Raw genomic sequence first — 70422 nt, 5'->3', positions numbered from 1 at the left:
CATTATGAAAAATATCTAGATATGGGATTTTTGAAATTACTATTTAATGACCTTTTTTATCCTATTATAGGAGTCCCTCCAATGGAATCATCAATCCCTGTAATAGGATTCATTAGACAGTGCAACACACCTGAAGAGCCGAGTTAGTTGGAAATAATTTATTTCACAAAACCTTCAATTTCACCTTGAGTACTACTCGAAAGTCTCCATTATACGGTTTGGAAGTGTTGTTTAAGTGTGGCAACATTATATTTTTCGCTATTTAATTTTTTTTTTTAAAAAGAAAAAACACGCTTTGAATAGAAATTTTTCTTTTGAGAGTCGTCTGAACCCATAAATTTCTCTTGATACTGGATAGTGAACATTTTAAAATCAAAAGTTTAAAATATTCGATCATTTGTTACTTCCCGTGGTAACTTGGCAAATTGGAATATTTATTTTACAAGACATCTTATTGGCGGAGTTAGAAAACTTATTTTAGGGGAGATAAAAATAATCTGGCTAAATTGGGCCTATACCATTTAATTGGGGCCTATCAAATTTTCCTTTCCACACCACCAAATTACTATAATAGACACCCAAAGTTCTAAAAAATACTAATTTATCCCCATATTAATTACTAAAACTCTCTCATATAAATTCTAATCTTTCTATTTTCAGTAAATCCAAAAAAAAAAAAAAACCTAAACCTAAAAAAAAAAATCTATTTCCATCATAATCTTTCCAAATTCTCAAAACCCTAATTTTCATCTTCTTCTCCAACGAATCTATGATCCACACAAGAAAAAGGTAAATCTACATCAACCCAATCTATGATTCTTTATATCTTGTTGATTTACATGTTTAAATCTTCGTTTTTGAAAAATCAAAATTCTGATTGCACCCAGAATCGGTTTTTATGAACTATCGAATAAACCGATTCTGGATTTTGTTTTCGTCCATGAAGAGCATGCACAGTAATCGGTTTACATGATGATTAACATAGCCCGATTCTGTGGTAGAAATGAAATATTTAAAATACATCACCAGAATCGGCTGATATATGTAATATGTATAATCCGATTATTGTAGTCTCTTCATCTTCCTTTCCAAATCGGGTTTTATACATATACCACATAACTCGATTCTTTGAGTGTTTTCAGAATCGGATTACTTATGTTTATATATATATACCGATTTCTTACTTGTTTTTTGATTTTTTTTGTGTAGAATGGACTTCATACACCTAGCATTTTACAATCGAGAGGTAACCTTGGAGGATGTTCTAAGGAAACCACAAAGAGTGCCAGAGAAAAGCCTATATAAGTTTGCTTTCGGAGATGAGACCCGTCTTGAACAAGCCCTCACATTGATTGATATGCTTGCACTGGAAGAGCTTGTTGAGGTCATTGGGTTCGCTAGGATGAGGAGAAACATTATATCAGCTGAAAGGAATCGCCACCAAGAATTGGAAGGTTAGTTTGAAGAAATGGCTGAACATATAGCCATGGATGATGCAGAAGCTGCTGCTCTTGATGATGCTGGTGCTGGTGGTGTTGTTGCTGCTCCTGATGCTGGTACAAATGCTCCTGGTGCTCCTTAAGTTTTTAAGTTTAACTTTTAAATACTAAAACTTTAAGTTTACAATACTTTTTGTTTTAAGTCTTTTGGGATGGTTGATGTTTGTATTTTGCATGATATTTGTGTGGTTGATGTTTTTATTTTGGATGATCTTGTGTTGAACTTAATGCACTTAATGTTTAAATTGATTCTACCCTGACATGCCAACAATCGGTTTACTCGATATGTCAACATAAACCGATTGTGCAAGCCATTCTTCTTGGATGTTTTTAGGCCAAGCTAGAATCGGTTTATATATGAATATATATAAAACGATTCCTTATGTTTTTTAAATCGGTTTACGTTGTTCGCAAGAAAGTCTGATTTCTTGTGCATACAAACACAATCGGGGTTTAAAGTCCTTCTAAAAGACCGATTAATTCAAATCATTTCACGTTCTTCAAAAAAATAGCCGTTTGGGACTTTCTCTATAGACCTCACCCTTGGACCTCATTTTCCCCAAAATTGATCATTTTATTCCCTCTCACTCCATATACTCCACAACTACTCATTTCATACATCCACATACAAGAAATGGCTTCATTTGATTCTAATGAAGATTTGGCAATCACCAAAGCATGGTATGCGGAAAATCGACTTAGACGTCAATCCTCCGAAAGGGTGGATTTCACAACCTTTTGGGCTAGAGTACACAACAAATTTAGCCAAGAGTTTGGGAATCCTAACGGAAGAAGTGTTCAACAAGTGAACGCTAGGCACCAGGTCATCGAAAATGTGATACTTGCTTTTTTAGATCTCCAACCTCAAATTCTTAAGACTCGCCCCTTCACCTTGTCCTTTGCACAATTTGTGAGTATTTTTGTGGTTTGTTTTACGTAACCCATGTTGTTTTATCTTCCAATGAAACACCACTAACAAATGTAAGTTTGTTTTTGTGTTTTTGTAGCACGAAGTCGTGAAAGCGCGCTACTTGGAGGAAAAGAGGGAAGCATTCGCTTTCGATACAAATATCACTTCTTGGCAGAAAGAATCCCGGAGGATAACCCGGACTACTTGGATGATGTATCGTCTTCTTCGGAGGAGGAAAATTGATGGCTTTAGAAGTTTTTGTATAGGTTTTGTGGGTAGACCTCTATGTAAACCCTCACGAGACTATAGCTCGTCCACTAGGGTCGCCTAGGGGTTTAAAGGCTTGATGCATGTTCTAAATGCATCCTACAATAATAATGCAATGAATGAAAATTGGTAATGAAAGGAAACAATCGGTTTATATGTGTCATAAGTAAAAGCCGATTTCCAAAATCGGTTTATAAACATGTCAAAGTTAACCGATTATGGATGTCCTTTGTTAATTCGTAAACATCAATCCAGAATCGTTTTACAATTGAATGAACGTAAACCGATTCTGGGTACTGTTTATGAAAAAAAATTAAAATATTTAATATTTTGATGAACTCTATAACATTAGTTAATTTCACATCCGAAACAAAATTAACCCCTAATACGATTAATTAGTGCTAATTAATCAGGGGTAAAATAGATAGTTAAGTAATTATTTTGATAAGGGGTGGTGTGTAGGTGATTTCTAATGACCTTTTTTGTCATCTAGCTATAGGCCCCAATTAAGTGGTATAGGCCCCAATTTAGCCAGGAAAAATAATTCCTTAGAAATACGGGGACTAAAGTAAGCTAATGAACAGATAAGTGGTGGAATAAATAACAAATACAAGGTAAAAGGAAGGGTGGATTTATGGTTTATGCAGATTTTGGGGGGCCATAGCCAGGGAATTAGCCAACCCCTGGCTCCACCGCTGCCCTGATCTTACAGACTCTGAGGTAGAACAATTGGTATCATTGTTAGATATTATTGGTACTAAACCACCATAACCGTGTAGCTTAAAAGACAAAATAAAATGGCATTTATCGTGCAATGGCACTTTTTCGGCAAGTTTTTTATGCTCAGCATTACATCAAGGTGATATTTATCCACAATTTCCTTATAAAGCAATATGGAACAACAAAGTACTCAATAACGTCAATTTTTTTTTATGGTTAGCTGCTCACAATAGATTTGATACATTTGTAGAGTGAAACAACATTAAGGTCATGAAACCAAAGATGGAGAGAGAAGTAGCGCAAAATGCGCTGCATCTGGAAAGAAAGATTTTTTTTGTTTCCATGGAAACTTTAGGAAATACTAGTGGAATTAAACTGGAGGAGAGGAAGAGAAGAGGTTTTTGTTCATGGATTCACTTTTTGATGGAATCAACATTCTGGTTGGTAGATTGTATTAAGGAGGCGATGGAATTACGAGGAGAAAAGAGAAGATGGCCCAGAAGGGAAGGAGAAACTGCTTATCTTTGTGAGGTTAAAGAGAATGATGCTGGGAGATATCTAAGAATATCAAGAGTATGAAGGGGAGATGCAGATAGATCTTATGCTATTTGTGTGCCTTGTGGATAAGGAAGTTATTGTTGATCAGTTCTTTGGAAAGAGATACACAGGGTTCTATAGATTAACAATGTGGTTATAAGGATGCCTCAATCACCACTTGCACCTGCTGATTTTCAACATGCTCTACCAAATAAAACAGTCCCAAGCACTAGATGTAGAGGGGTGATCAGAGTTCATGGAGTGGTCAGATGGCAAAGAGTTGTAAGAGAGGTTCTCAAACAGATGGAGTGGGATTCCTTTTTAGACATGAAAATTATTGATGAGCATTCTTCTTATATTGATATTTTCAGGGATTACTGGTTAGATCTTTGGAGACCAAAAAAGTTAATGGTTGATGATTCAGTGATTACACTGTCTCAACACCAGGCAATTAGGAAAGAGTCACAGACAAAGAATGTTAAGGTGCAGTCGGAGCAGCATATAATTCCAATCATTTCGATGAATTGTTATCAGAAATGGTTAAAAATTAGAGGTATTCCTCATCGTTTTTGGAGTTACAAGCTTTTCAGATCCATAGGAGAATCTTTGGGAGGATTAATGGAGATAGCAGACAGCTCGCTGAAAAAGGAAAGTTTAATTTTTTTCAGAATTTCGGTCAGAGGAGACTTTTCTATAATCCTGCGATTCTGGTGGTGGAAGATGGAGACCAAAAGTGGGATGTTTCCACTGAATGGGATTATAAATTTGATCCTAAAAAAAAGGCGTCGATGTAGGAGTTTAACAGGCTGATTAATGAGTTTGAGATTACGCAAAATATCTTAAATACGAATTTAACGGCTCCTACAATTTCTGAAGCTAAATCAGTCCGTGTTGAGAATTCGGTGGCTACTGAGTTGAGTAGTAAAACGTGTGTGGATGAGTCGAGACATGTTCTTCAATATAAGACAATTCTGGTGGAACCAACAGTGTTAGGACAGAACTCAAGCTCGGCAAAAGGTGATCATGAGGATGGTCATTATTCTTCTCTAGGGTTGAATACTCAGAAGGAGGGGATTTTGTACAACCTTTGGAGATTGATATCTCTAATGCGATGAGTACTGGAGGAGTTGGAGATCCAGTTTTGCAGGTTAGATGCATCCAACACTCTGTCAACAAATTTCACAGTCTTGAGGATGGTGGAAGTGATGATGTTGTGCCTACATCTTCAAGATTGGAAGTTATAGATAGTGTGATGGTTGCTGAGGCAAATGGTTCACAAATTATGCTTGGAGGGGATGAGGTAGTGCCCAAGCATTCTGTTACTAATTTGAACTTGGATTTTTTTGATGGTGATTTGCCTGATAATAGTAGAGGTGTAGTAGAAGTTCCTCCTATTGGGGCAGATTGCTCTTTTGGCTTGAATGCAAACAGAAGGTTTAGTTCCTCAGGGTGCCCTGACGACCTTCAAATTGTTTTGCACGATATCCCGGTAAATTTGGATGTTGTTCATAGTCTACAAAGCAATGCGACTCATAATTTATTCAATGTAATTGAGGACAAGATTTTCATCAATCTGGATGAGTTACAGAGTGCTAATATATATTCGAATGAAGTTATTTTTTCGACTTCTAAGATGGTAGTGGAGCTGTGTTGTAGACTTGGTGGTATTCTGGAGAAAGATGAACAACATGCCAAAGAAGTTATTGATGAAATTTTGTTCAAATATAGGGACAGGTACAAAGAAATTGCTGATGGCAGGAAAATACAAGATAGTTGTGACTCGCGGGGATCTGGTAGCTCATTGGAGGCTGAGAATGAACAGGAGGAAGTCAGTTCAAGGGAATTGTTGATTTTTAATGGGGTCTAAATTCATAGATTGGAACATAAGGGGACTTAATGCCTATGATAAGCAAATAGCGGTGAGGGATATGATTGCGACGCATAAATGTTTGGCTTTTACTCTTCAGGAAACTAAAATACCTAGTTTTTCAAGTTATTTTATAAGGCAGTTGTGGTTTGATTCGGAGTTTGGTTGGGAGTATTTACCGTCACAAGGAGTTGCTGGCAACAGTGGAGGGCTATTAACGATATGGGATGCTTCTATACTGGAAATTCTATATAAAAGAATGGGTTTCAACTCAATTTCTTGTCTATTTCAGTTTATGAGCAATGATTTTAAATTCGTTCTCACCAATGCGTATTGTCCATGTAATTATAATTTGAGGGAAGAATTCTGGCGTGATGTTGCTGAGATTAGAGATTGTTCTGCAGAGGAGTGGTGTTTTGTGGGAGATTCAAATGCAGTCAGAAGTGATAATGAGAGAAATAAAATTGGTGGGGATGCAAGAATTATGGAGTTCCTTAATAGTTTTATTCTGGAGAAGGAGTTAGTTGATTTACCCCTAAATGGAGGTGTGTATACTTGGAGTAATAAACATTCTGATCCATTGCTTTGTAGACTAGACATATTTCTAGTGTGCACTGCATTCGATGCTAAATTTTCCCAGGCTACACAGACGGCTCTTGTAAGAACTATTTCAGATCACAATGCATTAATGCTTGAGTTGAATTATAGTATTAGAGTTAACTCTTCTGTTAAGATTGAAAACCATTGGCTTCAGCATCCGGATTTCGTTAAGTTGGTAGAACAGTGGTGGCAGGCAATGCAAATTGGTGGAGTTGACATCTTTAATCAAGAGGTTATCAAGGGTGAGATTCAACAGTATTATACCTGATGAGTGCCAAATATTGTATATATTTATCCCTTTTTGTTGGCATTTAACTCATCTTTTGCGCAGTAATTCTACATTTTATCCCATATTCTGTATTTTCATTGTTTTCAAGAATAAATATTTTTCTTACTTAATTTTGCATTTTTAGGTAATAAATAAAGTTTGGATGAATTGCGGAGCGAAAAGAGAAGAAAAGTAGTGAAAAGACGGGAGGAATTACACAAGGAAGCCGCGAAGAATGTCGTGCACAAGACCAAAAGGCTAGAAGTGGGCTTGAAGAGGAAGAATTGTTCTTAAAGAAGACATGGGCCTGGCATACCCAAGGCCCAAAACCCTCACCCAAACCCATTTTCTATATCCAAGCCCGTCTCGGATTTCAGCCGTCAGATCGAAGCATTTCAGCATCCTACGGTCGCTCCTATTCCTGTGCATCAAATCCCGATGATTCCGCTAAACACTACAACACCTAACCTAATCTCGCACCGTAGACTTCGTTGTATTTTACATCCTACGGTCGCTACAAGCTGCTTCTTTCTTAGCCGTCCGATCCACCTACCATCTCCATATCCAGCGGCTTCAGCTCGTGGTACACACATCTTGATACACCCGCCTAACATACTAATACTCGAACCCTATGACCTAGCCAAACAGCTCCCTACCCTAACCCATATCGACCTCCACCTTCTTCTTCCTCTCCCCCTCTCTGCAACAGAACCACCATACCCTGCCGTACCACCACCTATTCCACTTCCACAACCACCACTACCTACACCAACTACCACCAACTCCACCATCTCCATCATTACCCGACACGACCCATCCCCCTAATTCGAAGCGCTTTAACCTCTCTCACCAACTGACCTAGGTGAGGTTTGATAAAACACCTCAAATTAGGGAGCAATTGTAGCGATTGGGAGCAGGAGAAGAACCGAGAGAGGCAGAGAATACATGGGGCGACATCAATTCAAAGTTTTGGTGAGTAAATTTCGGAGATTGAAAACCCTAATTTCAATTCTAGGGTTTCGGAAAAATTGGGTATTTGGTGATATAAATAGGGGGTGATGTAGAGGGGTAGAGGGATGATGATCTCTGGACTAGCCAGAAAAACATTTTGTTCTGTTTGTTTGCAATTTCAATTTCAGTTATTGCATGACAGTTGATAGTGAATGTTATATGATGTTTTGATTTTTATCTTCAATGTTGAGAATGTTGTTTCAATTAGCATATGTGATGAATGTTGATGTTGTTAACATGTTTTTCATGAACTAAGTTACTGCAGCTAAGGCTCAGATGAAGCCTTAGTGCATTGTTGGATGATGAATTGCTAGGTTAGAGCCTTAATGCTTGTTTTTCTTGAGCAATGGGAGAGATTAGTGCTCATCTGTGTGCTTGTGATTGATTGTACTGTCAAAAGACAGTCAATGCTAGGAGCACATTAGTTGAGCAAGCTAATTTTCTTTCCATTCCATTTGTATGCTTAGGGTCTTAATTTCAACCTAGAACTACATTGTTTGGCTAGGATACCAATGTGGATTCTAAGCCATTAGCTTAGCCACAATTCCTTTCTTCAGTCACTTACAATTCCAGCTCTGCTTTTATTCACTGCTTAGTTACTTTCCTTTACTGTTTTGCTTAGTTCTTACAATTTGTAGTTGTTGTGCACTGAAATCAGTGCACAATCTCACCCCTGCCCTTGGCTTACAGCCTTGGTTCCTTGCTGTTGTTATTTTATATCATCTGCCATCTAATCCTTGTTGTTTTGCCATCTTGTGTTAACTGCTTTGTTGTGTTAACTGTTTTAGTTCTTTGCATCTGCCACATTACCTTGCTTTGCTCACTGCCATAGTGCTTTGCACCCATTGATAGCTTAGGAAAATTTCTTTTAAGCACTCCTACTCCCTGTGGACTGATCCCTTTCTTATCCCTATATTATAAAGCTTGACCTTGTATACTTGCAAGTTTTTTGTGTGTTTTCCATTCCACACCAAGTTTTTGGCGCCGCTGCCGGGGAGTGGTGCTGTGTGTTGAATTTATTCTCCTTGCTATCCTTCATCTACCATTGCATCTCTGTCAAGATCATTGCAGAGTTACCTGAGCTGCTGCTGCTGCTGTTGCTGCTGCTGCTGTTGCTGCTGCCAAGCCAAAGCCTGCTGGGCTGCTGCATCTCAACAAGTTGCTGGGCTCATCCAACTGAGGTGGGCTTGTGCCACCATTACTGCTGGGCTTCACCACTGCAACTGAGCTGGGCTCTGTTGTTGCCGGGCTTGTGCACCTTCTGCTGCTGGGCTCTGTTCCACCTGTTGCTGCTGGGCTTGAACGTGAGCTGCTTAGGACGATCCTAAAGCCCAACTGGGCTGTGCAACTAAAAGGGGACTAAAAGCCTATTTTTGGGCTTCCCTCCAAAAACCAAGTAAGCTTAACCCATGAGTTAACCCACTTGGGCCTCATTTAAATTCAAATTCGGGCTTGTAATAATTAATTTAATTATTTCTTTGGGATTGTAATAATTTTTATTTATTTTCTTTTTCTTTTTTTATATTTGGGACTGTAATTATTTTTTTTTATTTTTTTTTTTTTTTTTTTTTCTTTTATTTTTCTTTTCTTTTATGGGCTTGTCTTAATTATTATTATTGTTTTTATTTTCTTTTATGGTTGTGCTAATTTATGCTAGGTTTAGTTCAAAAATTTTCCAAAGCCCAATTTTAAACCAAAAACAAAATCCCTTGTTAGTCCAAACCCATTCAAAACCAAATCTTCATAACCCTTGTGGGCCAAATTGTTTCCGATTGCTCTGTCTGACCAACATGTTAGTTAAGGTACCTACTAGGACATGATTGTGACCTACAGAGACCAAACAAACAGACTTGTTAGAATTAACCCAGACGAACCTATCGAAATTCTAAGTTCTGAGGGAGACAGTCCAGATCAACCAGAAACAATGGGAGAACCCCGTACCCTCAAGGATTATATGTACCCAACTAGAGCCAGTCAACCTTCTTGTATTGTGCTACCCGAGGCTAATGGCCATTATGAGCTGAAATCAAGCACAATACAGATGCTTCCTATTTTTAGAGGTGTTGAGAATGAAAACCCGTACCACCACGTGAGAGAATTCGAGGAAATTTGTGGAACTCTGCGTTTCACTCAAATGTCCGACGAAACCCTAAGTTAAGGCTTTTTCCTTTCTCCCTGAAAGATAAAAAGGCCTGGCTCTATGCTTTACAGCCTCAATCCATCATGACATGGGATGACCTCATAAAGGAGTTTTTCAAAAAGTTTTTCCCGAACCACAAGACTGCGACAATTCGTCAAAGTCTGAATAGCTTTGTGCAATTAGAAGGTGAGACCTTAGCTAGATACTGGAGAGATTCAATGAATTATTGCTCCAATGTCCCCATCATGGTTTTGAAAAATGGAGACTTGTGCAAATTTTGTATGAAGGTCTAGATGTGTCCACCCGAACAACGGTTGAGTCGATGTGTAATGGTCTATTCGTAGACAAAACTGCTGATGCGTCTTGGGACTTCTTGATTGAAGTAGCTGAAAAGACGCAACAGTGGGAATCCATCCGTGAACCAGAAAGACTACATCCGAAGCAAGGCTTTTAGGATTGAAGCGGATTTCGAGGGAAGAGCAAACATGGCATCAATAGTTAGGAGATTAGAAGAGTTAGAACTACATAAAAATTCAAAACCTTCCACCACTACTCTCCGAGAACATGTCGCTTCGTCTGTTTGTGCCGCTTGTAACGATCCCAACCATCAATTCCAAAATTGTCCCGATTTGCTTGCAGTCCAGGAATCTAGGCTTGAACAGGCACATGCCATGTTTCAAAAACCAGAGCATAACCCTATTCACAGACCTACAATCCAGGATGGAGAAACCACCCTAACTTTTCATGGTCAAAAGGACCCACTCAGGGAGGACCATCTCAACCCAATCAGAGCTATCAAAACAATCAGGGATATCAGAACAATCAAGGTTATCAACACCCGAGAAACCCTCAACAACAATCAAACTCTCAACAACAATCATATCCTCAACACAATACCGACAAGAGATTATCCACCCTAGAGGAAATGTTCCAGAGTTTGATGCAAAGTCAGAAAAATCTAGATCAAAAGATGGATCAAATGTGTGAGAGAGAAAAGGGTAAACTTCCGAGCCAACCCCAACAAAATCCAAAGAGGATATTTCAAACAGGCACAACATCCTGCACTGAAACCTCACGATCAAGTCCATGCCATTACCACCCTCCGAAGTGGTAAAGTCATCGAGAACAACGTGGGCGAACCTAATGAATCTGATACAAATTCCACGCTGTCTCCACAACCCCAGAAAACCAAAGAATCTGAGCAAGTTGGAAAGCTGACAATTCTACTGCTGTGAATGTCCCTTTGCCAACTCATTCTCCTGTTGCCCCATTTCCTCAAAGATTGATCTATCAACAGAAAAGTACCCATTACAATGAGATGTTAGATCTGTTCAAGAGAGTCAACATCAACATTCCTTTTCTTGAAGCAATCAAGCAAATCCCTGCTTATGCCAAATTCCTCAAAGACTTGTGTACTCAAAAGCGCAAGCTCAATGTGCAAAACGTGCTTTCTTAGCTGAGCAGGTGAGTTCCATCATTCTGAACAAAACTCCACCCAAGTTTAGGGATCCAGGATGTCCAACAATTTCTTGCACTATAGGAGAACACACGGTCAATAAAGCGTTATTAGACCTAGGTGCAAGTGTTAACCTACTGCCATATTCTGTTTATGAGCAGTTAGGTCTTGGGGAGTTGAAACCAACATCTATCACTCTACAACTGGCAGACCGATCTGTCAAGATTCCTCGTGGAGTGGTCGAAGACGTTTTGATCAAGGTTGACAAATTCTATTTTCCCGTAGACTTCATTGTCTTAGACACTCAACCTGTACAAAACCCAGACTGTCACATTCCTGTCATCTTAGGACGTCCTTTCTTGGCTACGTCCAACGCGATCATTAATTGTCGTAATGGAGTGTTGAAACTGTCTTTTGGTAACATGACGGTAGAATTGAATGTGTTCGATATTAGTCAACAACCTGTGAATCTTGATGATGATGATGTGCATGAAGTTAATATGATTGAAGGATTAATGCAAGATTCGTTGACTAACATTCTATCCGTCGACCCCTTTCAAGCATGTATGGAGAACTTTAACCAGATTCCTATGATGATGCATACTGTAGTGACGTCCTATCTCTGCTCGAATCTGTACCTCAAATGGACATCACTGAAAGGAAATATGAAGTGGAACCACCCTTACTCTCTGATTCCAAGCTTATTCCATCCATTGTTGAGCCACCCAAGCTTGAATTGAAAACATTGCCTAGTACGTTGAAGTACGCATTCCTAGGTTCTTCTGATACTTTACCCGTCATTATTTCATCATGTTTAGACACGGAACAGGAAAGTAAGCTTTTAGAAGTACTTAAGGAACACAAAGAGGCCTTAGGATGGACCATCTCAGATCTCAAAGGAATTAGTCCCACCATTTGCATGCACCACATTAACCTTGAAGAGAATGCCAAACCATCGAGGGAAATGCAAAGGAGACTTAATCCTAACATGAGAGATGTAGTCAAAGGAGAGATCCTGAAACTACTTGATGCGGGTATCATATACCCAATACCTAGCAAATGGGTTAGTCCCATTCAAGTTGTGCCTAAGAAGTCAGGCATTACTGTAGTTCAGAACGACAAGAATGAATTAGTCCCTACTCGTACAACCACAGGATGGCGAGTATGCATCGACTACAGGAAGTTGAACACAGTAACAAGGAAGGATCACTTCCCGCTCCCTTTCATTGACCAAATGCTAGAACGTGTGTCTGGACACAGTCACTACTGTTTTCTAGATGGCTTTTCCGGTTATAACCAAATTCACATTGCTCCAGAAGATCAGGAAAAAACTACATTCACGTGTCCATTTGGGACGTTTGCTTATAGACGTATGCCCTTCGGGTTGTGTAATGCACCTGCTACTTTTCAGCGTTGCATGATGAGCATTTTTTCTGACATGATAGATAGTTTTCTCGAGATCTTTATGGATGATTTCTCTGTTTTTGGTTCCTCGTTTGACGAATGTTTGAAGCATCTTGCCCTCGTGATCCAGATGTAAAGAAAAGAACCTTGTTCTAAATTGGGAAAAATGCCATTTTATGGTGAATTCAGGAATAGTTCTAGGACACATCATCTCAGAAAAAGGAATTGAAGTGGATAAAGCTAAAGTTGACCTCATTCAACATCTACCACAACCTCGCTCTGTGAAGGAGATCAGATCATTTCTAGGTCATGCTGGTTTTTACCGGCGATTCATCAAAGATTTCAGCAAAATCTCCAGACCTCTGTGCAGTCTTCTCTCCAAAGATGTTGCCTTCAATTTCGATGCTGCTTGTGTGAAGGCATGGGAGGAATTAAAAACCCTTCTCACCACCGCTCCTATAGTCCGACCACCCGATTGGAAGCTTCCGTTCGAACTTATGTGTGATGCCTCTGATTATGCTGTTGGTGCTGTTTTAGGACAGCGAGTTGATAGACTACCATATGTGATATACTATGCTAGCAAAACCCTTAATGATGCCCAACTCAATTATTCAACTACCGAGAAGGAATTGCTTGCCGTCGTTTTCGCATTAGACAAGTTTAGATCTTATCTGATAGGGTCTAAGATCATCATATACACAGACCATGCGGCTTTGAAGTATCTTCTTTCCAAGAAGGATGCTAAAGCTCGCCTTATTCGATGGATACTATTTACAGGAATTCGATCTCGAAATCCGTGATAAGAAAGGTTGTGAGAATGTGGTTGCTGATCATTTGTCTAGATTAACTTTAGAGTCTATTGATGAATTTGAGCTGATTAGAGAATCATTCCCAGATGAACAGCTGATGTCTATCTCAGACCTTCCTTGGTTTGCTGATATTGTTAACTACCTCGCTACAGGTAGGATGCCCTCACGTTGGTCGAGACAAGACCGCTCTAATTCTGGCTGAAGTTAAACATTTCCTTTGGGATGACCCATATTTGTTTAAGTACTGCCCGACCAAATCATTAGGAGATGTGTCCCCAACACTGAACAGAAAGATGTGATATCTTTCTGTCATGACCAAGCATGTGGAGGCCATTTCAGTGCCAAGAAAACCGCTGCAAAGATCTTGCAGTGTGGATTCTATTGGCCATCATTGTTCAAGGATTGCCATGATTATTGTGTTGCTTGTGAACGCTGTCAAAAGCTAGGAAGCATTTCGAGGAGAAACATGATGCCATTGAACCCCATTTTGATTGTGGAGATTTTTGATGTTTGGGGGATAGACTTCATGGGTCCATTTCCCATGTCTGACAGCAAGTTGTACATCCTAGTCGCAGTTGATTACGTTTCTAAGTGGGTAGAAGCCATAGCAACCAGAACAAATGACCACAAGGTGGTACTTTCATTTCTAAAGGAAAACATATTTGCACGTTTTGGTACCCCTAGAGCTATCATCAGTGACGGCGGTTCACATTTTCGTAACAAGTACTTTGAGTCTTTAGTACGCAAGTATGGATAACTCACAAGGTTGCTACTCCGTACCACCCTCAGACGAGTGGACAAGTGAAGTTTCTAATAGGGAAATTAAGCACATTCTGAGAAGACGTTAACCCGTCTAGGAAAGATTGGTCATTAAGATTGAATGATGCTTTGTGGGCCTATAGAACAGCTTATAAGACACCAATTGGCATGTCCCCCTATCGTCTAGTGTATGGAAAGCCGTGCCATCTACCTGTGGAATTAGAACATCGTGCTACTGGGCAATCAAGAGCTGAACTTTCTCTGGACGAAGCTGGAATTCAAAGGAAACTTCAACTCAACGAGTTGGAAGAATTGAGAAATGAGGCTTATGACAGTGCCAGGTTATATAAGCAGAAGATGAAGATATTTCATGACAAGCGTATTCTACGCAAATCCTTCACTCCTGGTCAGAAAGTCTTGCTGTATGACTCCCGATTACATCTTTTTCCAGGAAAACTGCGTTCCAGATGGAAGGGTCCGTACCTAGTACGCACAGTTTTTCCTCATGGAGCTGTAGAGCTGGAGGATGTTTCCAACAAGAACGTTTTCAAAGTCAACAGGCAGAGATTAAAGCCATTCCTTGAGCCATTTCCACCCGACTTTGAAACAACCAACCTGGAGGACCCAGTCTATGTGGACTAAACTGGTCCACTCTTTCCCTAAATAACCAAAAAGTTTTCCAAATCTTTCCCTAAATAACCAAAAAGTTTTCCAAATCTTTCCCTAAAAACCAAAATTTTTCTTTTTTTCCCATCAAAACCAAATGTCTCCCGACAAAACCAAATTTTTCCCAAAAAGTCCAATCCCATTAAACACCAAATTTTCTTGTAGATAATATGTTAGTCGAATATTTTATTTCCTTGTGTATATATTTTGTGCTCATCCATTGTGACTCCTAATTGATGGATTTTTGCCTTGAATAACGGAGTTTTTTAATCGAGCTTCTGTCGTCGTACAATCGGGTATTCTCTCTCCTTTACTCTACTCAGCATGTTCCTCTTCATATTTGTTTTTATAATCTCTTCATATTTTGAAACATTGAGGACAATGGTTAGTTTAGGTTTGGGGGTATAGCGAGCTACCCACGATAATATGCTATAATTGAAAACAAAACTCCATCTTTTTGAAAAAAATTAAAAATTCCAAAAAAAAAAAAAAAAAACTTGAAAAATCAAAATAAAAATTAAAAAATTAAAAATCATAAAAATGGAGCTCATTTACCTTGAAATGTTGACTCTTGTGCAAATATGTAATTATTAGGAGTCTTAGTCTAGATTTTAGGCACCCTGATTCTAGCACATTCACATAGTGATAAGAAATTTGCACGCGCCACCCGATCTACCAATACATGTATGGCCTCGATCTTCAAAGTGTTGATAGGAAGTTACGATTGCCAATCACTTTAGAATACTGAACGAAACTGACTAGCTTGTTCTTTGGTTGGTTGGGATAGAAGGTGGAGGTTACATTAAGAAAGACAACCATCGAATTTAACTGGGTGCATCAAAAAGGGCTACCTCTTGCAAAGTGTCAGTAATCTTTTGTTTCTTTTGTATATGTATCAAAAGTGTTTCCTTCTCAAAAAAAAAAAAAAAAAAAAAAAAACGATGTATATTCAAAAAAAAAAAAAATATCAGAAAAATACAAAAAATCAAGTGTTTATCAATTCCATCATCTCTTGTTCCAAAAAAAAGAGAGTAGTCAATGTAAATAAGAGTCATGTAAATATCATTTTGTTGTTTCATTGTAATAAGCAAGGAGGGTGTATGCCATTGATGTACAACGCGAGTAATGTGAAATACCTCCACTCATTCACAATTCTCGTAAAGTCCGGACAGCTAGCTAGATTTCGACCTTGGTTCTTAGCCTGAGAAACTATCTCTTGGTGATTAGTAGTCATAACCTTCAGATCTTTCTTTACACATGTGTAGATACACTTTACACTCTTATCACATGTCTTTATTTGTTATCAGTGCTAGGATTGTGCCTTCGATAGCTAGATTGACATCTCCATTTTGCTGTGAGCTTAACTGACTTGCACATGTCACATTTGATGGAATCTGAGCTTATATTTTGACCTAGAACTTTGTAGGTACGTTCTAAGCAAACCTTCACGAGACTTAACTCGTCCACTAGGGACACTTAGTGGTTTAAAAGGCTTAGTGCATATGCTAAATGCATTCGAGAGACCAGCGACAGTGGTATAGGTAGGATTTCCTTAATTTTGTTTTACTTGAGGACAAGTAAAATTCAGGTTTGGGGGTATTTGATGAGTGCCAAATATTGTATATATTTATCCCTTTTTGTTGGCATTTAACTCATCTTTTGCGCAGTAATTCTACATTTTATCCCATATTCTGTATTTTCATTGTTTTCAAGAATAAATATTTTTCTTACTTAATTTTGCATTTTTAGGTAATAAATAAAGTTTGGATGAATTGCGGAGCGAAAAGAGAAGAAAAGTAGTGAAAAGACGGGAGGAATTACACAAGGAAGCCGCGAAGAATGTCGTGCACAAGACCAAAAGGCTAGAAGTGGGCTTGAAGAGGAAGAATTGTTCTTAAAGAAGACATGGTCCTGGCATACCCAAGGCCCAAAACCCTCACCCAAACCCATTTTCTATATCCAAGCCCGTCTCGGATTTCAGCCGTCAGATCGAAGCATTTCAGCATCCTACGGTCGCTCCTATTCCTGTGCATCAAATCCCGATGATTCCGCTAAACACTACAACACCTAACCTAATCTCGCACCGTAGACTTCGTTGTATTTTACATCCTACGGTCGCTACAAGCTGCTTCTTTCTTAGCCGTCCGATCCACCTACCATCTCCATATCCAGTGGCTTCAGCTCGTGGTACACACATCTTGATACACCCGCCTAACATACTAATACTCGAACCCTATGACCTAGCCAAACAGCTCCCTACCCTAACCCATATCGACCTCCACCTTCTTCTTCCTCTCCCCCTCTCTGCAACAGAACCACCATACCCTGCCGTACCACCACCTATTCCACTTCCACAACCACCACTACCTACACCAACTACCACCAACTCCACCATCTCCATCATTACCCGACACGACCCATCCCCCTAATTCGAAGCGCTTTAACCTCTCTCACCAACTGACCTAGGTGAGGGTTGATAAAACACCTCAAATTATGGAGCAATTGTAGCGATTGGGAGCAGGAGAAGAACCGAGAGAGGCAGAGAAGACATGGGGCGACGTCAATTCAAAGTTTTGGTGAGTAAATTTCGGAGATTGAAAACCCTAATTTCAATTCTAGGGTTTCGGAAAAATTGGGTATTTGGTGATATAAATAGGGGGTGATGTAGAGGGGTAGAGGGATGATGATCTCTGGACTAGCCAGAAAAACATTTTGTTCTGTTTGTTTGCAATTTCAATTTCAGTTATTGCATGACAGTTGATAGTGAATGTTATATGATGTTTTGATTTTTATCTTCAATGTTGAGAATGTTGTTTCAATTAGCATATGTGATGAATGTTGATGTTGTTAACATGTTTTTCATGAACTAAGTTACTGCAGCTAAGGCTCAGATGAAGCCTTAGTGCATTGTTGGATGATGAATTGCTAGGTTAGAGCCTTAATGCTTGTTTTTCTTGAGCAATGGGAGAGATTAGTGCTCATCTGTGTGCTTGTGATTGATTGTACTGTCAAAAGACAGTCAATGCTAGGAGCACATTAGTTGAGCAAGCTAATTTTCTTTCCATTCCATTTGTATGCTTAGGGTCTTAATTTCAACCTAGAACTACATTGTTTGGCTAGGAAACCAAGGTGGATTCTAAGCCATTAGCTTAGCCACAATTCCTTTCTTCAGTCACTTACAATTCCAGCTCTGCTTTTATTCACTGCTTAGTTACTTTCCTTTACTGTTTTGCTTAGTTCTTACAATTTGTAGCTGTTGTGCACTGAAATCAGTGCACAATCTCACCCCTGCCCTTGGCTTACAGCCTTGGTTCCTTGCTGTTGTTATTTTATATCATCTGCCATCTAATCCTTGCTGTTTTGCCATCTTGTGTTAACTGCTTTGTTGTGTTAACTGTTTTAGTTCTTTGCATCTGCCACATTACCTTGCTTTGCTCACTGCCATAGTGCTTTGCACCCATTGATAGCTTAGGAAAATTTCTTTTAAGCACTCCTACTCCCTGTGGACTGATCCCTTTCTTATCCCTATATTATAAAGCTTGACCTTGTATACTTGCAAGTTTTTTGTGTGTTTTCCATTCCACACCAATACCTCACTTTTCAGTGCTTCTTCTACAGTGAATCCTTCTTTTGATAGATTGCAGTTTAAAAAGCTGGATCAAACTCAACAAGATTGGATGGAGAGACCTTTTGATGAAGCGGAGGTGGAGGATGTTATCAAAAAGTGTGGAAAAAATAAGGCACAAGGGCCTGATGGTTACAACATTGAGTTCTATAGGGCTTGTTGGAGTTTCATGAAGGTAGATATTATGGCAGCGGTGAATGAATTCCATGTTAAAGGTAAGCTGGACTGGAGACTCAACATGTCTTTCATTAAGCTTATACCTAAGAAAGAGGATTCAGATACAGTAAAGGATTTTAGGCCTTTGAGCCTTATTAGCAGTTTTTATAAGATTATATCAAAACTTCTAGTGGAAAGAATTAAGATGGTAATGCCTGGTCTCATCTCAAGTGCGCAAGGTGCGTTTATTAAAAATAAGAAAATTTTAGATGACATCCTAATAGCTAATGAATGCATTGATAGCAGACTAAGACAGAAGATTCCTGGTATTTTATGTAAGATCGATATAAAGAAGGCTTTTGACAACGTCAATTGGCCTTATCTATTTACTATCTTGAGGAAGAACGGGTTTGGTGAAAGGTGGGTTGATTGGATTAAATGGTGTGTTACTGGTGCACAGTTTTTGATTTTGGTGAATGGTGAAGCGACACAGAGAATTAAGCCTTCAAAAGGAATTATATAGGGTGATCCACTATCACCCTTTCTTTTCTTATTAGTGGTAGAGGTGCTTTCTTTGCTGATTACTGATGCAGTAATTGATGGGAGGCTGACTGGTTTTCAAGTTTGTGAGGATGGAACTGTGGTATCACATCTTCAGTTCGCGGACGATACAATTATTTTTCTCGGTGCATCTAAGGTGGAGGTAAGGAGACTTCTACTTATTTTGTGAATGTTTGAAGTTTTGACTGGGTTGAAGTTGACTCTAGAAAAGAGCTCGATGACAAGTATTGGAGAGGATAATTTGATTCATGATTTGGCTATGGAACTGGGATGCAAGGTTGATCCTTTGCCGATTACTTACTTGGGACTGCCAATTGGAGCTCGTAAGAGGAGTGCAGATATATGGGAGGTGGTAATTGAGAGAATGAAGAAAAAATTAGCACCATGGAAGAGGAAGTTCTTGAATAAATCTGGTAGAGTTACTTTAATAAAAATCTCACTTGAAAGTATAGATGTCTACTTCTTATCAGTTTACTACATGCCTGCTGCGGTGGAAAAGAAGTTAACAACCATAATGAGGAAGTTTTTATGGGGAGAGGATGATGTTAGGAGGAAGATGACCTGGGTATCTTGGATGAAATATGCAAAACCAAAAAGAAAAGGAGGACTAGGGATAAGGAGTTTAAGGATTATAAATAGATCGTTATTGGTGAAATGGTTTGGCAGATATGCGAAGGAAAAATCTGCGATGTGGAGAAAGATAGTGTGTGAAAAAACTAAAGCAGATGAAACCCATTTGGTTCCGTTACAAGTTAAGGAAACAATTGGAAGAAGTTTATGGTTTGAAACTCTAAAGGCTAGCAATGACTTTTATGATTCTGCTTCCATCCAGGTGAGGAATGGAACAAGTATTCGCTTTTGGCTAGATTGTTGGTTGGAAAGAAGGTCTTTGAGAGAGAAATATCCGAGACTTTATAAGCTCAGCAGATTTAAATCAGTGACTGTTGCAGATATGAAGGCTGAAGATTGGAAGTTTGATTTCTCAAGAGTACTCAACCCGGCAGAGAGTATTGATTTGCTAGAGATTAAGTTTGATCCGAGAAACGTGCAATTGGCGCAGGAAGAGGACGAAATAGTGGGAGAGTGGACTGCCAAAGGTATATATATGCAGATTACCAATATCGATGCGGACTGGGAGTTTTACAGGGTTTTACGGAGTAAGTATGTTCCTCCAAAAGTTCTGTTCATCATCTGGGCTTCTATGCACGATTCGGTTCCAACGAGAAGTATGTTGCAGGCCAGGAGGGTGGTGGTTAGTTCTAATTTGTGTCTTTTTTGTAATACTGAAGTGGAGACGCAAGATCATCTCTTCATTGATTGCAGTTGGGTTAAGCACTTCTGGGATTTTTTCATTACTTCGTTGAGAGTTCAACTGGCCAGGCCAAGAGATTTTAATAGCACGATGATGAGATGGAAAGTTGAAAGGGTTTCTCCTAGGATCAAGTTAGTCTGGCATTTACTTCCGGGTATGCAATCTGTTGGGAGTTATGGTTGGAAAGAAATAGGAGGAATCATGGCGGAAGACCGAAGCACAGAGATGAACTGGTGTATGCAATTAAGCTGGACGTGTACCTATGGAGTTCTTCTACGGATATTTTCAAGGACTTTACGATGAATCAAATTATTCATCAATAAGATCAAATTCTGCATATGTAATTTGAGGTTTTTTTTTGTTTTTCTTTTGGGAAGAGATTCTTAATCTGTTTTGTACATAACCCTATATATACCTTTTTCCTCTTAATATATCCTTTTTTCCTCAAAAAAAAAAAAAAAAAAAAAAAAAACATTAAGGCCATAGTATCCCATTTGTTTAGCATTCTTGCGTATGGTCACATATATAATAGGTCGTCAACAAGGTGTCATGAAAATTAGACTCTAAATCATGCCATCGCCCATTGGAGGCGGAACTTGGGCCATTCGGTGAGCTAAGTGAAATATATGTAACAACCAAGTCGTTGTAGTATAGTGGTAGGTATTCCCGCCTGTCACGCGGGTGACCCGTCCGGGTTCGATCCCCGGCATCGGCGTTACTTTTATTTTTTAGAGAAATACTACTTTATAAAATGCAACATAAGAAGTGATTTAGCAACGAGTTTTCCAAGTACACATTCCTTTAGTCATATCATTCAGACGCTACAATATTGATACAGGTTCAGACAGATGAAAATATGCTTATGTCAAGTTCTAACTAAAATCAAATAGTGCATGAGAAACCTAAGCAAACAGACTACAACACGAGACATTACAGATGCATGAAATATACTAAAATCTGCGTGTACCTATCAAGCTTCCCTTGTCCTCTTTTGTAAGATATGTCCATTTCAATATGTAATAGCAACGTCTCTAATTGCTGCAGCACCTGCAACCGTGCATGTATGCTACCTGAGAATTTCCAGAACAACCTTGTTTTTTTGAATGATGTTCAATTGAGTAAAACATCTATTGAAGATTCAATAAACAAAACTAAAGCACAGAAAGAAAAAACGATCAACAGTTAGCAATTAAAGCTGCCAAAAAAGACACAAGTTACCTCAGCAACTACAAGGTCTCACTCAAAAAGGAAGAAAAAACACTAGAGATTTTTTAACTCCTCTGCGGAGAGAGTTTTTACTAACAAACAGCTAACAGAATCACTTGGTGCAAATTTTCTTTCACGCATCTTGTGAAAAAATTCCAATGCCTTGTCAGTTTCCTTTCCTAAAAGAAAACCCTTGATAATGGTATCGTATCCTCTAGCATCTCGTAAATAACCCTTATCTTCCATTTCAATGATTAATTTGTTAGCCTCGAGTAACATCTTGCTTCGAAAGAGGCCATTAATCATTGCGGTATATGTCACTACATCAGGCACTAATCCCTTTTTCGGACTTTCAGCAAACAGTTTACTTGCATCGTATGCTATATAACATTGATACAGGTTCAGAGAAAAGGTGAAACTATCTTTATGTCAAGTTCTACTAAAATCTAACAGATAAAATAGTGCACCAGAAACCTAAGTAAACAGACTACAACAGGACACGTTACAGATGAAATATGTCAAAATCTTGGTGTACCTGTGAAGCTTCCCTTGCCGTCTTTTGGAAGAAATCCCCATTCTGTTATGTAAATACCTATGTGTCTAATTGCGGCAGCACCTGGAACCGTGTATATGACAACTGAGAGTTTCTCGAAACAAGACTGAAGTACAGAAAAGAAAAGGAAAGAAACCATATATTCATCAAAATATGTTGAAACTTGATAGAGATTCAGATTCTCGCTGTTGCCTCAGCAATTAACTAGAGATTTTTTAACTCAACTGCAGAGAGAGTGTTTACTAACAAACAGCTAACAGAATCACTTGGTGCAAATTTTATTTCACGCATCTTCCCAAAATAATGCAATGCCTTGTCAGTTTCCTTTCCTACAAGAAAACCCTTGATGATGGTATTATATGTTATAGCATTAGGTACACAATCCTTCTCATCCATTTCAATGATTAATTTGTTAGCCTCCAGTAACATCTTGCTGCAAAAGAGGCCATTAATCATTGTGGTATATGTTACCACATCAGGCATTAATCCCTTTTTTGAAATTTCAATAAACAGTTTACTAGCTTCTTCCAACTTGCCAACTTGGAACAAACCTTGAATAAGAGTATTATATGTTTCAACATCAGCTAAGATACCGACACCCTCCATGGATTCAAATAATTGTATTGCTTTCTCAGTGTATCCATTCTTGAAGTACCCATCCAACATTGTATTGTATGTGATAATATTTGGAGATACACCGAATGTTTGCATCTCATTAAACAAACTCTTTGCAGTCTTCATTCTTCCATCTCGGTATAGTCCCACTAATAGAATGTTGTAAGTAACTATTGTGGGTTTCAACCCGTTTCGTTTCATTTTCTTGAATATCTGCACAGCTTCATCCAACTTACGGTTCTTGCAGTATCCACCAATTAATATACTGCAACTGAAAACATCAGGTTGAAGGCCCCTATCTACCATCGAGTCAAACAGTTTCCTTGCATCTTTCAGCCGACCTGTCAAACATAGACCATCGATCATTGAGTTATAACTTATAAGTAAAATGATTAGGTTTTATGTTTAACTTGTCCATCAGTTTAAATAACTCCCAAGCATCTTCCGTCATCCCATCTTTATAAAGTGAATCTATTAATATACTAAAGGTTACTGTATTGGGTGAAACCCCTCGATCCATCATTTCATCAAAATATCTTCTTGCTTCTTTCCATTGACCATGCCGGCAATGACCATCAATCATACAACTGTACGTAATTACGTTGGCAGAGATTCCTCTACTAACCATCTCCTCAAAGACTCTCTTTGCCTCATCCAACTGGCCTGAATTGCAAAGTCCATTTATCAAAGAACTGTAAACGACTACATTGGGTACAACATTTGAATCGCCATGCATTTCGGAGAAGAGAACCAAAGCTTGATCAACTAAACCTCCTTTACAAAGAGCATCTATAATCGCGCAGTATGAAACAGCATCAGGTCTGCAGTTCCATTTCACCATGTTGTTTTTTAGATGAAGAGCGCGACCTACTTTACCAGTTTTGCATAACCCAGATATAACGGTATTACATGTAATGGCATTAGGTCGAATACCCATTTGAGTCATTCTGTCGAACACCTTGTACGCGAAATCAATGTTCTCTTGAAGACACAATCCTTTATGAGTGTAGTGAAAGTGATGACAGTAGGATGATAACCTCTCTTGATAATCTTTCCAAGCAAACAAAACCCATGATTCACTTGGCCTAATTAACAACAACAATTGATCAAAATGTTCTATGTAACACTATCTGGTTCTACTCCAAACAAACACATTTTCTTATACACCCCAATGACATCTGAATAGCATTTAATCTTGGATAATGATCCCAATACATGATTAAATGTACCATTAGATGGCAATGGTCTTTCTAAAATCAACTGATCAAAGTATCTCAAACCCTCCTCAAGTGTCTGAACCTTTCCTGACTTGCACTCATCCCTCACAATTTGTTCAAGTTGACTATAATTACCTCCTGAGCCATAATAACTGGAGAATAGTCTTGTTCTTGAATGCTGCAGCAACAATTTCTTATGCCTTAAATTCATCTTTCGACTCCTTTTCTATTTTCTTCTTCTTCTATCAAATTATATCAACAATAACTTCAGTCTATACAGATGCCAGTTTTTAAAAAAGCTATTTTCAGATGGACCTTTCGTTCCTTCTAACTAAGCCCAGTTAGTCTCCAAGTCTCATTCATTCTTTCGAACCCTGATTTTGGGCATACCAAAATCTTCTTAGGCATACAAAGCACTAGTCCTAACTTGGGTGACCTTATAAGGGGTATCCTATGGGGTGGTTCAATTACCTATATGTCCTTAAATCCTTTAAATTACTACTAATCTATCTCTAACCCTAATACAAAATATATAATCAACTACACCTAAAATCAGTTTCATTCACCTTCTTCTTCTTCCTCTCTGCAGCTGAACTCATTCACCCTTCCCTTTCTTTTTTTTCATCGCGGAAATTTAATTGTCGATTCGTGAAACTTTAATCGACGATTAAACTCATCTATATAATGGGTCGTCGTAAGGCAGTATCTCGTTCAAATCGACCGATTGAACAACCTATTGATGAAGAAGAAGATTTAGAGAGTAAAGAACAAACTCAAAATCAACCGGAAGAAGAGATTGAAGAAGAACAAACTCCGGAAATGAGAATAAGAAGGTTAGTTCTATAAACCCATCTCATATTTGATGTTTTTGATTGTTTTGGTCGATTTAATTCGTCAAAATCATGTGTTCTGCGGCGGTTACAGGGTATGGTTCGGCGTAAAACAAATGTTAGATGTGCGCCGAGCTGTTCTTGGAACTGAACCTTGAAAGTGCATATGAACGGCTCGGCGTAGATCTGAAATCCGTTTTGAGCCGAACTTAGTAACACAAAGACTTATATTTAGGATCGGCTTATTCGATGGTGTTAGTTTTGTGCCGAATATGTTTTGTGAATTTCAGAAATTTTGCATGTGCGTAGGATCGGCTTGTATGGTAGTATTATTTTTGTGCCGAATAAATGTTGTTTGAATTTCAAAATTTTTGCATGTGCTTAGGATCGGCTTGTATGGTTGTATTAGTTTTGTGTCGAATAAATGTTGTTTGAATTTCAGAATTTTTGCATGTGCTTAGGATCGGCTTGTATGGTTGTATTAGTTTTGCGCCGAATAAATGTTTAAATTCATAAGTCTAGATTCGGCTTATTCGATAGTATTAGGGTTGCGCCGAACATCGTTGTTAAAATTTCATAAATTTTACAAGTGTATAGGATCGGCTTATTTATATGATATCATGTTGCGCCAAATACATGTTTGAGTTCATAATCATAGATTCGGCTTATTCGACGGTATCGGTTGTGAGCCGAATATATATGATCGGCTTATAATTGTTTTGTGGTATGAGCCGATCCACTCTCTATGTAAGATAATAAAAATTTCAAGACATGATTCATACTTGCGCCGAATTAGTCTTATAACTTTCATACTTGTGTCAGGACCAATGCCGCGGGTAGGGAGATGTTGAAAAAAATGAAGGCCAAACTTGGTTGCAAAACACCAATGACCGTGGAAGAACAAAAATACCTCATCAACAAGTGGGATGCAATCATCAACAAAGGACAAGGACCCGAGGAACCCGAACAAAGGCCTACCACTAAGAAGAGGGGTCGTGGTTAAATTCCCTTTTATGTTTCCAACTTCCTTTTAATGTTTTTCTTAAGTTTTAAGTACACTTTTATGGTGTTGCAAACACCTTTGCTTTTAGGTGCTGAACTTTGTTTTTAATGGTGCTGGGATTGGGTTATGGACACCTTCAATTTCATGTTTTAATGAATAGCTTAACAGTTATGCGCCGAATGTATAGAATTCGGCTTATCCTCTAATGTTAGTTACGCGCCGAATCATTTGTCATTTAGGTTCGGTTTTTTCTATAATTTGAGTTATAAGCCGAGCCTTAAAAATCATTATTGGTGTAATCCAGTATATAGGTCGGCTTATATCTCATCAATATGGTGAACCGAATCTGTAAAAATTTTCAAATTTTTTTAAAAAATAGTCGTTACTTATATAAGTTCGGCTTATGTTCTAAAATTTCTATAAGCCGAACCTTTACTTTTTTTCACGAAAATCTAGGAACGACTCTTTTTTTGAAAGATATAGCCGTTGTAAAACTATATTCTATATATACCTACATGTTTTTTCATATTCTTAACCACACTTGCTCAACAAATGGCACCCCCAACTCCTAAGTTTACTCTAGAAGAAGATTTATCTCTTTGCACTAATTATGTAGCATACTATCCAAAGAAGGGTGAAGAACGACGAGTAAATGGTCTGATGAGTATGTACTACTTGGTTAGAATTCATGAAGCCTTCAGCACGGAAACAGGTAATCCTCACAACCGGGATAGTGCGTCATTGTTTTGCCGAATTATAAGTATTAAGAAAAAAGTCACAGACTTCATAGCTTTAGTTCGGATTGTGAGTCGATATCGACTCAAAGGTGAAACAAACTCTGAGATTGAAGTTCGAACTCTATAGGAATGGCGACGATGGAAGGGAAAGAATTTCAAATACAAAGATCACTACCACATTCTTAGAAGGTTTCTCATTACCCGTTTAGGATATTAGAAATTAATTGCAAGCCTACTATGTAGCAGGGATGTAATCCACAATTTCTATGAATTTGAAAAGTCTATTTGGAATGATATAATAATTCTTGTGTTCATGAATCATGAAAGGTTCGGCTTTCTTCAGAAATATACTACAAGCCGAACCTATCAAAGTAATTCTGGTTTTTTAAAGTTTCAAGGTTCGGCTTGCAGTGAAAAATATTATAAGCCGAACCTGACAAAAAAACTCTGGTATTTTTTTGTTGTCAGGTTCGGCTTTCAGTGAATTGTTCTTATAAGCCGAACCTGACACAAAATAAACGGATAAATCCATGAAACATTTTTTATGGAGATCCTAAACGAATCTCATCCTCTTCACTGACCTCTTTCTCATCATCTTCACTGAATTCATTCTCATCATCTTCACTGACCTCTTGCTTAACATCTTCATCCTCATCACTTGAAAACGTAATTACTTGTCCACTTGGAGGCTGCACATGCAAAGATTTCCAAAGATCCATTTCCGTCGCATAATTTGCACACCAATCCATCGCAAAATTATTTTAAAATCTAGGCCAAAAGGCTGCACTCATCAAGGGTGGTAATGGGCAACCGGGTCTAAGTTTGAGGCCGATAAAATGACAATTTTGAACAAATCCAAGAACAAGTCTTCTATCCTTTACACCATCATTGCAAGGTTTTGTTGGAGGCGCGTAAGTAAATCTACTACCCGTCCATGCGAAACAATGTACGACGCAATTGAATGTCTCCGCTATTAAAAACCCACAAATGGGCATTGCCATCCAATGTTCTTCGGTAATGATAAAATCCCCATGCAAACGACGTTCGAATGCAACGTACTCCCCTGCCACCCCTGCATCTTTTCTTGGACCTGTTCTCATCATTGTCTTATATAATTCTTTGTTTTTACATAGGCTTTGTAACAATCGTTGCCTAATATAGTTCACTTCATTTTCAGGGGGCACCGGATTATTCCCTTCCATAAAAGGACCAAGTTGTTCCGCCGTGACGTAATAACCACAATTTCCATCGCCTTGCACTTCATCCATTGCTATAATATGCTCATGAATTATTTGCGATAGATCTTCCAAGTAGTTATCGTATATAAAATTGATAGGCCTCATATACCTACCGGACTTATCTCTTTTGGGTCCTCTCATCCTACCAATTTCATGTACGGTCCTTTTCTCCTTTATCTTATTTTGTGAAGGATACATCTTAGCCATTCCCTTGATATCCTCTTTACTATCCTTATCTTGTGACGGACAATCATTATCATTCACCTTTTTGTTACTTGTTTCCGATTTTTGAATACCCGGACGACCTCGTTTTTTTGGAACTTTGACTTCTTCCTCCTTCATCAACTTCTCAATTTTTTTCTTTGCATTTTCAAACCTTGCATCATGGTAGTCAACGCCGGATGGATCCCTTTTATTAGCCAATAGTTCCTTGTTGGCTTGTCTAGTTTGAAAATTATTCATTTGCTTACTCTTCCTACCTTTCGGTTCACTCTTCTCCAGTTCCAAAATATTTTCTTGGGTGAAAGGATACATGCCCGGCATCATGTTGTCCCATAGGAACTTCTTTTGAGGTCGGGACATATTCCTAAACATCTCCGCCAATTTTTTCCCATTTTTCGTGTCCCATATCTCTCGATCATCCTCGTCGTCTTTGGTTGGGAGAGGGTCGAAGCTTAATTGTTTCCAAAAATGATCAATATCCTCAAATGGTATGATACCATCCTTGTATCGAAGTAGGTCGTGGCGGCATGGAAGTCCCATAGATGTCTTCATTGCACAAACAAACTCTTCCTCCAAGGTGGCGCCTAATGTCTTAATCAAATCCATTTATATCATCAACAAGTCGATGCATAGATGGGAGACTCTATAAGTTAATTCCCGTAGCCAATTAGTACCATAATTCTTGTGTCTAAACATAAGGTCATGCTCGAACGCGGCTTTAATTGTCACAACATCACTTTTGAAATATTCATCAATTGCATCAAAAACCGTGACAAAAGTGTCAACTCAACCAAAAAGGTTCTTCTTCAACCGATAATGAGCCGACTCTACCATACTTGTGGCTTGGTTGTCGAAGTGTTTGTGTCGATTTGTGAAACAACTCACGAACCTTTCTTTATTAGGTTCCAACACATCTTTGACCAAGTAAGTAATGACATCGGGGTAGGCGGTCTTCCAATGCTTAATAAGCATTTTAAAATTTTCTTCATAGACATCCTCGGTGATTGACCATATCAAAGTTTCCCATTCGCCTTGGAAAGAAGCCCACAACATCTCATTATGTTCATATGCTTTCAAGAATTCCTTCTTTTTCTTTACTCATATCTCCAACGGTAGCTAGCAATATTCTCTAATTCTTTAAACTTAAGTGGTTGAATTATCGGTTGGCATTTTTTCCTCACATTGCACCATATATGAAACGTACAAATAAAATTGAATGCATCCGAAAATACCTTCTTAATAGCATACATCAACGATGAATCTTGATCGGAAACGAACACTTTAGGAAGAGCACCCTCTTGGCGATAGATCTTCCAAGTAGTTATCGTATATAAAATTGATAGGCCTCGTATACTTACCAGTCTTATCTCTTTTGGGTCCTCTCATCCTACCAATTTCATGTACGGTCCTTTTCTCCTTTATCTTAGTTTGGTTCTTAGTTTGTGAAGGATACATCTTAGCCTTCCCCTTGACATCTTCTTTACTATCCTTTGCTTGTGACGGACAATCATTATCATTCACCTCTTTGTTACTTGTTTCCGCTTTTTGAATACTCGGACGACCTCGTTTTTTTGGAACTTTGACTTCTTCCTCCTTCATCAACTTCTCAATTTATTTCTTTGCCTTTTCAAACCTTGCATCATGGTACTCAACGCCGAATGGATTCCTTTTATTAGCCAATAGTTCCTTGTTGGCTTGTCTAGTTTGAAAATTATTCATTTTCTTACTCTTCCTACCTTTCAGGTCACTCTTCTCCGGTTCCAAAATATTTTCTTGGGTGAAAGAATACATGACCGGCATCATGTTATCCCATAGGAATTTCTTTTGAGGTCGGGACATATTCCTATACATCTCCGCCAATTTTTTCCCATTTGTCGTGTCCCATATCTCTAGATCATCCTCATCGTCTTCGGTTGGGAGAGGATCGAAGCTTAATTGCTTCCACAAATGATCAATATCCTCAAATGGTATGATACCATCCTTGTATAGAAGTAGGTCATGGCGGCATGGAAGTCCCATAGATTTCTTCATTGTACAAACACACTCTTCCTCCAAGGTGGCGCCTAATGTCTTAATCAAATCCACTTCTTTCATCAACAAGTCGATGCATATATGGGAGACTCTATAAGTTAATTCCCGTAGCCAATTAGTACCATAATTCTTGTGTCTAAACATAAGGTCATGCTCGAACGCGGTTTTAATTCTCACAACATCACTTTTGAAATATTCATCAATTGCATCAAACACCGTGGCAAAAGTGTCAACACAACCAAAAAGGTTCTTCTTCAACCGATAATGAGCCGACTCTACCATACTTGTGGCTTGGTTGTCGAAGTGTTTGTGCCGATTTGTGAAACAACTCACGAACCTTTCTTTATTAGGTTCCAACACATATTTGACCAAGTAAGTAATGACATCGGGGTATGCGGTCTTCCAATACTTAATAAGCATTTTAAAATTTTCTTCATAGACATCCTCGGTGATTGACCATATCAAAGCTTCCCATTCGCCTTGGAAAGCTGCCCACAACATCTCATTATGTTCATATGCTTTCAAGAATTCCTTCTTTTTCTTTACTCGTGTCTCCAACGGTAGCTTAGCAATATTCTCTAATTCTTTCAACTTAAGTGGTTGAATTATCGGTTGACATTTTTTCCTCACATTGCACCATATATGAAACGTACAAAGAAAATTGAATGCATCCGGAAATACCTTCTTAATAGCATACATCAACGATGAATCTTGATCGGAAACGAACACTTTAGGAAGAGCACCCTCCCGGAAGATTAACTTCAATTGTTCTAACCCCCAAATATAACTCTCTTTCTTCTCGTTTTTCATGAAACAAAAAGCCACGGTGAACGGTGCCTTTGTCGAAGTATGCCCCACAATGTTCATCAACGGCATCTCATATTTATTAGTCTTGTACGTGCAATCCAATATAATAACTTGTGGGAAGCATAGAGCCAATTGGGCGCATTCCGGGTGGGCAAGGAAAAGATGTGTGACTTGACCGAAGTCATCCAACTTCTTTTGGCAAGCGTAACTATTCTTCACCCCTAACCACATTACTTGTTGCATCACCATCCTACCTTGCAAATTGAGTCTTCTAATCTTTTGTCTTGCATTGTAGATAGTTTGCATAGTCGACTTGTTATTCTTGTTGTCCGCCTTCAATTTGCTAAGAATCCTAGAAGGTGGCAAACGTGCCCGTGTCATTTTATCCACTTCTAGCATCTCGTCGGGTTTGAGTCGCGCTACTTTCGCATGTCCATGAAGGTCTTTGGGACGTGGGTGGTTATGACGACAATCCATATCTTTATTCATTATCCAATATTGATCTTCTTTGTTCATGGACTTATTCTTGAGGTTGAAAACGATCTTGAAATGGAAATTTCTTTTCTTCGTCTTCGTCCTATTCTTTCTCCCGTTCTTCCCAACGTATACAGTACCCTTTTTAACCTTGCTAGAGCCGGTTCCACTACGCTCACAAATCATTTCAAACCGATCCCATCGGCTTTGTTGTCCTTTAACTAATACACAATTTATCTTCATCGCGTGTTCCTCAAGCCAATCCAGAACTTCTGGTTTAGTTTTCCATATCTACGTTCATTCCAAAACAAGTAATTTGTAAGAAAAACTTTGGAATATTCCGACAACACTAAAGGTAAACAAAAGGTTCTTACATACCAAATCATTTTGGAAGTGATCCTTGGTATCCTCGTGAATTATGTCTACTGGATCAGGTTGATTTTCCATGGGTCCAAGCACGATCTACAAAGAATATCACAAGGTTAAACACTAGAAAGGGAATATAATAACAAGGTTCGGTGCATTCGATAATCACATTATGTGCCGAACTATAAACATTTACATGTTTCGGTTTATACGATATCCTCAATATGTGCCGAACCACGAACAATATTTTAACCCAAAAATTAACAAATTCATGTTCGGCTCAGACGATAATCAGATTATGTGTCGAACCTTGAACATAAGAGGTTTCGGCTGATACGATATTCTCCATATATGCCGAACCAGTAACAATATTTCAACCCAGAAATTAAAAAATTATGTTCGGCACATACGATTTTGGATATATAAGCCGAATTAGTAATGATTCTATTTCGGGCTATTCAGGATGTTGTTCGGCTTACTATGAAACTTTCATATAAGTCGAACCGGTGTCTAGCAAAAGGGTTGGAATTGGAAATTATAAGTTCGGCGCATGCAGTAAACAGATTCAGTAAGCCGAACCGTTCATCAATTGGTAGATTCGACTCATAGATGTGAGCCGAACCTCAACCTGTTTCGCCGAACCATGATTCAAAAAACCTAACTTTTGATAATTGAGAGCTATAGAAGTGAGATTAAGTATAGGATATAAGTGTACCTGTGTATTAGAAGCATTGGGTTCCTTATCAATGTCTTCATCATCAGGATTTGGCTCATAAAAATCATCATCTTGAGTTTGTGTTTGAGTTTGAGCTTGAGTTTGAGTGGGTGTAAAATCATTCTCATAATCTAAGAAATCATCCATTTCTGGATCATTGTTGTAGTTGATATGTATTTTCCTAGGTTTTTTAGATGAATGATGACCCTCCTCATCCTCCATCGAATCAAGAATTAGAATTTTCTCTTTTTCTCCTTCTCTTTCTCTCCTTCTTAACCAAACCAAAACTTTGATTTTTTTTTCCTCAAATTTTTCATCTAAACAACTCTTATAATTCTGAAAATTATTTTAATCACTAAACAAATTATTTAATCACTAATCAAGATTATTAACACTAATACGTAAAGGGCAGATTTGCCATTAAAATTTTTTTGGGTTAAGGGGTTATCTGATTTTGCTATTTCACAACCTTTTTTGTCTTCATTCAGTATGCCTTGGAAGATTTTGGTATGCCCAAAATTATAGTTCATTCTTTCTTTCTTTTTTTCAATATACAATCTCATGGGTCTTTGGGGAATAATGGAAATATATTCACATGGACTAGTAATAGTCATGGTACAGGTAAAATCAAGTCTAGGCTTGACAGGTCCCTAGTAAATAGTGAATGGTTGCTTTTTTACCCAAATGCTACTCTCTTTCATCTTCCCATTAAGGGTTCAGATCATGCTCCCATTTTGTTAGCTATAAATGCTGATTCTAGGAATTCAGGTAAATGTTGGAAATTCTTTGAGCACTGGTTGAAAAATGAAACTTGTAAAAATGAGATTATGTCTGCTTGGAAAACTAACCTTACAGGTTCTGCAACATATCTTTTATCTGACAAGCTCTCAAATACAAGATGTACTCTATCTAAATGGAGTAAAGCAATTTTTGGTAACACTCAAGCAAAGATTTCTTTACTTCAAGAAGAACTTCTACAACTACAGGCTACTGATGTTTAAGGAAGTAATACAGAAAAAGTTAAAGATTTGGAGATTGAGATTGATAATCTCAATGAAATTCAAGCTAGCTCAAATATGCAAAAATCAAGAGATCATTTCTATAATGATATGGACAGAAACACCAAATATTTTCATATTAGAGTCAATCATAGAAGAGTAAGAAATAAGATAGATTCTTTACTAGCACCAGATGGTTCTTGGTGTCAAGTCAGGAATTCTATGGAGAATGTTTTGATAATCACTTCAAAAAGATCAGCACTACTTTTCATCCAGCTGACTCTGCTCAGTTCCTTCAACATATTCCATCCTGCATCACTGATAAAGATAATGAGAAGCTTATCAAAATTCCAGATGATGTTGAAATATATGAAGCACTTATGGCAATGTAACCATGGACCAGTCCAGGTCCTGATGGATTCCCTCCAGAATTTTACCAAACACAATGGGAGATAGTGAAAGATGATCTCTGCAAGATGGTAAAGGCTTTCTTCAGTTCAGGTTACTTACTTAAAAAAATTAAGAATACTAGAATCACACTCATTCCTAAATGCAGTGCAACTCATAAACCTGAAGACTTCAGACTTATTGCACTTTGCAATACTATCTACAAGATTATATCAAAAATCATAGCTCTCAGACTTAAGAAGCACATGGTCAATATCATATCTCCAATGCAATCAGCATATGTACCTGGAAGGCTTATTTCTGAAAATATTTGTCTTGTTCAAGAACTAGCAAAAGCCATGAAAAAGAAAGGAGGTAGAACTGGCCATTTAGCTCTCAAAATGGACATGTCTAAAGGTTTTGATAGACTTGAATGGGCTTTTCTTGATGGGGTTCTAAAACAGTTTGGATTTTGTGATAAATTCTGTCATCTCATACACCAATGCATCAGCACTACAACTATTGAGATTATGCTTAATGGATCACCTACTGTTTCATTTAATCCTACAAGGGGAATCATGCAAGGAGACCCCCTTTCTCCTTACTTATTCACTCTAGCTATGGAGGATTTTTCTAGACAGCTACATCACCTAGATGTAAGGACCCTCAAACACGTCAACGCTATTAGACCAGTCAAGAGACGATTTATCCGTTAATGGCTCGATTAGCTAATATAGATTTTAGTAAATAGAAATTAATATAACAACGACCTAGATACAAAACTAGTATCACTAGTTAGATCTCGAAAAGTTATGCGAGACGGTTTACTCGAACGTGCCAATCAGATACTAGACGAAGAAGATATCATCGGAATTATTTGAAGAGATTGACCTGAGCCGCCCTTATCATTTTTCTGGGTTCCTTAATCAATTTTGATAGCCTTATCTCAAAAACCAGATCGAAGAGAATATCTATTCTCTTATTTTTCTTTTTTCTCTTTGCTTCTTCTGTTCTGCCTCTCCTTTTCTCTGTCGATCTCAATTCGTGAGAATCGATCTAGTTTTTGGTGAGAGATTCTTAGAAGCTCGATTGTATGTTGATCCGAAGGTGATGGAGACGTTTCTGTGGTTGTTTGAGCTCAGGAGGAGAAGAACCGTCGCAGCTGCAAATTAAATTTAGGGTTTTTCTGGACTCGAATGATGTTCGTTAGAAATTGATAAGATGATTGGGTTGCTGATGAATATAGAACTAAGGGGTTGAGGATGAAATATTGAGACGAAGCCGCTCTGAAGATGAATCAAAAGAAAGGTAAATTAGGGTTTATGTATAATGTTTAATTCATGTGTATTTTGATTGTTAACTGAGTAATTAGTTTTGGGCTTGTTCTCAATTGAAGATTAGTTAGATGTTTTGGTTTTAATTTCAGTTTCTATAGGAAATGGATTTGGAAATTAGGGTTCCTGTTTTTGATTGAAGTATTTGGAGAAACTGAATAGGGGGATGAATTACTCTATAGATGCAATTAGGGGATTCTGAGACTGGATATGGTCTGAATTAAGGATCGTGGATTTTAATTGAACTATTTGTTGAATTATGTTTGAGAAGATGAATTTCAGATGGTAATGAAGATGTTGAATGATTGTTGTGATGTTGGTGGTGGATTAAAATTAGGGTTCTGTGACTCGGGGATGATGAAGTTGGGAGCTGTTGAGTGGGGAAGATGGAGTTGTGGTTGTAGTATAGGTCAAATTGAGATACAGGGGAAGTGAAGTTTCAAATAGAATGAAGTTGATGGTTTGGGCAGTTATGAAGTGAATTGGTGGTGAAGCTTGAAGATGAATTGGATGTTGGCTAGTCAGATAAGATAACAATGGTTGTGGTGTTGGATCTGAACTTAGTGGTGATGATAGTTGTGAATGCTTGGGCTAGAGGAGATAGTTATTGCTATGGAGTGTGCAATTAGTTAATGAACTGCACAGATTGAATTGTGATTGGATACAGATGGTGGCTATGAAGTTAGAACTGAATGGTAACCGTGGAAGAAGATGATGAAGACTGACTATGATCTGTAAAGTTATAGTTGTTGTTAGTAATACAGATATAGAGTTAGTAGGCGGAAATAGTTAAGATAGAATATGGTGGACTGGTGGAGGTAGTTAGGATTATCTTGGATTTGAGTTGAAGATGTTTGTGGATGAGATCATGGTGGTGGATATATCTGAAGTTGTATCTAGAGAGCTGAAGTGAGAGTGGTGTTGTGCAGTTTTGATGGTTAGGATTGTATTGTTTTTGATGTTGCTGATGTTTAGAATAAGAGATGAATGAAGCCTGTATTCGAGTTTTGTTGTGTTGTGTGTTATTGTTTTATGTTGCACAATGATTGTGCATTAGTTTGCTTTGGCGTGAGCATTGGCTCTGGCCTGCACAAAGGATTTAGCCTGGAGCCTTGCTGCTCAGTCAGTCATCATGTAACTGATTCTGTGTGTCTGACTCAGTTAATCTGACTGAGTTGAATCGGTGATTACTCATTGAGTTCCCCTATCTTGACCTGAGCAGACTCAGTTGACCTATTTAGACTTGTCCAATTGACTTTGATCTTTTAACCTAGACTTGACCATGACTTTAGATGTTGACTGTTAATTGACCCTTTGACTGTTATTGACCGTCACTTCACTCAGATGGACCTGGCTTAGTTTAATGGGCTTGTGTAGTGGACTTGGGCTTAATACTAGTATGGGTATCTTAACCTTTAAGATCCGAGATATCCTTTGGTTCCCTCTACAAAGTTGTAGATCTTCTTAAGACTTATCTAATGGACTACATGACCAATCTAATTGAATTAGTAAAGCTTCGATATGCTAAAGTTAGAGAATGAATATGTGAGGATCTATAAATGGGTTTAGAACCATTAGATAGACTTGTTATGAACCTTGTTTGAGCCTTTGGCTAATTTCTTAGATTGCTTGTGTGATTAACAGTTGGTCTATATTAACAACGATCGATCCAAAGGATGAACCAGTGGATCGTGGATCTCGAGGTAGGCATGGCCTGTCATCAATCAGGTGGGAACTCTGTAACCTTCTTGTATCATTGAGCTTTCTTTCTATCTGCGAGTATAATATGTTTTTAATATCAGTATATACAATGTTTGCAATGAATGTAAATATGTGTGTAATATGTGTTGTGTGAATCCCCCGCAAGGAGTGACCGTGTTTCCCCACGGCTTCTTGCTATGTTTTATGTATGCCGGGGAAAGCCGGTTGAATATTACGCACTTTACATTTTTATTAGACCGGGGAAAGCCGGTTAAATATTACGCACTTTACTTTTATATCTTAGTAGACCGGGGAAAGCCGGTTAAAAATTACGCACTTTACTTTTTATATTTATAGTACGTCGGGGTAAGCCGGTCGAATATTACATAATAGGTCGGGGTAAGCCGGTTGAATATTATATATACTATTCTATTTTGGGGAATTCACTCGTGTGCATATTATGTTTGTTTGTCTAACTTTCCGGTCTTGATGGTAATATTATGAATCATGACTTGGGAGGACACTTCATGTGGACGATATTATTATTATTGATTGGGGTTGCTCTCGCGTCGTCTTCTCCAATGAGTTTGGTGAGGTGGAGTAGCACTTACTCCGTGATGCATGACTTAACGAATGTTTATTCTCTTCTTGTTCCTTAAATTGTTATTCTTCGGAACTGTGAGCATGTTAGTGATTACCTGAGAGTTGTATGTTTCCATTAGGCACCTCTTTGGGATGATGTGCTCACTCGTTCACACTTCTGTTTTCAGATAATCAAAAGAGATGGTGCGCACAAAGATATCATTTACGTATAGCTTAAAGCTTTAACGAGTCTAAACATTTGTATATCTTTTATTTTATGATTCTTTCGTTATTCTGTAAGACAACACATTATTATATTCATACCACTTGAGAGATCTTCATTTCGTATAAGGCCAGAGTGTATGAGTTTTGTCTTGGAATTAGCTTATACAGTTTTGGTTCTTGAAATCAATAATCTAGATTTGATGTTTCAATTAGGTTGTGATCCAATTAGCTAAGCAGGTTTAAGAGTTGGGGCGTCACACTGGAAAACACAAGACAATTGACAGGAATGAGAATTTCAAGATCTGCACCTAAGATTAATCATCTATTGTTTGCAGATGACTGTCTGCTATTCTGCAAGGCAAATTTAGTTCAAACAAATAAGTTACTCCAAATCATTGAAGATTTCAGCTCTTGTTCTGGTCAGCTCATTAACTTTCACAAATCTGCAGTCTTTTTCAGCAAAAATACAAGTCTTTCAAGTGCTCAAATTATCAGTGGAATTCTTCAGATTAGGCAGTTAAGTATTAATGAGGAAAAATACTTGGGATTATCATTCTTTGTTGGCAGAAATAAGAGAATCCCTTTCTCTAATCTTTAAGAAAAAATGGAATCCAGACTCTCCAAATGGGTTTCTATTAACATTTCTGAAGCTTGAAGATCTGTTATGATCAAAAATGTTACTAATGCTCTTCCTGTTCATCATATGATAAGTTTCAAACTGCCAGATGCTACTATAAACAGTCTAAATTCTACTCAACAAAAATTTTGGAGGAAGAAGAAAACTAATAAAGGCAAGCCTGCAATCTCATGGAAAAAAGTGAGCAAACCTAAGGAGGAAGGAGGGCTAGGATTTAGGGATATTAAACTCTTTAATAGAGCATTACTTGCTAAATCAGCCTGGAAATTATGCACGGATGATACTTCAATATGTGCACTGTCACTAAAGGCCAGGTATTTCTCAGATGGGAAGGTGTTTAATATCAAGGATAACCCTAATTCAACCTGGTCATGGAGGAGTACAAGTTCTGAGCTTATGTTCATAAAAAAATACAGTTGCTGGAGTGTGGGAAATGGTCAGAAAATCTTGATTTGGAACTACAGGTGGATTTCAGAGTTACCTGAGCCTCCAATTCCAAAACATGGTGTTAATGATTATCAGAACTACTCTTATGTGCACCAGCTTTTTACAGACTCAGGAGGCTGGAATTATTCTCTTATTTTCCACCTTTTTGAAGCTTCAACAGCAAGATTGATTCTTAGACTATCAATTCATCCTCAACATGAAGATAGACTGGTATGGACTCTGGAAAGAAATGGAATGTTTACTGTAAAGTCTGCTTATAGAAGAATGTTTAAAGAGCAAAACAATGGCCAATCCATTGGACCAAGAACGCAGAATTTTTTTAAAAGACTGTGGAAACTACTATTGTTGCCAAGAATAGCTCAGTTTCTCTGGAAATGTCTTCTTGACATTCTGCAAACTAGAGATAAGCTATACTATGTCATACAGGATGGAAACTATGAGTGCCCATTGTGCTCTCAAACTCTGGAGACTTCTTCTCACACAATTTTACACTGCAACACTTCTAGAGCGGTGTGGTTTGCTGTTCTTGGTCTGCACATTCATCATGATGCTGATTTGGTGAACTGGCTTACCAGCTGGTTTGATAAGCTCTCAACTAAACAGATTCAACAAGAAGATATCTGCAAAGTTGCAATAGTAGCCTGGTGTTTATGGACTGCAAGATGCGATATTGCTTTCAAAGGTTCAAAAATCACTCCAGATTCAATAATTCACAGATGCAAGCTGGAGATAGATCTCTTACACAAGAAATCTACAAGTCTAACTACACAAGTCCCTAGACAATGTAGAATAAATCTACACTGGAGTCCTCCCCCTATTGATACTCTCAAAATTAATGTTGATGGCTCTTATAATTATGATAATAAATCTGGTGGCATTGGACTTATAGTGCATGATTTTGCAGGTGCACATAGGAGATCAAAATGCATCTACTTAGAAGCAGCGTGGAGTTCAGATCATGTGGAAAGTAAAGGCCTATGGGAAGCTTTCAAGTTAGCTGAGGAGATGCAACTAGTGAAGGTTCATTTTGAGTTGGATTCACAAACTGTAGCAGATGCAGTTAACAAGGACAGAACTGGAGGATTAGAAATATGCTCTTGGATATCAAAAGAATTTTCTCAAATAATAGTTCATGGCAATGCAAGTATGTACCCAAGGAGAAAAATAAAGTGGCAGACATTAGCAAAATATGCTAGTCTCTTGCCTTAGTAGTGTTTGGTTAATTTCTTGTCCTGAAAATGTTCTAGATCAGATTCAAGAAGATGCAAACTTTGTAATCTCTGAAATTTAATAAATACATTCTTTGCTTCAAAATAAAAATAAAATCTCATGGGTCTTTTGTAATGGATTGGTTTCCTACAATGTTTACTCGGATACAAAATGTTCCTCAATGTTTGAATATCAATCTACACAACCCAATGCAAGAATCAAGCTGGAACTTTTCAACACAAATGTAGTAATTTCATTTTACAAATTGAATGTCAAAGTGAAATGTACACAGAGATGTTGCAGCACTGATCAAAAGATGATTAACTTCTCCTCCTTCCGTCAGAGAGTGAATAAGTAACCTAGACTCCTAAAGTAATTAGCTTCCCTTGAAAAATAGCTTCCCTTGAAAAATAATACGCGCCACTTATTCATGAATCATTGGCAGCATAGCCAAGTTACAGAAAGAAATCAGATTGACAACTATGAATGAACAGATTTTATCTAATTAGTTGTCTGCTAATTAGTCACCTTATGAGTATGTCATGTGAAGTATCAACTCCGATGTCAAAGACTGGGCAGACATTCAGAACAAGATTGCCGCTGTATTTTTCTAATTCTAATTGACAGTAAAGAATTAGTTGCAAGAAATAGCTCAGGAAGTCCAGTTGAAAATCAGGGCTGTGCCTCATTGGTTTCAACCCAACCAGTGGTCATGGCATTAATATTCGACGGGCTTTACCAACCCAAGAGCTTCTGCCGCACTTCTTCGGCTGCCAGCATCACATTTACCCACGAATAGATCAAGTAGAAATTCCCTTTGCTCTCTTCTCAAATGTTTCTCAAGGCCTCGAGCAACCATTTCCATCTCAGGCTGTAACCACAAATTCATCAAAGAGATAATTAATCAGACAATGTAATAAAGATGAGCGCTAGATTAGTAACTATAAGGAGCTAAATTAGCGAACTAGAATCTCTATCTGTATCTCTCTGCTATGTGCCACCTGCCCGACAGATCCAGAGATAAAATTGTGCAACGATATTTAATATATTCTTGACTAACCTTCTTGCTTATCAAGAAAGATAAGAAGATGGAAACTGATAAGTTAACAGTAACTTTGAAATTTGAAACATACCATGGGCAATCCTGAGGTTTTGGACTAAGGCATGAAATTTTAGTTGTGTGATCGGTATGGAGAAAATATTAAAAAAGACGTTTAAAACTTGTTATGAATTTAATCTCAAGCCTCAACATGTGTACAACTGAATACATACCGAGAATTCTTCGGGAGGAAATATTTGGTGAATGAGACAGATTTTTGATATTTCCTCAACTGCTTCCGAATGTTTACCTTGCATTTCTAGTGCCTGCACAGAGAGTAACTCTTATAACTGGTTGGAAGATGCAAGCAGCAACAAAGCTGATGATGTCACTTGAATGTACGTGCGAGCACAAGAAAGCAAAAGGGATTATTACAATAAACATAAAACCTTACCCATGCCTGCAGAAACCAAGAACGGGTCCGTGATGCAACAGAAGCAGATACAATTCTCGCAGCACGTACGGTGTCAAGTCCTAAGTTAAAAGCCATCCCGGCAACAAAATTTTGTGGACTCTCGCCGTCTATTAATATAGCTGCAGAGTCGTAGGTTGATCTGCATCATTTCTAAGCATGTTACAATTTAAGGAGGTAGATTAAACACATTATGTACAATAGATAATACACAGCCACCAATAAAGCGGAATGAAAAGATTATACACCTGCTGCAGGAATTCAGAACTAACTCAACTGATGCACGATAGAAAGAATCACGCGCATTGGTCGTCTCGATGAGAACCTTGGCACCAGAATTTTTACATGTCCGACGAAACTGCTCTCAAACATAGGCAACAAAAAATACTAAACCATTATTGGATGGTTGAAGAATCAAGTGCAGAAGAATAAGAAGCTACAAGTACCAAATACATTTTTCAAAATGCAACTAAGAATAACCTGAATGTTAAGGGGAAAAAACGTAAGGCTGAACACATGCTAGTATGAAGAGAAGTAAGCAATTTTCGACAGAAGAAAGAACAGTAAACGATGTAATCATGTAATATTGAATACATAACAAAAAAGGCTTCCCCAACATTGGTACTCTGTTGCCAAATTTATCATAAGGGGAAAGAAAATCAAAAGATCTCTACTAGACCCATAAAACACGTATGTCAAAGCATTCAGACCCACCTAGTATTAATAACAAGGAAGTTCCAAAATGACTTCAACTTTATGACCTTTAAGGATGATAAATGCAGTAATGACTGAAAAACACATGGCAAAAATATCTAAATCCTTTTTGCACAGACATACTTGCATAAAAATCAAAAAATTCAAAGTAGTACTGACTTGAATAATATCATCTTCGCTAATGTCCTTTCCGCTCATTCTATTATCCATGATTGCTGGAAGTGAAGTTGATAAGTAGTGATTTGAGGGAGAAAACCATGATGTAAAGCATTCATATTGTTTTGTAAACAGGGAATATTCAATTTACCTACAAAAAGCATATGAATAAGCAAACAGTAACGCTACAATGTTATTCGAGCAAACATTTCAACAATATATTTGTGAAAAAATATATTACAATACTTTCATGTGAAGCATCTTTATGTCCAGACTTACAGACACCGCGAAGTCTGAGACTGCACATTTTGAGATTCAATAAAGGTGTTTCCAATTACTTCCCAATGTAGTTTTGACCCAAAGAGAAATCCATAAAACAAAATTAATGGCGAATCCTTTGTGGGTTAAGAGGTAAACACTGTGCTGTTGAAGGTAAGCGCACGTAGCAAAGAACGACAAAAAAGGACCATGTCCACCGCAGCTGCATAATGAGCAGAATTTACATGTCTTTGATGCAATAGTACCCTTCTTGAAAATTAGAATATCTATCTACGTATAACAAGCTTTTGGCTTCGTCTATCACTTCTATGAAAATTAAAAACATCTATCTACATATAGCAAAGCTTTTGGCTTCGCCTATCACTCCTATGAGAGTAATAGTGCTAATAGTGCTAGAAGCAAGCAACACGAGGAAAGCAAGGCCCTAGTGGTACTTGTTTATCACATTTTCCACAATAACAAACCTATCTCTCGCAGTTGCAAATTATAACCAGAACAAAAGTCACTAATAACTTAATTGTAAAAGCAAGAGGTAAATAATTAAACACGGCAAACCTCGCATTACTGTCTCCGCTTCCTTCTGTGACTCCGCGATACTGCTAACGGACACCCCCATTGAAGAAGCTTTCACCTCTGGCCACCATTTTGGCAGCTTTTTCTCCCCATATGATCGTTTAACCATCGGAATGTACCCCTCATCAGCATTCTTCATCCTCATTGTATCTTTAGCAGGTGTAAGAGGATTAACAGAAAACTTAAAATTTTCTCTCTTCTTCTTCCTCTTCCCAACAACCACTTCTTTCCCAGCAAGACTCCTATCTCTCTTAAACAAATTACTACTCTTAAATCCACCACCTCTACCAAACCCTAACAATTCTAAATCCATCAAAACCCTAAACCCAACAAAAATTAAAAACCCCCAAACTAATAAAGTCCCAAAAAATTCAATTGAAGATCTTTTACAAGAAATAATAACTCTATTATCATAATCAATAGTAACTAAAGTTTTCAAATCTTCTACAGCTTCATTCCCTGATGAAACGAAGTTATTAATTTTCCTTTCGGTTTTATTGAAAAATCTATGAATTGATAATCTTGCTCTTTCTTTAATCTCTTCAATGTCAACTATCATTATTAGATTCTTTTCGGGTTTGGTTTTTTTCTTTGAATTCTTCTTATTATTTTGATAGAAATATGAAGAAGTGGGGTTAGAATTTCTAGGGCTTAGAGCAAATATTGGAGGAGATAAAGAGATGGGTTTTGTAAAATGTTGATGATGATAAAGATGTGAAATTGCAGAAGAAGATGAACATTGAAGGAAATTCATGGTATTCATTACTGGGTGAAGGTTCAGAAGGAAGAAGAAGCAGCTTTGCTTGGCTGATGGCTCTGGGGGGAACTGTTGAGGCGAGTGAGGTATAGTGTTATATTTGGCTAACTCGAACCGAGTCAAATGGCACACAGTCCCATTTGTTTTCCCACATGGGCAACGTGAGATTTGGCCTCCCACTTAATAGTGTGTTTGGATATAAATCTTTTTCGGAAGCAAAAGTTAAAAGCAAAACTATTTTGCTTCATAGAAAGTTAATTTTTTACTTTTAGAAGTGATTTTAAAATTCTATATCCAGATAGATTTTTTAATTTTTGATTTCTAGAAGTCAAAAACTATTTTCTAAGTGCATCCAAACGCGCTATTAAAAGTTTTGTTTTTCTAACAGATAAGTAAGAGTTTTGTTTGTTTTAATGGATAAGTGATTTGGTACTGATGAGTTTTAGACTCAGATCATTAGCATCATCACCAGGGACGGACCTACCCCTGGGCTAAAGGGGGCTAAAGCCCGGATGGTCTTTCTAGTCCACAAGCCTAAATTATTTTTTTTGCTCGACCAAGATTTTAGCCCATGCCTTAAAAGAAAATTTATACTTCCTGGATCCGTCCCTGATCATCACTAGATCAATGTAGTCGATCTCGGCTGAAAATTTCGTTTTTGGAGCTGAAGCAAACGAGATGCCCAATATTGCCAGAACGAGATGCCCAATATTGCCAGAACAAAATATGACCCGAAAATTTGCCCGACTCCACCACGATCAAGCCTAGACGAGTCAACCAAGATATGGTCAGTTAGAGAAATTTAATTAAAGTAAATCCCAAAAAGGCTTAAAACTCGATTCTTCATGTTTTCTTCCCGATCTAAGATTCATTCCAAATAGCTGTAAAATCACCTCCGCCATGTCACCTGTGAAGGGGATTGACTCTTGTGACTCTGAGTGCGAAGAGGATATGTGATAATTGATTCTTTGCAGAAATTAATTTTAGTTATACTAAATGCAGAAATTATAAGCTATGTAATTATTTTGCAAATTCTATTAAGGCTACTTTATAAGACAGAAAGGAGACACTAGTGGAATATAGATTTTTAACCACTTCCTAGAATTCACAAAAACTACTGTTACAGGGAAGATGTAGCTATTGGTGCTGTGAGCCACAATTGATTTATTAAAACTTATCTTCCAAACAGTTGTTTTCTTAGAGGGTATTTGAGTAAAAATGCAAAGCTCCTAATAACTTGTATGGACCTGAAAAACGTCCGAGAGAGAAAGCAACTTCTATAATCCTCTCTCTCTTATCTCTATATTTATCTATATCTCGGTCTGCACTTATTCGACTTCTTCGCTTCTCTCTCACCACCTATCTCTCACAAGTTAATCACTCTTCATGTTTAGTCGATTTTTCTCAATCATAACTGTAAGTCGCTTGTAAATCAGTATTAGGGTTTGTTTCCTCTTCTTCTTCAAAGAGATCTATCACAAATGAAATTCTTAGACCTAGTTTTGAGATTTCTTAGAAATCTAAGGTTCTTAAAGAGATTTTTGGGAAAGACTTACATAAGGGTTTTATTTAATTTCTATTTTTGATTCTCAGATTTGGGTTTTAGGGTTTCTTATGCTGATAAGTTGATGTTTTTTTTTTAGTTTGGTTGGCGTTGAAAAGGGTTTTGAATTAACGGCTTAAACAACTTCTAAGGTATACAAACATTATAGCTTCCTCTGATTTCAATTTGTCAAATTAGGGCTCTTAATTTTACATTTTTTTCTTATTTGGAGTTCAAATTCGTAGATTTGGGCATTTTTATTGATTTTAATTGTTTATGTAGTTAGTAGGCATTTAATTTTGATATTGGTTTTCAGTTTTTCTCATCTTTTTCAGTTATGGGTTTTCTTGAATGGATGAAAGTTGTGCTTGAATGGGGATTTCCTGTCATTTTATTTTTATGTTGTTGTCGTGGAGGTACTTCTTGTTAGGTGGTTGTGGGTGTATGGTTTTATGGCCAGTAATGGTAAATGTTTTGTGGTCTGTTTGATGATTTGCTCTCTCTTTTTCTCAAGTTAGCATCTTTTTCCCAAAAGTATTTCTCATTACATCAATTTGTGTTGCTGGATTTTTATTAGCCTGCTAACTTGATGAATTGCGCTTCTAGGCTACGAGAACCACCTGTGGGGGGCGATATGTTTCTTGCATCATTTAATCTAAGGTATAATTACCTTCTATTTTCTTTTGCATTTGATTTGGTACTTGCGAGGTATCCCCTAACATAAAATTATTTTGGATGTTTCAGCATATGCAGAGGTAGTGATGTGTGATCTTGGACTAAGTTCAGAACTGAAGTTTGCATGTAATTCTGCACTAATAAAAGTTGCAGGGTGAGTGACTTAATTGATCCTCCTTTGTTTAGTCTTCAGTTTTAACCGACTTTAATTAGTTGATTGACGTTTGTTAAAATATTTAAGATGAAATCATACTTTTTTTCTAGTTGGAGAACTTGTTAAATTGATGCAGCTGCAATGTACTTGTAAAATGTGCAAACAATTAATCCCTGTGATATAGACTTCATATTTTTCCGATTGTAGTAGTTTACAACGAATGCTTCGAAACGGAAAATGTTACCGCACTTGTTATGATGTAGTGAGATACTAATTAGCAGACGGTGTTTTTCTTAATTTCGTAAACGGTAAGGTGGATTTTGCTTTGTTTACTCATTTGACATCATATAAATAAAGCTAGATTCAAATTGTTTGGCCTCGAAGCTACAAGAGATTCCTTAATGGAAGAATACATAACATTTTGAAGAATAAGAGTTTCGTCTTATTCCTTTTTTCGAATTTAAAAATTTTCTTTTGGTAGGAAATTTTTTTTCGTGAACCCATCATGTGCCAGAATATCCCTAAGATTGTCACTCGTAATGCTTTGGTTTACTTGCGATGTTAGAAATGTGAAGTATCGAGTATTTGGTTTTCATACTTACCCTTAAGGTTATCAGCGGTTTGATAATTCATTAAATGTGTACATATATAGCTCAGACAACCCTTTTCGTAAGCTGCTGGAACTGTTTATTATCTATAAACACATTTCAAGGTGAACAAACTTGTACTGATAACCTTCCTAATAATTTCAGGTGGTAAAAACTCCAAGAGGGAGCAAGGTGAAACATTAACTCGCAAAAAAAAGCTGGTCTCATCAAGGTAAATCAATGTATTTTTGTCTTAAGTGAGCTTATCTACTTGAGTTTTCCTGTGACATAAAAATCATTTGGAAGATTGAAATTTTTTGTGCAGGTTGACAATATACTCTACTTATAGCCACGTAGCTTTAGAACTATGGTTTCATCCCACATATTTTCTATGAGGATGCCGATCCTCTGGATATGCCTATAACATGCAGGTATGGTGTATGATTCACATCTTGTCACCACTATCCTGTTTTGAAGACCTAATAATTTGAATTAAGCAGTGAAGTTTGTAATAATTTGCTTCTAATGTATGTAGGATACTTGGTGCATCCGCCGAAGTTTCTCCAAATCCTAAAGTCTCTCTAAATGAAAAGTAATATATCAGTAATAGACTAAGTGTGTAAGTTCAGTGATAAGCTAAATGCTCATTCTTGTAATTTAGATGTCACTATTATTGTTACTTTAGGATTTGATGGTCTCAGCCTTGTAAGCATTACATTCTCTTGATACTGTTTTACAGGGAGCTAGGAATATGCGAACTTCTTCCAAGGAAACAAATCAAGAGCATCACCAACCATTATCTGTAACAATCCTTGTATCATCCGTTGCACCTTATTTTTCATTATGCCCTGTACCAGTTCTATATGAGTAGCATGTTATAGTTTTCTATTTTGTTGCTGATTAACAGTACAAAGTTTTACTGAAGTAGTCTTTCTTGTCAGTAAGCCTTATCACAACATCTTAGGATGGTTAACCTAACTACAAAATTCTAGGCTTGGTCTACTTCTGAATCTTTGTCCTTCTCTAAGCATATTAAACCTTATTGTTTTATTTGGATATGCTCGACATGTGAATTTTCTGAAAGACTTTGTAGTGGTAAAAAATGCTTACTTCTTGAGGACGTTGACAATAGTACCCATATTTAAATGGATAAAAATAGGTTTATGTGAATCCTCTGTTTTTTTGCATGTCCTTCTAATGGTTTGTAAAGACCAGTCTTTGAATGATTTTACAGTTTATACCCCAGTACTTGGTAAGATAAATTACTGAGATTTCTTTATTGATTTTCAGGTTACAGAAAACAAGCTTTACCAATATATCTTAAGGTTGTCGAAAATTCCTAATCTAATAGCTAGCTCAAGTAAGGTAAATCTCTCCCCAAAAAGTATCCAGTAATAAATATGTATCTTAGTCTTTGTCTTTATGAGTATGAGAATGGAAAAAGTATTCCCTAGTTCATGATTTCAAAGTGATGGCATATACTGGATTATTGGAAATTTGAAATAATGTTGAATCATATTATCTTTAGTACTCCTTGGAATCCAGTACACCCTATCTGTCTCTCACTCTTAATGATGCCATGTTGATAGTGTCGAGCCACGTTGCTTGTTGTTTATTGACATCAATTATGTTAATCAAATATGCTCTCCAGAGTATAAGTTCTGCAGAGTTCATCTAAATGTCAATTTAAATGCATGGGAATAAATTTCTTGGTAAAGAAGCTGATAAAATGTCTTATTTATTATTATTTATTTTTTTTATGAATGTGGTTTTTTAATCTTCTTCTTGGTCGGAAACTAATATAAGTTCTCTTCTTTGTAGGTGAACTCATTGGTGCAGATATTTCTAAATGATCAAACTACTGATGTGTTGTGAAATGTCAACTGATTATCACTCGGAAACACCTCATTTAACAAGTATCCAGGTATTGCAGTTCTATTCTTCATGTGCTTATTTGAGTTTTATTCCTCATCTCTTTTTCATTTTGCGGTTTTTAATTGATATACTCTTGGTTTTTATTTGTAGCTTAAGGCTAGAGTAATGGACATGAATAGAGCTAAGTTTGCTAGGCAGTGAAGTCTTGTTGGTAATAAGCAGCTGCTAACTTGTTGGAAGATTCTGAAGTTGGTTTGTTAAGTTTGTCAAAGGAATATCTACAGGTTGAACTTTCTTTTTGCTTAGTGTTGAAATTTTCAGATTTGGAAGATTGTAAAAGTTTTAATTGAGAACTTATTTTCATACAAATTTAGTTTGAAGTCATTATCAATTCAGTTTTGTAAAATTCAGTTCTGGACTCATTGTTAATCCAATATAGATCTGACCCAGGTTAAGATTCAGCTGAATCAGGTTTAGATTCAGCTGAATCAGATCCTTTTTTTTTGTGAAATATAATCAAACTAAACCACTGTGTCTATCAGAGTTAATTGTTCACTGTGAAAGGAAGTCGTTTTTTTTAAGATTTCAACGTCTGTGAGACACAGTCGTTTCGAGAAAAACCACTCATATATTAGAGCTGATGGACACAGTCGTTTTTAACGATAATACATCTTGTACTGGCAGTGGTTTTAACTTCCATTTTCTACTAGTGTGAAGGAAAATGCAACATAAGCTTTGGGGTCTGATTTCCTTGCCATATGGTGGACAATCTGGAGGAAAAGGAACAATCATTTTTATGGCATTAGGAAATGATGCTGGAATCAACTAGTGCTTGCAGTTAAATGTACTCTTTTTAATTGGGTTAGGTATACTAATTTTTTTTGATGGTTTCTTTCTAAGTATCATAATTTGGGATGTTGTAGTTTCTTTTTTTTTTTTTTGATAGAAGGGATGTTGTAGTTGGCATCAACTAATTTTAGCTAGCTAGCAGTTTGAGGCCTACCATTTTCTTTAGTAAACTAGATGAGAGGGATAAAGAGAGTCTAAAATGGGTGAAAGTATTAAGTTATTCTTACTATTAAAACTTAAAAACTTAAATCAAATCTATCGAATTCCATCCTCTTAGATATTTTCCTATCAACCCATTCCTCTTAGTTAGGTTTTTGATGAATTCATACACCCAAATTTGAAATTTTTCAGAAGTTTTACTTTTCTAAATTTATCCATATTAGCCTATTATGAACAATCGGCTGAAATGTACATATACGTCGGCCGATTGTTTTTGATGTTTTTCGTTGTTGAATAACATCAACCTAGAATCGGTCAATATGGACATTCATATAGACCGATTCTGGTTAAAGAAAATGGCTCATTTTTCTACGTGTTTTATCGGCTACAATCGACCAATATAAACTTCTATATAATCAATCGATTTATAAAACACATCCGCATCCGCCAATTGTTAAAATCATACTTTATATAAATAAATGTTACAATCGGTTGTAAATATAATTCACATCCACCGATTATTTCAATCGGCCTATAGATAAATAATTGTATACTAATTCTTAGTGTTTTTCGTGAATGAGAAATATTAACCCAGAATTGGCTTACAAGGACATGAACATTCACATTCACCGATTCTAGTTTGATGTTCTATAAAAAATAATCAATTCTTTCCATGTCTTGGTGATTAATGAACAACACTAGTTAATTTCATATTTAATTAACACGATCTTTTTACTAACACACAACTGAATTAACCCTAATTAATCATGGTAAATTAGTCTTTAACGAAAATAATTGGATGATGGTTTTTTATTTTACTTCAAAATGTCCCTTTTCATCTTCTAGTGGTAGGCCTCAAATTATCCAGATAATTTTAGCCATGTTTTGTATTTTGTTTTCGTAACTTTTTGGGAATCTTATCCTTTAAATCTAATTTTCTCTTATCTATAAATGTACAAGAATCGATCCGGACCGGCCTGCCTAACCGAAACCGGCTAAACCGAATTTCTTTGAGGAGATAAAATTGAATTTGTTGGAGGGGATGATATTATTTTTCCTGGCATTTTTAGGGGCGACCCCAAAAGAAGTAGGGGCGACCAATAAGAAAAAATAGGGTCACCCAAACGTAAATCTAAGCCACCCTTGTCTCCAATTTTTCGAAATGGCAACTATGCCCTTCCATAATCGGTAGCCATAACAATAATCGGTAGTTTAAATAACAATCCGTAGGATATACAGAATAATTAGCTACCGAATAGTGTGTGGATATTTCGGAAAATATGCCTTTTTATAATCGGTAGCCAAAACAATAATCAGTAGTTTAAACCTTCGCCAAATCATAAAATCCTTTATTTAATGAATTTTGAACCTACCATAATTGGTAGATAGTCTAACTTATATGACTACCGATTATAAGTAGCCCCAGATTCAACCTTCACAAAATTTCATAGGTTTTGAGAGTTTAGAGACAACCATAACCATTAGGTTTATGTTTTGGATTTAGCTATAATCGGAGGATTATAAGTTAACAAAACTTCCGATTATAAATTGTCCCAAAACGAGCTTTTTCATTTAATGAATTTTGAATCAACCATAATCGGTACATAATCTAACTTGTATACCTACCGAATATAAATAGCCCCAGATTCAACCCTTACCAAATTCCATAGGTTTTGCGGGTACAGAGACATCCATAATCATTGGGTTTGTGTCTTGGATTTATCCATAATCGGAAGGTAGTTAGGTTCCCATAGCTTCCGATTATAAGTTGCCCCAAAATGAGATTTTTCTAAAATCCTTCATTTAATGAATTTGAATCTACCATAATCGGTAGATAATCTAACTTGTATATCTCCCGATTATAGGTAGCCCTAGATTCAACCTTTGCTAAAATAGCCGTTGGAGTTTTTTGGAAAAGGAAAAATAGCCGTTGCAGTTTTATGGAAAAAGAAAAATAGTCGTTGGTAGAATTACCTATATAAAGCTACTCATATCTATCAACCCATTTGCACCAAACTCTTTCCTCTCTTCAGTTCTTATTTTGAAAACAAAAACATGGATATTCCTTTTGCCGAAGAAAAAGATTGTACGATTTATAGAACGTACGTTGTGGTAATTACTCATGATAGTAAACACTCGCTCCACAAATCGGAGTCCGAAGAACAATTATGGAACCGTATTTTAATGGTATTTGAGGCGTTAGATGGTAATCGAATTCGAAGATCATCCAATGACATTAAGGGGATAATGAAGGCGATCGATAAGGAGATTTACAAACTTGAAGATGAGGAACGATTTGTTAGGAACGCTTTTTCTTGGTGGACGTATGAAAAAAGAGTAAGTATCTTTGTAACACCAGCTCACATAAACATTAGTTAGTACTAACTTGTTACGCATTCGTAATTTCAGAGAAATCTTGCTGATCGCCGCTATGTGGACCTCTACGGGAAACGTTTTGAACATGAAGGATGTTACAAAATCAAGAGGGACAATTTCTATGGTCACTGGAAGTTATGATCTTTTTTAATACTTTTAAGTGATTGGAAGAGTATTTAGGTGCTTTTAAAGTGATTGAAACATTAAGGTCTTTATGTAATGGCTATAATCGGAAGCATATTAATATAAAAACCTACCGATTAGCTATAATCGGTAATTTATTTGGTTAAACAAGCAACCAATCACTGAAATCGGAAATTTTATGAGTTAACTTACTTTCCAAATATGGTGTTGTTTGGATACAGAAAACAAAGTTTTCTTCACATAGAATAATCGAAGGAGCAATATAAATTAACTCTACCGATTTAAGTAAGATTCTAATAATCGGTAGTTCAAGAAGTTAACTTACTTTCTGAATATGGTGTTGTTTGGTACATAAGACAAAGGACTTTCAATTGTTATAATCGGAAGACAAGGTGTGATCTTAATTCCCGATTATGGTGTTGTTTGGAATAATCGGAGACACAATATAAATTAACTCCATCGATTTAAGTTAGATTCTTATAATCGGTAGTTCAAGAAGTTAACTTAATTAACGAATATGGTGTTGTTTGGGTACAGAACACAAATTATTTCTTCACAAAGCATAATCGGTAGACAACTAAATTAGAAATATTCCTGATTATGACAAAAGATTGCAAAATCCCTAGATTCGAGAGATACATATATAAACTTATCTTCCGATTGTTTGTATATAATTCAACAGTTTCATATCTCTGCATGCGATTCGCTTGCGAGTCATCGTTAAATGCATAAAGATATCAATAAAATAATTCATAATCCATAAAACTAACCATTCACAAACCATAAACATAATGTACTAACTTATTACCCGACTCATACCTTAAAAAAAGACATAATCTGTCACAAACATTGAAAACGGCATAATCCGACATAAACTTTAAAATCCATAACGTTAACAAAACATCGAGAGTTTAGTTGTTCTTCTTTGCTTTGACTTTGCGACCTTTACGACCTCCACGACTTGGAACACCATCATCATTGGTTTCATCATTTGAGACTTCAACTTGAGTGCTCGATGACGCCCGAGATCTTTTCTTCACCTTCTTTATTGGTTTCTTTCCTTTTTCCCCGAACTGAGATGCATACTCTTCATTGTCAATGTTATCAATTAACTCTTGGTGCTTTTTTATCTTCTCAATTGGCACAGGCTCTCCGGACTTTATGCAACTAGTGCACCATTTGGACAAAACCTTGAACATGTCCCGCTGTTTTTATACATAGCATAACATCAAAAGGTTATTACTCAGATTTTGAGCCATAATATTAAACTAAAATAAAAAAACAATACGTACCAATCTATCATAACCCGAAGGTTTCTCTTTGAGGATACTCTTATACGGGGCTGTGGGCTTTGCTTTAAGATCACGGATTACACGAAGATGAGAAACATTATGGTACCAATCCATATAGTTTGGAGAATTTTCAAAACCTTGGTTGACTGCTCTCCCAGAGTTGGTCAATAAATTCATCCTTCTATCCTAATGGAATTTAACGGATGGTTTACCCGAGTAAAACACCGTGATAAAATCTTTAACATACTGGCAATGCTTCAAATCCAATGTGAAATTTCCATTCATTTCCTCCTTTGGTAAACATTGTACATAACCGTGTTTCCGCATCACCCTTGAGGCATTGTACATCACAAATATCGTGGGGTGCCACAACAGTCCAAAGTAAAGGGCCAAATCGTACCGACCAGCTATATGTCCACTAGCTCGGTCTTCCTTGTATGGATCAAAGCATATGTCTTGGGCCTTCGGTGAGTCCAAACCTCCCTCAAACGAATCAACTGCTTATCCTTTGTCCTAGAATAGTTGTCACCAAAGACGTACTTTTTTTCTCTAGGGTCACCTTTTGCCCACGTCAATTCCAAGATAGGAAAGTGGTCATAGATCCATGTCTATATTGTCATTTTCGCAAGTATTAGGAAATTAGTTCTCCAATTAAAGATAAATTATAACATAACTAAGTATGAAGAGTTAACAAAAATACGTGTAGTAGACTCACGTTGCCGGCAATTTGGCTAGTTCCAAGCCTCGACGCCTTTCTCAACTCCTCCATCAACCACGCATGGCATGCCGTGCCCCAAGAGTACTCTCTCACTTTATCGAGAGGATGCAAAAGTTGTAAAAGGTGGGCATTGACACGATTGCCACTGGTATTAGGGAAAATGACACATCCAAATACACATAGGAGCTATGCGGTGGCCGCGTGGTTCACTTTCTCATCAGTTAAAGTTCCTTCCTCTTATTTTTTCTTGGTGCCCTTGAACATATCCATCAGAGTACTCATGTCGAACTGTCTAGTTCTATAACTCATGCATCTACCGAACTCAGTTTTGATGTTTCTGCATCCCAACCAAAACAATTATTAGTTAGATCATAAAGTTTATCCCATTCCAACTGCTTTGTGTACTCAGCCCGAAAACTTTTCCATGGTCAGCGAGTCTAAGAATTTGCACAACATCATCTGGGGTAATCGTCATCTCCCTAAACGACATATGGAAGGTGTCGGTCTCATGATAAAGTCTCTCCACAAACGCCGATATAGCCACCCGATCATGTTCCAACATTGAGTTCTCGGCAGCATTAGCCAACCCCGAATTTGCATTAATTATCTTGAACCTTTCACATTCATCGGATAAAGGCCAATCCAACAATTTAGTTGGTGCGGAGATGGATTTGAATATACGAACCGCATCGGAATGATATTATTAAACACACGAAAAGTTAAATAAAATTATAATAACCTAAACCTATAACCCTTAATGATATTACGAATAAAAAGATAATGCGAAAATAAAATGGATACGATTATTACCTCGGTTTCATATATTTCTTTGGCCCAGGAGTCTTTGTATCCAAACAACAATTTCCCTCCATCTAGAGGTAGCCCAAGGATTACACCTTCTGGAATATCCTTCACCTTCAGTTCTGTTGGGACAAGGTGTTTCGCTTTCTTTCGAGGAAAATTTTTCTTTCAATCTTCTCCTTCTTCTTGAGTACCGCTAGGTTGTCCTACTTCTGGTACTCTAGGTTCTGGTACTTCTGGTTGAACACTAGGTTGAATTTCAGCTTGTGATTGTGGAACACATGGTTCTACATCTTGTTGAACTTGTGGGGCAGTTGGTTAAACACCTTCTTGACATGGTGGAGCAGTTGGTTCTACAGTTACTTGACTGCCTTGTTGAGTTCCATCTTGAGCACTTGAAGTGGCTTTAGCAGTCCTACCTCTCCTTGCACTAGATGTCAAGTTCTTACGCCTTTCCATCCTTGCACTATCTGAGACAATTGCATCGTCGGCTTTTTTACCTCGCCTTTCCCTAAACAACAAAATAAAGTACATTACGTTTGTAAACATCTGTTAGCAAACTATACAATATATACATTCAGAAGTTAATCTAAATCCAAATTCCCGAATATAAATAATCGGTAGGGTGAGTTAAACATTAGTCTCCGAATATGCATAATCGAAAGTTTGAGTTTTAACATTAGCGCCCGAATATAAATAATCGGAAAAACAAGAAATGTGTTTTCTACCGAATATGTTTATCCAAAAAAAACAACCTAAACTGTCTTTCGAAAGACAAAAGAGAGACTATCCTACCGAATAAACAACATTCGGAAGCCTTACAAAATTAATTTCTACTGAATATGCATCATTTTGTGTCCAGAAAACAGTTAAGTTATTGAGCCTAAACAATCGAAAGAAAATTACCAAACATATCATCCGATTACTGCGTCTCTATAACTTGTAGTTTCCTAGTATATTCGGAAGGCAAAAACACATTTAACTTCCGATTATAGGGATCAGTAATAAACAACGTTCTACAATCTGTAGGAAACCTAAAACTTTATCACCCGAATATGTCCAACGTTCTTGTGGAATGAAGAATTCGACAATAATCGGAAGTTAAAAACATTAACTAAACTACCGAATCTGGGTAATAACCGAAAACCCTAAAAAAAAATCATGGATTCGTCGAATTGAAGCAATAAAAACCCAAATAATGGCAGAATCTTACCTAATCGGGGCCATTTGAAGTTGCATGAGAGTTTGTCTATCAGAATCACCTACATCATCTTCTTCATCTTCTTCGCTTTCTTCGTGTTCTTCGGTGAGAATCTCTTTATTACGGGCATGCAGTCCAGTGTTTGGATCGTCACCACGGGAAACATTTTTGGTTCGAGCTTTCTTACATTCCTTATTTTTCATATTTATAGAGAATAATCGAAGATGATTCGATTTGAAGATTAACGATAACGATGTATTAAAGCGGAGTTGAACGAGGGAAAACAGTTTTCCTCTCTGCAATCGGAGGAGAAAAGGAGAGAAGAGGAGATGAAGTTAAAAAGAAAAGAAATGAAATGGAATTAGGTTTAAATTTGTTTTATCGTTCAAACGATATAATCGGTAGCTAATACCCACTCATTATCTACCAATTATTACAGTAGCCCCAAATTTGAATTAAGCAAAATTCTAAAATTTTCGAATTTCTCGACTTTCTTAATCGGTAGTTTATACATTTTATTATCCGTCCGATTTTATAGTAGCCCCAATTTCAATATGGCAAAAATTCTTAAGATTCTTATTTCTATAGTTTAACAATCGGTAGTCTCGTGAGGTTCATGTTCCTACCGATTGTGATAGAATCCAGATACGCATTTGGCACAAATATATATTAATCGGTAGTATGTTTGCGTTACATAACTCCAGATTTAGTATTAACAATCGGGCACAAAATAACTTCCGACTATAGAAGGGAATTACGTATTCTACCAAAATTTAGGACATCCCTTAACGTTGTATATGGGTTGGGGATAAAAAAATTCGCCCCTAGTTCTTTTGGGGTCGCCCCTAAAAATGCCAGGTTATTTTTCCCTGTGTTGATTAAGGGTTCTTAAGAAAATTGTTTTTATTTTTTATTTTAATGTGTTTTCTAATCAGATCGAATGAATCCGTGTGTTGGGTTGTTTGATGAACTAAACTGAGATGTAAATTGGATTGATGAATCTCTGTTGGGTTTGTCTGAGGAAATAAACTGAGATGTAGACTAATTGAGGAGATGAAATTGAGAGAGAAAATTCTCTGTGTTGAATCTGTGGGATAGAAACTCTAATGCCCTGTGTTTTTAGCATGGCGCATGCTCAAACATACGCCATGGCTTGAGATGAAGCTTCATCTCAAGTTCCTGTTGCAAAAGAGGTACATAGGTCTAGTGCCAATATTGCGCCAAGTACTGGTATGAAGGAATATTTGCCAGGGGACAATATTGCGTCTTAATATCGCATTATGTTAGACATATTGGCCAAGGGCCAATCTTGTATCATTATGATGCATTAGGCCATTTAGGAGGATGGCATTGAGAAAAGTAGCGCTAACATAGCACATGACGCAAATTATTGGCATATGGACAATATCGCATCACAATGATGCATTAGGCCGGAGCAGGCTTGCCGAGATAATGTACAACCATCATTGATGTAAATATAGGAATTGTCCTAAAGCCAATATCACAAAATAGTTGTGCAATATTCCAGAACAAGATGGCTGAGTGAATGTTGCGCTGCGCATTGCACAATATTAAAGTTGGCCTATGGGCCAGAACGAAAATAAAAAAATCATTGACGGTTATTCAGAAGTACATGTCAATAGCCATTAATAGTGAAGAGACACCTCAAAAATGTGACTTAATGAATGTAAAAGTGGTCCCCCGGTCTAAGTTGTACAAATGTCCGTAAGACATATATAGGGTGCATATCCGGACTATGCACCTGTAGGATCAGTATCTCGCAGCAATAATGCATCAGCGAAATTATCAACAACACAACACAACAGCGTCGCAGAACAATTCCAGAAATGATATAATAAATGACGTCAGCTAAAATCATGAGAAAGATGTGACAGTCCTGCGAAAATTAGCGAGTTTGCGAGATTAACATTCGTTAGGTTGCGAGAATGTCGCAAGCCATATCCGAAAATAAAGGACAAATTAGCTGTCATCCACTATGTATTTCTATAAATAGTCGTTCAGTTGTAAAGGAAGGAGGGATTTTTTTCTGAGTGAGAAACAAGTAAATAGGAGAGAGAAAATCTAGAGCAGTGGTTATTCTTGATTCCTTTATCTTTCCTTGTAAGATTATTCAAAGATTCATCAATAAAATTAAGATTCTTGATTTAAAATGAGTTGAATGTTAATGAAATCTTGTGAGGGGTATGGTGTAGGATTTCCTGCGACTATAGCACCAAGTAAGCTTTATAGCTTATCCGGAAAAGCATAAATGATGGTTAGGCTTCATTATAGCTGTGTAGCCTTGCCGATGAGGCATATGATGAGAAGGCATCATTATGCCATACCGCGGACTAAGTTATGCGTAATCTTTGTGCATTTTTGACGAAACGGCCTATATGGACAAGAACATTATTGCTTGGCCACGGCCTTGCAACACAAGTTGGATGAAGTTGTTGTCCCTTCGAGGATGAACTATTATAAGTGCTTGATCCCGTTGGAGTAGGGAAGGGTGCGCAAGAAGCCACAATGATTTGCAACGTTGTGGGTCCAGCACGTTGTCTCTCATATTATCTAATTGAGAGATGATTGCGGAATATTAGTCTCTCATATCATTTGGCTAGGTATTGCGATGCAAGAGATGATTGTGGCTAAAATTGATGATGTAAGTTACATTTCGATTTCTTGGATGCTCATACTTCCTATCAATGCATTCAACGTAGGCATGCACTAATAGCGCGTCGGGCATGGCCTGGAAAATAAGTTATATCGGTATGCAAGTAGAGGAGCTTGCATAATCCTAAGAAAGGTTCGGCATATGCCTGATTCATGCACCATTGGTATTAATTAGCAAGACAAGTGCATGTTTTCAGCAATGCCTAAGCTAAGGAACGAGGTGGAATTAGTCCTACAACGGCCTATGCGCAAGTTCAAGGCATGTACTATGCCTAGAAAGAACTCAAAGGCCAGTGATGCATGAATTAATACGTCGGTATGAGCCTTTATGGCTTTAAACCCTTCGCGGAACAAGGGAAAGGTTTGGAACGTTGTGGAAGCTAAGTTAGGTGCATCAAGCCTAACGAGCATGCTTGCAAGGACAAATGAACGTGCATTTTCCTAGTTTTAAGGCCCGGTGAGTAGCACCAGAGTGGTGCATCGAGGAAGTTATGGTGCACAAGCGTAATTTTTCTACCTATCACAGAAATCGTCATGAAAACCGTAACTGAACGATTCGAGTGGGATCGGTTTAGAACCGAACCAGTGTCAACACAGTTGGTTACAATTTGAAAAATAGGGAACGATTTATCTGCAGTTCGTTCGGCGGTTTTGCCAGAAAACCGGACTGACCAACCGTTGTGCAACCCTATATATCTACAAAAAAAATACAAAAACTAGGTCTCACTCTTTATTAAAATTTAATTATATTAAATACAAAATGTTATGGTGTGAGGAGTGGTTTCTCGCAGAAGCAAATTTTCTAAGGCAAATCATTCCTAACAGAAGTTGTGATTCACAATGTTTTTGTATTTTCATAGACGAGACTTGCGAAAATCGGATAACATTCACGGTTTTCATAGCTATGAAAGCACCGTGAGAATAACAAGTTAGTTTGTCTTGTAACTTGCGAAAATCGGATTTTCGACAGACTTGCGAAAATCGGATAACATTCAAGTTAGTTTGTCTTGTACTTAATTCCAAGCACGATGGTTGATGGATTGTAGCGAAATCGATCTACTATGGTATATCTGTCGCTTAGGTTTAATCGGGAAATTTCCCTTCTCTACTCTTTGCTATTCTTAAAAGTTGGTCAAATCTGATCCACCCTTAAGGGCATCTCCAACAAAGGGTGAAAGTTTTATTTTCTTTTGACACATAGGATTTTAAATCCTCATTTAGATTAAATCCATCTCCAAAAGTAGGTCCTTTAAAATAGGAAGGATGTCAAAATAAATATGAATGTTTTAGAGAAAGTCTTATTTAGACATTGGGAATGACCTCCATGTCATCTTTTTGACTATTTTTGTAATTATTCTTTTTAAATAAATTTTTCTAAACCAATAGGAAAAATGGAATCACCTTTGTCTTTATCAAAGAAAACAACTCATATAACTAACACCTCACACTACTGGAGATGGTTCATGTGAAAAACATTATTCTTTGTGTTATATATATATATTACCCCACAAATAAGGATCTAAATAAAAATTCCGCATAGGATTTGTAGTACCCACTGTTGGAGATGCTCTAAGCTAAGGGTTGAGACACGGATTCGTTTGAAAAACTAAGTTTCCATATGATTTTAAACGAATAGTTAGTTTCCGTTTCAAACTTTTATTTACCTGTGTTTTACTCATATTTTTCACTTTTTGGGCCGACCGAGCGAAGCGAGGGAGGACCTTTATATGTCCACTTTTTTGTAAAATCTAAGTCATCAATTGACACAAAAAGATTGGAAATGGTTAGGGCCGAAAAATCAAAAATGTCCCTCCATTTTAGTCAAATTACTATAACTCCTTGTGTATCCTATCTTTTCAGGGGTATAATTGGAAGGCAAACTCTAATACTCCCTCCGTCCCTAATAAGATGACCTACTTGGTTTTAAACTTTGTCCCATAAATAGATGACCTATTTCACTAATCAAGGGATATTTCTAAAACTACCCTTTTAATTGATTATTTTTTCTATAAGAAATATGTATAATTTGATAGTCATGTTTATATTCGTTGCATAGGTGTTTTAAAATGCTTTTCAACGGTATAAAGTTTATAAAACACCGTGGTATAGTTTAAGAGATAAATCATTTCTAAATTTTACTAATTATTGCCCATAAGAGTATAATTGTAAAAAATAGTTAAATATACTCCACTTTCCTCCTTGCCTTAAAATTTGTGCAAACTACAACTAGGTCGTCTTATTATGGACGGAGGGAGTATAACATATCTAAAAATCCGTGTCTTAGAATTTTACAAATTTTATCTCGTTGGAAAGGTTATAAAAAACTTTACGCAACAAGTACAAACAACAATATCAAATTTGGAGTTTTCACGAAAAATTCGGAGATATTTATCATTTTAGGCACAATTTTAGAAAATTATGTATATCCATTATGCAAACCACCACAAATAATACATAATACTTTATGTAGCAAAATTTTGGTTTATGCATCAACTAATTTTCCGTTGCAACTAATAAAACGATGTACTCCCTCTGTTTGAAGAAAAATGATACTTTCATTTTAGGCACAATTCTCGAAAATTGAATGCATAACCATTATGCAAACCACCACAAAAGATGCATAACACATCATGCAACCATATTTTGGTTTATGGATCGACTAATTTTCTGTTTCAGAAAAAGTGATACTTTCACATCTCGTTTCAGAAAAAGTGATACTTTCACTCCGTTTCGGGAAATTTGATACTTTCGCTCTGTTTCGGGAAAAATGTGATAATTTCGCTCCGTTTCGAAAAAAATGATACTTTCGCCTCGTTTCAAAAAAAATGATACTTTTTCTTTAAGCAAATAGGAGATCCAAAGAATTTCTGCACTTGTACTCCGCTTCCTTGCTTGATTTTGATCGAGAAATTATTGGTTGCTTCTTTGCTCCATCACTGACTTCACTACAGTCTACATTGACATAACGTAAAATTAATGCTTTTGCTTTTATGATGGGCAAGCAGAGACGACTCAACTCAATAGAGACAATAACACGGCAGATTGAAATCAATATATGGGTGGATAGAGAGGACCGGATAATGGTCCCTCTTATATATCCATCTTTGATGTGTCCCTGTTTTCAATAGATCATCAGTAATGGAGACCGTACTCCTAAAAAGCCACCAGAATTTTTTTTTAGATCCTTAAACTGTTGAGATACTGGTGAGGATAATTGATTATTATTATAGAAACAGTCAAAGGTTGTATTTATAGAAACAAATGCACATTTTGAGCACATAAGATGTAACCGAGCCTCCCTCACGATAAAACCTTACTCTGCTGTTCTGCTGCCTATTGGACAAGGTGTAGGAAGAACAAACCAAGTAAAAAATAAAATGAATTAGAACCACCTGAGTCGAGCTTCGTTTTAGCGTGCATTTTTGTTTGACCCTCAATTCATAAAACATTACTCAAAATTCTGTTTTTCCATTTTTGTATTCTGTAACAGTAACTCGGTATTTTTTTGACCTTTTATATTACATGGGCTATACTATTACTAGTTATGGTACTGGATATTGGGCTTAGTTGTGTCTTAAAGGAAGAACGATTTTTTTGGGACCATGGTTTTTTTGGGATCATGATCCTATTAGACCACCTACCCTATAATTTTCTAAAGTATTGAAATGACTAACCTACCCTTAACCTAATTAAATTTAAAACCAACCCAATAACCACCTATATATATATATAACCACCACCTCCTCCCACCACCACCTCCCACCACCACCGATTACCACCATCACCACCTCCGATTATCACCACCACCAACCACCGATTACCACCACCACCACCGCCCACCACCGCCGATTACCACCACCACCAACCACCACCACCACTATATATATATAGCTTAATTTAAAACATTAACAAAGATATTCTCACAAACCCATTACTTGTCATTCGTTTTTGGTTGAATAAATGAGAAGTAATCATTAAAATGAGTTGAAAATGGAAGTTGCAGAGAGGTTTAATGGAGGGTTTTTTTCAGAAAAAAGTTTGTTATCAAGAATTAATTTTTTCTTAACCGAACTCAGAGTTCGGTTGATTCGCAAAAAAATACTTTTAACCGAACTCCTTGTATTAGAACAACACAAGTCCATAAGTTCGGTTCCTTCGCAAAATAAGGATATCACCGAACTTTAGTTTACGAAAATAATGAGAAGTTTACAAGTTCGGTTCGTTTGCAAAAATGTTAAGTTTTCTTTGTAACCGAACTCTATATTTGAAACTTCGTAATCGAACTCTACCTAATTCGCCAAGAGATAAATTTCGTAGTAACTGAACGTTTGCCTAATTGCATATATGCATATATAAGCCCAGTTCGATTGATTCGCAAAATATGTTGAAGTTTGCGAACCAACCGAACTTCTAACACTAGGTTACTTTTAACCTGCAGTTCGGTTGGGAACTTGGTTGCGTTGAAGTTTGCGAACTAACCGAACGCACAAGATGTACCCAAATAAATTGTTAAGTTCAAAGTTCGGTTACCTACCATTTTATCATAGGTAACCGAACATTACACTGTACGACCAAAACCTCCATTAACGAGCGAGTTCGGTAACCCGCGTGTTTGGAAAACGTAACCGAACTACACTTTTAGGTGTGTTCGGTTACATGTTCTTGACATATGGTAACCGAACTGGCCCAAATCTACATAAAAAATTTCATTTTTTCTGAAAGTTTGGAGCAATTCAACCAACATTATCTAAGTTTGAAGCCTACCTGGATACCCAAATACCCTTCCTCCGGTTGTGGTTGGTAAAATCCATCGTTTTTCATGTTTTCCTTCTTCATCTTCTCTAACTTTACTCTCTCAATAATTCTACTTCTTTAAAAAAAACCATCTGATTTTTTAATCTCACTAATTATCTTTAACTTAATCATCTCACTAATCATTACACTAACTATTATTAACACTAACTAATTATCATCCAAAATTATTCAGGAAGGTAATTTAGGTATTAATATAAATATCTAGATAAGGGATGACCTAGATTTACTTCTAATATCTTTATCCAAAATAAAACCATGATCCCAAAAAAACCATCGTACCAAAAAAATCATTCTAAAGGAAGGTCCATCTTGATATATTTTAAAGCTAGAAAATATATCACCTGAAAGACAAAAGAAGAAGGAAGAAAGGAGTGATTTTGGGGCATCAGAAAATGTTGCTGCAGCGTACAACAACAAGACTATTCTCCAGATATTATTATATTATGGTACTTCAGCGGATAATTATGGTAATAGGATATCTCAACTTGAGCAACTTGTGAGGGATGAGTGCAAGTCAGGAAAGATTCAGAAGCTTGAGGATGGATTGAGATGCTTTGATCAATTGATTTTAGAAAGACCATTACCATCTAATGATACATTAATCATGTATTGGGATCACTATCGAAGATTAAATGCTATTCAGATGTCATTTTGTTGTATGAAAAGATGAATTTGGTTGGGGTACAACCAACTGCTGTTACATTGAATATTTTGATAAATTGTTGGTGTCAATCAGGACAGGTGAATCATGGGTTTTGTTTGCTTGGAGAGATACTAAAGAGAGGTTATCAGCCTAATGTTATGACTTTCAATACACTGATTAAAGGGTTGTGTATCAAGGATGAGATTGAACAAGCCTTTCAAATGTTCGCTAAAATGACTCACACAGGTATTCAACCTACTGCCATTACGTGTAAAGTGGGTCGTGCTCTTCAGCTAAAAAACAACATGGTGAAATGGAACTGCATCCCAACTGTTGTTTCTTATTTGGTCATCATGGATGCTCTTTGTAAAGGAGGTCTAGTTGATCAAGCTTTGCTTCTCTTCTCCGAAATGCTTAGAGATTCAAATGTTGTACCCACTGTAATCGTTTACAATTCTTTGATCAATGGACTTTGCAATTCAGGACGGTTGAACGAGGCAAAGAGAGTCTTTGACGAGATGGTTAGTAGAGGAATCTCTGCGGATGTAAAGACATATAGTTGTATGATTGATGGTCATTGCCGGCATGGTCAATGGGAAGAAGCAAGAAGATATTTTGATGAAATGATGGATCGGGGGATTTCACCCAATACAATAACTTTTAATATATTAATAGATGCACATTGTAAAGATGGGATAGCAGAAGATGCTTGGGGGTTATTTCAACTGATGGACAAGTTAAACATAAAACCTGATAATTTTACTTATAACTCAATGATCGATGGTCTATGTTTGACAGATCGGTTGAAAGATGCAGTGAAACTGTTTGACTCGATGGTAGATAGGGGCCTTGAACCCGATGTTGTCAGTTGCAGTATATTAATTGGTGGATATTGCAAGAATCGTAAGTTGGATGAAGCTATGCAACTGTTCAAGAAAATGAAACAAAAAGGAGTGAAACCCACAATAGTTACTTACAATATACTATTAGCGGGACTATACCGAGATGGAAGAATGAAGACTGCAAAGAATTTGTTTAAAGAGATGCAAACTTTTGGTTTATCTCCGGATATTGTCACATATAGTACATTACTAGATGGGTATTGCAAGAACGGATACATTGAGAAAGCAATACAGTTATTTGAATCCATGGAAAAAACTGGTATCTCAGCTAATATTTACACCTACAATATTCTTATTCAAGGTTTGTTTCAAGCAGGCAAGTTCGAAGATGCAAGAAAACTGTTTGTGGATATTCCAAATAAGGGATTAACGCCTGATATAGTAACATATACCACAATGATAAATGGCCTCTTTCGCAGCAAGATGTTATTAGAGGCTCACATTTTAATCTTTGAAATGGAAAAGAAGGGTTGTGTACCTGGTGCTAGAACGTATGATACCGTCATTAAGGGTTTTCTTGTAGAAAAGGAAGTTGATACGGCATTGCAATTTCTTGGCAAGATGCGTGAAAGAAAATTTGCACCAAATGATGCTGTCATTTGTTTGTTAGTTACCATTCTCTCCACAGATAAGTTAAAAAATCTTAGCGTGTGTGAAACCTTGAAGTGTGGAGGTAATACCGAAATTCTGAATCTCTATCAAGTTTCAATATTTATTGATGAATATATTATAGAATTTCCTTTATTACAGTAGTGCTGTAGTTACTACACCGAGTTGAACTTCATTCATGAAATCATTATTTAATTTTTAAAACTTGTTCTGAAAACTCTCAGGTGACTTGTGCACGTTTTCAGGTGCCTCAGCAAATAACAATGGGAATTCCTTACATAAGAGGACAACGATAGCTTGATAGTAGATCCATGACATATTTCACCTATCTGTAATGTCCCCTGCTGTAGTTTCTTTACTTAGGTTTCTGGTGCACCATTTTATTTGTTCAATTTTAATTAGAACTTAGGAATACATATTTTCATCTTTTCTTTGAACCTGTATTGATGTTGTAGCCTCTGAATGATATGATCGAAGGAATAAGAATGTGTACTTGCAGATTTCATTGCTAGACTTCCATTTAGTAGAGTTGTATCTTTAACTTAGGACTTGACAACGTTCGTACTGCGAGAATTATATCAGCTTCTGGAGCATCAACTGCCCCGTTCTTGGTTTCTCCAGGCATGGGTGAGGTTTTTTTTTCTGGGAATACAAAGTTATCCCCGTTCCTGTGGATTTCAATATGACGGTGTACTTCTGAGGGGTGTATTTTGCGATGCAGGTGTATCTAGTTATTCTTCAGTGATAAGAGTTACTTATTTATCTATTCAGTGCAGGCACTAGAAATGCAGGGGGAACATTCGGAAGCAGTCGAGGAAATTTCACCAAACATTTCCTCTCAAAGAATCTCTGTACGTATCTGGGTGTACACATTTTGAGGCTTAGTCAAATGTTCATCAATTTTTGAATGTGTTTATTGAGTTTTTCCATAATATCTTTCAGAACTAAATTTTTTGCCCGACGCTTGATTCATGTTGCACCGAGCCTCGGCTCAATCTGAGACGACGACCCAACTATGGCCGATCGACTTAAACATCACTTATATATTTTTATTTTTTTGAAGCATGACAACATGTATATATGTAGGAACCAAACACAGTTATATTAAGAAGTGTGTGAAGGGTTACAAGGAGAGACTAGGGTTGCACTATTTATAGAGTATAGTGAACCATTACAGGACAGCTAACAATACTAGGAAAGTAGATAACAGGACAGCTTGTTTCATGGAACGCGCTTTGCATTCCTAAAGAGGAAGGAGGGTTAGCATTCAGAAATCGGGAATTGTATAATAAAGCTCTTATGATCAAACTAGCGTGGAAATTATGTACAGAAGAAGATAAACCTTGGACCAAGATTATGAAATCCAAGTACTCTCCACACTGTCATTTTCTTCATCTCCAGGAACCTCATAACAATAGCTCTTAGGTTTGGAAAGGACTGGAATTAGGACTACAATATGTTAGACAGTATCATAGATGGGATCTCAGGTGTGGTACACGAATCTTAGTCTGGTATGACAAATGGGTAAGAGGGCTAAGCACACCACCTCTCCCAAAAGAAAACTTCTCTGAGCCAGTTAGGATCGTTTATGTTTCGGATTTAATGTTGCAGAATCCTAGAAGATGGAACACAAATTTAGTGCAAAGGGTATTCTCAAAGGAAACTGCAGATCTCATCCTCAAAATGCCCTTAGTACAATATGGAACAGATAAGTTGATCTGGGAGTTGAATAGAACAGGGGAATTCACCATCAAGTATACTTACAATGAACTAGTTAGACATTCAAGGAACTCTACTGGGCAGAGAAGCAATGATGTTCCAAACATAGTCTGGAAAAGGCTATGGAAAATGAATGTCCCACATAAAGTCAAATTGTTTATCTGGAAATGCATTAGAGACATTGTACCTACTAAAGAAGAACTGCATAAGGTTAAACAAGATGTAAACCCACTGTGTTCTAGGTGCTCACAACAAGAAGAAACTCTAAAAAATCTGTTGATAGACTGTGACTATTCAAGATCAATGTGGTTGTCTATGAATATAAATGTCTCCTCTCTGCAAGAATATGATACACAGATTAAAACTTGGCTACTTTCTTGGTTCTCCAATGTAGATGACAGCTCTTCATCTTTGATTTCTACATTCATGGTAACTACATGGTTCATCTGGAAAAATTGATGCTTGAAAGAGTTTACAAATAAACACCAAAATATTCACTCAACAGTTTATTCTATTAAGCACATGATCAACCAATGTTCTAGTACTAAACAACATAATAAGGAACCACAGGACGCACATTGGTCTCCACCTCAGGCAGATATGCTCAAAATCAATATGGATGCATCTTTTGATGTAAATAACTCATACATATGTATTGGTTTAATCATTCATGATTCTGCAGGAAACTGTGAAGGCATCAGAGGGAGGTTCATCAATGGAGGAATATATCCTAAGCATGGGGAGTGTCTAGCCTTCAAAGAAGCTATCAACTGGGCTAGGGAGAAGAATCTGACTAAAGTAATGTTTGAAGGTGACTGTGTAAATATGATCAACTCTGTGAAGCAAGCCAAAACTTCGGTTCACTGGATGAACGAAGGCATTGTAAATGAAATAAGGAAACTACTTTCTCGGTTTTCTTGGTTTGATCTCAGTCATGTTAAAAGACAAGCAAACAATGTGGCGCATGTAATAGCTAACAAAGCTAGAACTGACAGGAAATCTTTTGATTATCGTTGTAACATTCCTGAAATTTTCATGGATGGAATCAGGAATGATAGAAGTAATGTCAGTCTAAGTCACATGTAATCCTGCTTAGTTTATTAATACAAGAAGAAGTTTGCATCAAAAAAAAAAGAAGATAACAAGACAGCTAACAAAGCTAGGAATGTAAAGATAAAAGAAACTATGCGCTTACACTTATGTTGTCCAACACTCCCCCTCAAGCTGATGCTCCCACAAAGTGCATTAGCTTGTTAAGACAGGAGTGAAACATCACAATGCCAAGACCTTTTGTAAAAATGTCTGCCAGTTGATGCTGAGAAGGAACATAAGAGAGCTTGAGAAAACCGTCTTCAACCAATTCTCTAATGCAATGATAGTCAATCCATGCTTTGTTCGAGCATGAAAAACAGGATTTGTTGCCAAGCTGTAAAGAATTGCAGGCCCTGAGAGAGTAACATTCAGTTCTTTAAGCAAATAGGAGATCCAAAGAATTTCTGCACTTGTAACAGCTAGGGACTTGTACTCTGCTTCTGTGCTTGATCGAGAAATCATTGGTTGATTCTTTGATGACCATGAAACAAGAGATTTTCCTAGAAAGATACAATATCCACTAGTGGATTTTCTAGTGTCTGGACATCCAGCCCAATCTGAGTCTGAGTAGGCTGTAATGGTATGATAGTTTCCAGCTGACAGACTTACACCAGAACTAATACTCCCTTTAACATATCGCAAAATGCGTTTAACTAGTTGTAAGTGAGAGGTTGTAGGTGCATGCATAAACTGGGATACATAATTGACAGCAAAACATAAGTCAGGCCTGATAAGTGTGATATATTGCAAACCTCCAACTAGGCTTCTGTAGAAAGCATCATCATCTAGAGAATCACCATTGTAGAGAGATAATCTTAGTGCTGCAGCCACAAGAGTATCAGCAGAAGCACAGTTAAGCATATCAGCTTTGGACAACAACTGCAGGGCATACTTATGTTGTGTGAGAAGTATATAATTAGAAGACCTGCCGCATTCAATACCAAGGAAGTAGTGTAGTTGGCCCATCTCCTTCATAGAGAACTCTTGATGTAAAATGGTCACAAGAGAATCAAGTAAAGATGATGATGAACCAATGATAAGGATATCATCTACATATAACACTAGAAAAACATGATGCTTACCAGAAGCATAGTGAAACAAAGAGTGATCACAAACTGACTTATGAAATCCATGCTCTTCAAGAAATTTGTTGAATCTTTCAAACCAAGCCCTGGGGGTTTGTTTTAAACCATAAAGAGATTTTCTAAGATGACAGACATGAGAAGGTTTTCGTTCATCTATAAAACCTTTTGGTTGATCCATATAAAAATTTTCTTTGAGAAAGCCATGAAGAAAGGCATTGGGTACATCCAACTTCCTGATATCCCAACCATTTGTGACTGCAATGGTTAATACACATCTAATTGTTGCAATCTTCACAACTGGACTGAATGTCTCTGAGTAGTCCACACCATCTTGCTGAGCATATCCTTGTGCTACTAATCTTGCTTTGCACCTCTCAATGGTGCCATCTGAGTTGTATTTAATTTTGTAGACCCACTTG

At 37.1% G+C, this 70422-nt stretch overlaps 4 protein-coding genes and 3 long non-coding RNA genes across 9 annotated transcripts; 4 read left to right on the top strand and 3 right to left on the bottom strand.

The window, feature by feature from the left end:
* Window positions 1-21638: 21638 nt before the first annotated feature.
* LOC113316110 (pentatricopeptide repeat-containing protein At3g22470, mitochondrial-like) lies at window positions 21639-23307 on the bottom strand. The gene has a single exon (XM_026564335.1). The coding sequence runs from the start codon at window positions 23305-23307 to the stop codon at window positions 22531-22533; it is 777 nt and encodes a 258-aa protein (XP_026420120.1). The 3' UTR covers window positions 21639-22530.
* LOC113316116 (pentatricopeptide repeat-containing protein At1g12300, mitochondrial-like) lies at window positions 23284-24364 on the bottom strand. Its single transcript, XM_026564341.1, has one exon. It carries the CDS (start codon window positions 23885-23887, stop codon window positions 23312-23314), a length of 576 nt encoding a protein of 191 aa, XP_026420126.1. The 5' UTR covers window positions 23888-24364; the 3' UTR covers window positions 23284-23311.
* A 15972-nt stretch (window positions 24365-40336) lies between these two features.
* Window positions 40337-44160, bottom strand: LOC113316101. The gene is made up of 6 exons (XM_026564328.1): window positions 43317-44160; window positions 42486-42541; window positions 41861-41970; window positions 41595-41754; window positions 41374-41466; window positions 40337-40972 (listed from the first exon to the last, which is right to left on the bottom strand). The coding sequence occupies exons 1-6, from the start codon at window positions 44095-44097 to the stop codon at window positions 40820-40822; spliced, it is 1353 nt and encodes a 450-aa protein (XP_026420113.1). The 5' UTR covers window positions 44098-44160; the 3' UTR covers window positions 40337-40819.
* A 1282-nt stretch (window positions 44161-45442) lies between these two features.
* On the top strand, window positions 45443-46466 carry LOC113337029. Its single transcript, XR_003354092.1, has 4 exons — window positions 45443-45507; window positions 45735-45786; window positions 46241-46294; window positions 46379-46466. It is a non-coding gene; the product is annotated as an uncharacterized LOC113337029 (long non-coding RNA).
* A 764-nt stretch (window positions 46467-47230) lies between these two features.
* Window positions 47231-47840, top strand: LOC113337025. Its single transcript, XR_003354090.1, has 4 exons — window positions 47231-47282; window positions 47376-47481; window positions 47586-47669; window positions 47790-47840. It is a non-coding gene; the product is annotated as an uncharacterized LOC113337025 (long non-coding RNA).
* A 101-nt stretch (window positions 47841-47941) lies between these two features.
* On the top strand, window positions 47942-49300 carry LOC113337019. Its single transcript, XR_003354088.1, has 3 exons — window positions 47942-48415; window positions 48872-48974; window positions 49076-49300. It is a non-coding gene; the product is annotated as an uncharacterized LOC113337019 (long non-coding RNA).
* A 15034-nt stretch (window positions 49301-64334) lies between these two features.
* Window positions 64335-68815, top strand: LOC113316077 (pentatricopeptide repeat-containing protein At1g62670, mitochondrial-like). 3 transcript variants are annotated; one of them, XM_026564314.1, is made up of 4 exons: window positions 64335-66171; window positions 66332-66734; window positions 66884-66958; window positions 68509-68815. In XM_026564314.1, the coding sequence occupies exons 1-2, from the start codon at window positions 64620-64622 to the stop codon at window positions 66406-66408; spliced, it is 1629 nt and encodes a 542-aa protein (XP_026420099.1). In that variant the 5' UTR covers window positions 64335-64619; the 3' UTR covers window positions 66409-66734; window positions 66884-66958; window positions 68509-68815. The 3 variants fall into 3 exon arrangements, with proteins under 3 accessions (XP_026420099.1, XP_026420103.1, XP_026420094.1); XM_026564318.1 differs by having other exon boundaries at window positions 66353-66958; XM_026564309.1 differs by having other exon boundaries at window positions 66332-66958.
* The last annotated feature ends 1607 nt before the right edge of the window (window positions 68816-70422 follow it).

Source organism: Papaver somniferum, chromosome 1 (genome assembly GCF_003573695.1).
Source record: "Papaver somniferum cultivar HN1 chromosome 1, ASM357369v1, whole genome shotgun sequence".
NCBI classification, from domain to species: domain Eukaryota; kingdom Viridiplantae; phylum Streptophyta; class Magnoliopsida; order Ranunculales; family Papaveraceae; genus Papaver; species Papaver somniferum.
Note: the sequence above shows the minus strand (reverse complement) of the source record. Positions and strands in the feature narration are given on the sequence as shown.

Excerpts from the sequence above, each read along its gene's own strand:
- LOC113316110 (XM_026564335.1), bottom strand. The coding sequence starts at position 23,307 with ATGATCGATGGTCTATGTTTGACAGGTCGGCTGAAAGATGCAAGGAAA.
- LOC113316116 (XM_026564341.1), bottom strand. The coding sequence starts at position 23,887 with ATGACTCAAATGGGTATTCGACCTAATGCCATTACATGTAATACCGTT.
- LOC113316101 (XM_026564328.1), bottom strand. The coding sequence starts at position 44,097 with ATGAATACCATGAATTTCCTTCAATGTTCATCTTCTTCTGCAATTTCA. Across the intron at positions 41,467-41,594 it reads CTTGGTTTCTGCAGGCATGG|GCACTAGAAATGCAAGGTAA; the intron begins GTAAGGTTTTAT and ends CTCTCTGTGCAG. Across the intron at positions 40,973-41,373 it reads TTCCTCCCGAAGAATTCTCG|CCTGAGATGGAAATGGTTGC; the intron begins GTATGTATTCAG and ends TTGTGGTTACAG.
- LOC113316077 (XM_026564314.1), top strand. The coding sequence starts at position 64,620 with ATGAATTTGGTTGGGGTACAACCAACTGCTGTTACATTGAATATTTTG. Across the intron at positions 66,172-66,331 it reads TGAAACCTTGAAGTGTGGAG|GTGACTTGTGCACGTTTTCA; the intron begins GTAATACCGAAA and ends GAAAACTCTCAG.